Source organism: Spermophilus citellus (genome assembly GCF_964194105.1).
Source record: "Spermophilus citellus genome assembly, chromosome: 1".
Taxonomy (NCBI): Eukaryota; Metazoa; Chordata; class Mammalia; order Rodentia; family Sciuridae; genus Spermophilus; species Spermophilus citellus.
In genome coordinates this window covers 241,763,721-241,835,809 of record NC_138182.1, presented here as the reverse complement: position 1 = coordinate 241,835,809, position 72,089 = coordinate 241,763,721, and the positions used below count along the sequence as shown (strand labels likewise).

Below are 72,089 nucleotides of genomic sequence, written 5' to 3'. Positions count from 1 at the left end.
AAAAGAATAGTGGAGTGAGGGACAAGGAGTAGCAGAGTGGAATAAAGAAACTATAAAACAGCTAAGGGAACAGCAGAGCTAGTCAGACATGATGCCCATTTGAATATATTTGGAATAAAAAAAACTCAATGCTCACCAATTCTCTTTATCTGAAGTTTTGAAAATTTTACTGATTGCTTACATGGTTCTTAATCAAAACTTCTTTCTACTTTCTACCTACTTTCTTCATTATAAAAATAGTGAGAAAATCCTGTCCTTAAATGAAGCTAAGTCAAAATCAATTCACTGATTAATATCTATATAATATCTATAAGATGTAGAGAATTACAACAAATGAGAAATTGAAAATGCATTAGAGAGTTGTTCTCTTTGCTCTAAAAAATAATGGTAATTAAAGAGATATTTTGTTCTAACATTGCGACCTTATTTTAAATTTGTTGCCTTTAGTAAGAAATTATGACAAACTATTTCCCATCATTTATAGAAATTTAGAATTTTGCTTAATACACAAATGTTGGCTGTCTTGTTTCATACCAGTGTAGATTTGTCTTCTCCATAGATGCAGAAATTCATTGCTAAAGCTCTCAGGAGGTAACCAGAGAGTTTACAGCTCAGAGATGAGAGGGAGTCACATGGGAAAAGGTGAATTTTTTTTTTTTAACAAAACTTTATTCACTGTGAGAGAGAGAGAGTACAGGGCCAGGGTAAATGTGAGCTTTCAGACTAGCAGGAGTTGTTGGATGGTTAAGAAGAGTTAGTCAATGGGAGATGGGATACTGAAATGTGCCTGAGAATTAGACAAACAGATCATAAGTTTAGTTTGGGATATGTTGCATAGAATCTAATTTGAGAACTCCAAGATGATTTTTCAAATAGGTTTGAAGCTCTGAAAAGTGGTCAAAGCTAGAGATTCCCTCTGGGAGTCATCATATGTGTGTAATCATTGAAGGCTAGGGAAGAGCCTTCTTCAGGGTGTGCCTTGAAGAGCTCCATCATACAGAGTGAGACAGAGAGAAGCATCTTGTAGTGGAAAAAAAGGAGTGGAAATGAGATGGTGGAAAACCAAGGCCAAATATTGAGTGTTTCCAAAGTCAAGAAAAATGATAGTTTTAAAGATGAAGTTATGATTGTGTCAGCCACCAGTGAGACATCAAACAAGAACACAATATGAAGAATAGATTCATTTATGTTTATAGAAGTTTCCAAGCTTTGCTTCTGGAGAAATTTAGTTCTACTTTATCGATTCCCTAAATCTCAAAATTACAGGAAGGGTTGAGATTTTTAACCTCTTGGGATCATCAAATCCAGAACGATGTAAAGTACTATAGTTTCCACATGTGGAAAGTGACATTTTTAAGTTATGATTTTACCCAATACTTTAAATTAGATTTAATTGGTCCCCACAGTTATCGTGCAGATTTCTTCTTGAAAATGTAGAGTGAGATGAATGTGATATTTCTAAAAGTTCTTTATGAATTTTGATAAAGACAAAAACAATTTTTAATAGTGTGTGTATGAAAAAGAGGAGAAAGTTTCAAGAATGATAGAAAACAAAGGCATTATATGAAAACTCAAATTTATCTTTATTCATCTATTTGTTGTGATGTATGGGGTTGTAATGAAATAGCTTACTTAATTCCTCATACTCAATGATACAAAACATTACTTTTTTAAATAAATGATACTGGAACAACCATTTTTCTTTGTTTAAAAAATATTTTTGTTAGTTATTGATGAACTATATGTGGTGTTGAGAATTGAACCCAGTGCTTCACATATACTGTTTATATGTGGTGTTGAGAATTGAACCCAGTGCTTCACATATACTAGGCCAGTGCTCTACCACTGAGCCACAACCCCAGCCAACTCAACACATTGCTTTTTAAGTAGTAAAAAAGAAGATGCAAACTTGATTCAGAAAAGCCAAAATTTATATTTAAAGCAATAAAAAATTGACATTTATCTTTGAAAGAAATACTGGATGACTTTTTCAAGTAAATGAAAAAATATTAATAATTTAAAAAGTTTTGATCTTTCTATTTATATGGTGCATTTCTTGATTCTCTTGCTTTGTTTTCATTTATTATTAGAATAATAATGTAAAAAAAAAAATTTTTTTTTGTTTACCCCATAGGACAACTCTCTGATGCAATAGGGAGAAGAGGGGAAGGGGAGCTACAGTATTTGAAAATGTGCCTGAAGCAAGAACAGAGCTGGATACTCTATTACAGACATCTACAATATACACATGAGGTTAGACATCATTCCTCTCATCTTACAGGTACAGAAAGTCATATAGATTATGTATGCAATCCTTCTGTTCCAGGGTAAGCTATGAGTAGATGTTTTCACACCTCTGAGCCCAAGTCCTCACTGCTCACACTGTATCATGTTTCCCATGCAGAGAGGTTCAAGGTTGCCTGGGAGAATGTTCTGTGTCTCAAACATGATTTGCTTACCTGCTGGGGAAGTTCCAGTTCTTCTCTATGAGACATAAATGTATATTCTTATTTAAACCCAAAGAGAAAAGACATTTAGGTAAAAAATTATGACATGAATTTAAATTGTCTTTTATGTTAGATTATAATAAGATAGAGAAATAAAACCTTACTGGGCATCCAAAAGGAACAAAACAGGAAACAAGAGAAGAAGAACCTATCAAGAAAGACCTGAAATATCAAAAATTTCCTCATAATTTTGCCTCTAGTCAACATTTCCGAAGGAAGAGTCACTGTGTTGTGATGGAACGTTCCTACAGCTGAAACAATAGTAAATTAGTACTAATATTGTTTTTCCCTCACATAGGGTCCAAAATAATAGTTCTCCATTTCTGAAGCTATAACTGTAACCCAGGAAATAATGAGAACTCCTGGATAAGTTTTCTTTATGCAGTTAAATTAATCCAGGAACACGATCCACTGATTAACTCTAAAACTAACTTTTTTTCAAGGTCATGATAAAAAATAAATAAATTTGAATAAAAGAGCAGAATAGTTCAGATAATGCCAGTTTTAGCTACAGTCTTTTTCATAATTTCCTAAATAGGACCTTTAGAAATAATCACCTTCTACCCAGCAGAATTTGATTCATAAATTAATAGCTGTCTCCGTGAAGAGATTCAGCCCCACAGGTAAATTTAAAACAAAAACAAGCAGCTACAAACTGCATGACAACAGGTCCCAAATGTGTGACCAGTTCTGAACTACAGTACACTGCTCTTTCTTGAATGTGGCATGGCTGTTCCATGAGGAGAACACTGCATCCTTCAAGTGATCTCCATGTTGTTTTAAAACAGTCTCACAATGGAAGTCTAAGAAGCTGCAGTGTCAGATACCTGATTGAATGGAGCATCTTCAATGATCTCAGAGTGATAACCCCAGGTTTGTTCTACTAGGTAATCTGAACTCAGGACTTTGCTTTTTCTTCATGAAGCTTTGCCCCACATAGAACAAGAAATGGGGGCTTAAGGGGACCTGGATTCTTCCTAAGGCATTGCATATGCTTGGGAACAAGGGAACAAGGCTATCTTTTCTCTGTGGCAGAGCCAGTCAGAGGCCAGAACCACAGTGCTGCTATTAGACCTCTGTAGAGATGGCAGCATTTGTATAAATGCCTTGGTTTTACTGAAACATTTCATGTGGTTTTTAGAAATTATTAAATAAATCACTCAGATTTCTTTTTTTTTTTTTTTTTTTTGAATGATTCTTTTTCTTTCCCTCTGAGTTAAGGTTTTACTTCATTGTAGAACCTTGTGGATATGAAAAAATAAAGGACTAAAAAATGAAATATCTTAATACATTCAGTTATTTAATGAATGTGTAATGTGAATTTGTTAAGTGCAGGACATGCCTCTAAATTTCTAGAACCTTATGTCTAGGAAGAGAGATAATCTTCATTCAAAATGGCTACAATATAAGGTCATATGTAAGTTCCAAAATGGGGTACAAAGAAAATGCCAAAAGACTTCTGAGAAGTGGCTGGACTGATGACCAAATTATTCAAGAAAAACAAATGTCTATTTTCTGTTGGCAAGGTAGAACACTTTCTGCTCTCTTCTGTCATTCCTTTGTATGAAAAGCGGGAGGCTAGAAAAGGAGAAGCTACCTGTGCCTAAAGCCCTTGCTGGCAAGGTTTTGGGTTGAACTTTGCCAATGACAGCACTTACACACAATTTGGAGAAAAGTGAGATGCAAAGCTATGTTATTGTTCTTTTGACAGGAGTAAACCAGTGTGTGACTTACCTGTAATATAGTTGAGATTTTTAGTGACTTTCGACATTTCCCCAAGAACTACCTGTTTTTGTTCTCCAGCTGGGAACTTGGAGGGTCATTCCTATGGTTGCTTAAACTTCCTGATTTCATGAATATTAGTAGCAAAGCAAAGAACTAGCCATAGTTTTCTCTGACTTTAACTTCCTGCAGTCTTTTCAACACATTTGTGTGTCCTTTCCTACCTAAAATTCTTACACAGGGAGATACAGCTGAACCCATAGCAGTGAGGAGAGTTTGCATGTCAGATGATCAGAAGCAGGATTATTTAGCAGCTGACCTGAGCTCAAATTTATTATCTTACCATCTTTGCCATCATCATCATCATTGCCAATATTTATAGAGTTCCCACTTTGTTCCAGATAGTGTGATAAGCACATATTAACTACTTTAATGATTTTAAGGATTAAAGTGGGTGCTATCATTCTAAAAATGGTAGTGGAGATGCCAGGAAGGATTAATTGAATGAAAGGTCACAAAATGACTAAGTAGTGAAACTGAAATTCATCATGTTTGAACGTGAAGTGTATGCATAAAAAACACTGAAGAATGGCCAGATAAATTGATCCAAAACATTTTGGGAAACCTTAAATATTTGAAATGACTAACTTTGTTAGAACTTTTATATTTAAAAATATCTGTATACTTACAGGAAGTTGCAAAAAGGTAACAGAGAGGTCTTGTGTGCCCTTTACCCAGCTTTGTCTGATGGTAACATCTTATGCAATTATGGTGCAATGTCAAAACCAGGACTTTGACCTTGAACATTCCTACTAACTACGCTCCAGACCTTATTCAGCTTGCACCAGTTTTACATTTACTTGTATGTGCATGAGTGTGTGTGTATGTGTGTCTATGTTGTATGCAATATGATAAAAATAATTATTTTTAAATCTCAAAGATTGACTATGCGATTTTAATATGTTCTAACTGAATTGAGAGCAGGAAAAGCTTTTCCATGATATAAACTCAAAGTTAGTTAATATAACATGATCATTGAAAATGTTCTTAGGCTGCCGTAAGAGAAATTCAATGCTCAGTGGTAACAGTTCTACTGTAGTACACATTATTTAGGCCTCAACTGGAAAACTATAGTCATTTATACCAAAAGTGACAGGACAAACCAGAGGATTTGCAAGAAAAGTGGTTAAATGTTGAAAGGTGATAATCAAAGATCTGAAATTCCTTTCATTCAAAGGAGGGATGAGAGAATAGGTACTGTTTTTCCCTGTGAAGCAATGAGGTAGACAGACATCAAGTCAGGCTGCTTGTCCAACTCTGTGTCTCACGTTTGTGCACAATGTTAGATAAACTAAACACCCACCCACCTTACCCAGCCTTACCTTTCTAAAGCCCTATTTTCAGAAATTCTTCCATGACTCTCATAAACCCTTTTTGGATCTATATAGCATTTACCAAAAGACTCATGTAATTTAACCTAGTGATTTTCAAAGATCAATAAAACCTGGAAATTTCTTGGAAATGTAAAATCTTGGGCTCTACATCAGACTTACTAAATCTGAAACCCTAGGGATGGAGCTCAGCAATGGGTATTGTATAAGCCATCTGGTGAGCTGATATGTGCTGATTCCAGTTCTACTGATCTAGTGCTTAAATTCTTGGGGCATTGACATTTTAAATATGAGTATTCTCTCTCCTCAACTACTCTGACATTGTTATGGACCTTACCTGTATATACTTTTGCCTGAATGACTGTGGTAAGGTCATGGCCGAAGAAAAGTTAACAATGCCTCACTCACCAAGCAGCTTATTGGCTGGCTTCCCTATCAAAACTCAGGTCAGAAAGCACTGGAATGTCCTTGTAACCTCATCTATCCTTCGCTATCTAAGAAGTCTGGGACTGAATGCTTCTAGCAGAAGCTGTCTGTCTAGTTTCCAGAAAAGTATCGTGTAGTCAGGGAGTATGTTTTAAGTAACTATTTCTAAGTGATAAGATACATGATCTCTTTAAGAAATTATTTTTAGGGACATCAGGGTGCATCTGAAATTAGTTAGAGGGAAAATCCTTGTCTTCCTTCCCTTTCCTGGGCTGTAGCCATAAGGGCCAGGCATCAAGGAGTAGGTGTTTTCTCGCATATTGATTCCAGATTTCCTGAAGGGGTAACTTGCTTCTACCCTGGCTGAAAGAGAAAGGGCAGTGGTTCTCAATCATTTTGCTCCTGGGAATCATCTAGAAATGTGTTTAAAATTTGCATGTTTTATTTTTCTACAAAAATTCTGATTTAGTAGTAGACTGACTCTGGTACAAGAGGTCTCTAAATGACAGTTGAACAAATTACAAGAACAGCCACACTAGGAGTATTCAGCATAGCCTCATACCCCAGTGACATGCCAGAAAGCAGAGACGGCTTTGTCATTTCCAATTCTTCCCAGGCAGTCACTAGTAATAATGCATGTGCTACCTCATAATATATATGAATATATATAACTCAATAGAATTCGTTCATTCAAGAAATGTTATTACACATATTCTGAAACAAGTCCTATGCCAGGCAATGTGGTTCCTGGGGAAAAAAGAGGGACAATGACAATTCTCTCCAAGTGAGGGTCATTTTAAGTATACACTGAAAAATCACATCACTTTTGGTTACTTCTTTTGGAAACAGGGTGAAGCAATATAAATTTTCTCAATTAGCTACAAAAATTTTGAATTTTATAAAACAAACAGCCATGTAAAAATGTGTGTAGGCACATATATTTGTTCAAAGATAAAGACTATGCATAGAAAAAAAAGCTGTAGAATGCAACAAAGTTTTCATTTGGGGGATTTTGTAACTACTGGTAATTTCTATTTTTTCTTTGCTGTTGTCTGTACATTCCAAAGTATCTTTAATAAATAGGTATTATTTTTGCAATCAGAGAAAAAATATTATTAGAAACAAAGCTAAAGCAATAAAAGAAAAACGAAGAGCATTCATATAAGGCAATTATGTAAAATATATTGAGTCAAAACACATTTATTAAGCATCTCCTTTATGGATATTGAAATTCCTAAAATTCCTAGAACTGTAGCTCACAGATCTTCTACCTACTAGTTGTTTGATATTGGACAAGTTACTGTATCTTTGTGCCTCAGGTAGTTTTATCTGTAATGTGATCCAATTGCACCAGTTTTATTGTGGAAATGAAATGAATTGATGCATGTTAGATGGTTTAGAACAGAGTTTGAGCTTGATAAGTCCTTAGGAAATTTTAGCTATTACTTTATTTACTGTTATCTGAAGAATCACCATCTTATCCCATTTGTGAGTCACCAGCCTGCTCTACAACATAGAGACCAGGAGCTCCTAACTTTCTATGATAGACCTTTACATTCCTGAACAGCTTTATTTATTGATAGGCTCTGCTTTATGCTGAATCAAATATGCTTCATTGGGATTTCCCTCCATTGGACCTCTTTATTCCATTATACTGCAGACTACTCTAGTTCGTCTTTGGAGACTTTTCCTCTGCTTGGCAGCAGTTTTTCAAATGACGTAACAAAAAAAAAAAAAAAAAAAAAAAAGCAATAACACTTGCCTTATGCTTTTAAGGCTCTACCACATATATTATGTCATTTGAACCTCTTGATATATAGGAAAAATATTACCACCATCACCATTTTATAGGTCAATAATTCAAGCCTGGTGAAGTTATAGACTCATGTAAGATCACAGCTAGTAACTGCGGTGCTGAGAATTAAACACAGGAAGCAGAATACTTGCACACTGAAGGAATCTCCTATGTCTTCAATTGCATTATTTTACTATTGTAACTTGAATTTATTGTCAGTTAGAATCTGGCCAGGAAAATAAAAACAATTCTGCAACTTCCAAACATAGAAGCTATAATACAAGGAATTTGGTTACATATAGGATGGAAGACTTGAAAAGCCAAACAGGGGACACAGAGGCCACCAGGAAATTAACAAAACTAGGAACTCACTACAGCCCCTAGGACCCAGAATCAGAGACCAGCAGTCAGGACTACACAATAGAAGTTGGAAACTAAAACTTAGCATGGACTTCCCTGCCCATGGGAATGAAAGTTGTAAGATGCAGCAGAGGAGAATAAAAATGCTCTTAATCCTCTTCCCTTCCCCCCCACCCTCAGCCCTCAGCCAATTCCCTGCATTGGCTGAATAAAACTGAAAGCCAAGTCCTGAGAAAATTAGGAAATACAGTTACTGAATTACACAGCAAAGGCAGAGAAGAGTTAGAAATGGATCTAAGAACCAGCTGGCTGTTGGAGGCCCAATTCATGGTGATCATTTTGCCCTAATTCATACTGAACTCAAGATAGGCTCAGGTCATTTTTCCCACAAACTCTTTGTTGTTGTTGTTGTTGCTGCTGTTTTCCCATTACTGAGGATCAAACCAAGGACCTTGCATATGCTGGTCAAGCATTCTACCATTGAACTATATATCCAGACTTATTTGTTAATTTTTTATTTTGAGATAAGTTCTTGCTAACTTGTCCAGACTGATCTCAAATTCATGATCCGCCTTCCTCAGCCTTCTGAGTAGCTGGGATTACTAGAATGCACCATCAAGCCCAAATCACATGAACTCTTAATAAACTTGTTCTCTTTGTACTTGCCAATTGACTTTCTGAATGCAGATAAGGGATTTACTTTTATCATGCTTAATTTTATCTTTTGACTTTCAGGCATCCTTTGAGATGTTAGATACTTTTCTCATCCTACTTAGTAATAAATATAATTTATAATTTTTATATTTAATATTACTTTTAAAAAATTTGTGTTTTACTTAGTTATATATGACAGTAGAATGTATTTATGCACTTTGATATATCATACATAAATGGGGTATAATTTCTCATTTTTCAGATTATAATTTATATGCATACATTCAAATTATTATTAACTACAGAGTGGCCAAGATGATGTAAGTAAGGGGCTCACTTTAGGAACAAAATTCAAGGGTTTGCCCAAGATCAATATTTTAATACAATATTTAAAAAATCAAACTAATGAAATTTTTATGTTGAAAAATATTAAAATTATTAATAAAGACAGGATTCAGGAGAAATTAAAAGTTATAAATTTTTATGTTGACTGCAAATTCTACCTTTTATACTCTTTTTCATCTGTTACTGAAGGGTATGATAAAGAATATTTTCAATATATTTCAAATATTTTGATACTTTCTAGAATCTGAACACTAATTTACTAACAAAAGAGGGGAAAAGAACAAATTCAAAATCATATCTAAAGCTTACATAAATGGGGAGATTGTGTGTTTAAGAAAAATTCAAACTTACTTTCATATATGTATGTAAAATTCATATATCTGTTATGTATGTCTGTAAAAACCACTTCATACTAAATGTACCACCAATTCAACATCTTTTGTCAGCTGCCCTAAATGTGGCCAACTCCAACGCTATCCAACAAAAGGGAATGTAAAGCATGGGGAGGAATGGAAATGGTGGTTTTAACTGATTGTGGTTAAAATATTTTGCAAATTTCATAAAATGCATGTGAACATATTCTTATGAACATATTCTGCTGCTTTGAAGGCCATGGAAGGGACCCTTGCAAGTAAAACTTTATTAGTTTTGTGGTGAATTTCACTCGGGATTTAGAAAAAATCTTTAAAATTTCACTCAGATTAATTAAATTTCATTACACCTTCCATTGTGCCTGATTAGACAGATATTCATTGTGCATTATTAGACAGATCTCATTTATACACACACACACACACACACACACACAGAGATTGAACCCAGAGGTGTTTAAACACTGAGCCACATCCCCAACCCTTTTCAATATTTTATTTAGAGACAGGGTCTCACTGAGTTGCTTAGGGCCTCACTATGTTGCTGAGGCTGGCTTTGAACTCACAATCCTCCTGCTTCAGACTCCTGAACCACTGGGATTACAGGCATGTGCCATCATGCCTGGCTTTCCCTATATTTTTTCTGAAGAAAATCCCTTTCTAAACATGAATGAATTGAAACCAACAGTTTTTGAGTCAGCCCTATAATGTCAAAATCATACTCCATGTTGTAAATCAAGAGTTGGCTATTACAGAGGTAGTTCAGAACAAAGATGAGAGTCAATATGGGTTTTATAAAGGAAATCTGCATATAAAGAATCTCACTATTGCAAAATGTCTTATTTTAAAAAATCCTGTCTCAATTAGCAATAAGAGCCTAATTCACAGTTAACTTTTACTAAAGAAAACTAGTATCTTGGTATAGCTTAATCTAGTCACCAACTGCAAAAGATCAAAATGATTGAGCATTCAATTTCCCAAATGTGGTCTTACCATTGATAAGACCACACCTAAAAATAAGCCTGTCTGTGGATAAGATTTGGATTTTAAATATGTGATTCAAAAATGTTAATACTGCAAACTTTAATCCATAAGTGCATTATGTTTGATGGTTTAAAATTTATTGTTTTCTGAGATAGTATCATTGCTTTTTAAACAAGTTGTAATCAATGTGTGAGGAGGTATAACAAGTGGTAAGAAAATCTGAACAAGATGATCTATGTGTAAGTGATATTTTTGGCTGTTAATCTTGGAGATGGTAAATGCTCATTTTAGAACAAGAGGCACAGTCTGACTCAGCTAATCAAAGTACATTTCATTATTATTATTAAAACCACCCAAAAACAAAAGGTAGCTCCCCTTTGCTCAAATCACAACTTCTTCAATACCCCTAAACTTGTAAAACTGTCAGTTGACTCTTATTAAAAAAAAAAAAAAAATCAGTAGTCTCCTACTACTTGATATTTAAGCACTGAATTTGATTATTTAATTGATGCTAAGTTTTGAAACTCAATATTTAAAGAACAACTTGAAATACTAAGATGTAATGATTTAGAAGTATGTCTTTGACATGTTTAGTAATGTAACCTATGTCATTTTTATCAAGAGGGTGGTGTTACTTTGACAAAGACCTGATTTTTATCAGTAGCATATAAGCACTATTTCTTTTAGTTGTTATAAATTTTAATAAATGTTATCTATACATTTGATACATTGTATAATTCTTGATTTATCAGTATTATATCCATAATTCAATCTTCTTAATTATCCTTAGGAATCTCTAAATCTTATTAAATTAAATATAACTAAATTTTAATTTCATTTTTTTCTCAATATAACTATACCTGTCAATGTAAAATATAAGAAATTTTTGTGAAGCTATTGACTTCCTACATCAAAATAGTGGAATCATTATTGTAGCAAAGGTAGGAAGTTAAAATATACTGATATTTGATGTTAAAAAATATCATTCAGTGACTTCTGCTGACATGGAGAGAAAACAGCCATTGCATAAATGTATTTGTAACAGCTTGATTCCCCATTGTCTTGTTTATGCAGAAAAGACCAAGGAAACCCCTCATGACTCTCAGTTCAACATTCCATTGTGAGTTAGTTCTTATCCATATGGTATTCAATTACTTGTGGATAGAAACAAAATTTATATTAGCATATTAATCATTATACTTTGAAATAAGTTTTGGCACTCATTACTCATGAATAAAAGAATGTCAATGCAGTGAAGCCCTTTGAGGCAATTTCATAAAATGAGGGTTTATTTCTTCAACTAAAATCTTACACCATCAAGGCACATTTGGAAACTGAACTTAATGCTTCAAGGTATCTGTTTGAGATGAAGTTAAATTAAATTTTGAAGCTTTGTCTTTCATTTTATAGATTTACCCTTGAGAAGATACAGCAGATACAATTAAGCAGATGAAAAATAACTCTCTGGTTTGCTTTATGCTAATAAAAATGTCTACATTCATATTCTGACCATATTCACATATACTGAATATGTGGAAAGGATCAGATTTCTAAACCTAACTGAGCATAAGGTAATTTTCTATCTCCTGTAATATTAAGTAGTTTATTGGCAGCGATTATTTTTAGGGACAAAACAGGGTCTTCAATGTGGTACCTGTCATACATCATCATATTCTAGAGGACTTTACATCTTGGAGCATTTTGATGAGTTTTACCAGTTATTTCCTGTTGTATCCTTTATAGTTTGTGTGACTACTCTCATCGATACATAAAGAAATTCTTGAATAAAAATATTAAGACTATCATTTACATAGAGCCAAAAAGATCATTTTCATTCTATCAGTGCTGCTAATCCAACAACAGAGGTTAAAAAAAAAGAACAGCTCAATGAATACATTAGGATAAATGAATAATATATGAATAATATGAATAATAAGTACATGTTTGTAGAGATGGCCTAAATGAATTGATTATGGTTCTCCAGTACATAAGTCCATAACAACAAAACTTCAGAATATGCCCCTGCCCCCATGATCCTATGATGTGAATTACCTCATGGGAAAAAGTTGCTCTCTGAAGGCTACTTTTTAAAATTTTATACATATATATATATATATATATATATATATATATATATAATCTATATATTTTTTCATATATATGCACACATATATATATGTAGTGTATATATATATATATGTATGTGTGTGTGTGATTTTATAAGTTGTAGATAGACACAATGCATTTATTTAATTAATTTGTTTATTTTTATGTGATGCTGAGGATCAAACCTAGTGCCTCACACGTGCTATGTAAGTGCTTTACCACTGAGCTACAACTCCAGCCTGAAGACTATTTTTTAACCCCTGAAAATATATAATAATTTTATCATGTGCATACCAAAAAAAAGTTTTTAAAAAGGAGCTTTTACTATGTTCATTTGAAATTACATTAAGAATGAGATTTTATCCAACTGTGAATAGTTTGAAGACAAAGAGTGGCTGGTATTTATTGAGTCTGGACTGTGTACCTGACGTGATTATGCAATATTGTACCAAATACTCAGAAGATTCATAGTCCTGCAAAACAGATTTTATTCCTTATTTTCAGGGAGTATGAACAGGAGCCAAAGAAGTCAGACAACTTGCCTAGTCAGGAAACAGTTATGATATACTTCAGACCTGGGCTCGGTAGTCTGACCTTGGAAACCACGTCTTTTACCAGAGTTCAGAATTATATTAGTCACACAGATTTGCCCTCACCCATAACTTCAGAGACCCCTGACTTGTTCCAGGTATAAAAGGTACTGTGAGTAAAATATGAAATAGTTATCACTAAAAACTCATAAAAGAGAATACTTTGATATCCACACAACAGAGTAGCACACAGAGTCGGGTAGGTGGCATTATTGCCCCTTTGCATACAATTTACCATGTGCATTGTGTCTTCAGCCACTGGAGGTTCTGGCATATATACCCTCACTCACCTTGGCATGATGAAGGTCTCAGAGAACAGGAAATTGCTTAGTACCACTTAGGAGCAGTGGTACTAAGTGTATGGACCCTGTGCAGGTCAAAGCATTTTCTTTTTTTTTAATGTATTTTTTATTTATATATGACAGCAGAATGCATTATAATTCTTATTACACATATAGAGCACAATTTTTCATATCTCTGTTTGTATACAAAGTATATTGATACCAATTTGTGTCTTCATACCTGTACTTTGGATAATAGTGATCATCACATTCCACCATCATTAATAACCTCCTGCCCCCTCCCTTCCCCTCCAATCCCTCTGCCCTATCTAGAGTTCATCTACTCCTCCCATGCTCCTGCTCCCTATCCTACTATGAATCAGCCTCCTTATATCAGAGAAATATTCTGCATTTGGTTTTTTTGGGATTGGCTAACTTCACTTAGCATTATCTTCTCTAACTTCATCCATTTACCTGAAAATGCCATGATTTTATTCTTTTATTACTGAGTAATATTCCATTGTGTATATATGCCATATTTATTTTTTATCCATTCATCTATTAAAGGGCATCCAGGTTGGTTCCACAGTTTAGCTACTGTGAATTGTGCTGCTATAAACACTGATGTGGCTGTCTCCCTGTAGTATGCTGTTTTTAAGTCCTTTGGGTATAGACAGAGGAGAGGGATCGCTGGGTCAAATGGTGGTTCCATTCCCAGATTTCCAAGAAATCTCCATACTGCTTTCCATATTGGCTGCACCAATTTGCAGTCCCACCAGCAATGTGTAGTGTACCTTTGTCCCCACATCCTCACCAACACTTATTGTTGTTTGTATGCATAATAGCTGCCATTCTGACTGAAATGAGATGAAATCTTAGAGTGGTTTTGATTTGCATTTCTCTAATTGCTAGTGATGATAAACATTTTTTATGTATTTGTTGATTGATTGCTTATCATCTTCTAAGAAGTGTCTTTTCAGGTCCTTGGCCCATTTATTGATTGGGTTATTTGTGGGTTTGTTGTTGTTGTTGTTGTTGTTGTTGTTTAGCTTTTTGAGTTCTTTATGTACCCTAGAGATTAGTATTCTATCTGATGTGTGAGGGGTAAAGATTTGCTCCCAATATGTAGGATCTCTATTCACCTCACAGATTGTTTCTTTTGCTGAGAAGAAACTTTTTTAGTTTGAGTCTATCCCATTTATTGATTCTTAATTTTAATTCTTGTGCCACAGGAGTCTTGTTAAGGAAGTTGGAGTCTAATACCACATGATGGAGATTAGGGCCTACTTTTTCTTCTATTAGATGCAGGGTCTCTGGTTGTATTCCTAAGTCCTTGATCCATTTTGAGTTGAGTTTTGTGCATGGTGAGAGATAGGGGTTTAATTTCATTTTGTTGCATAGAGATTTCCAGTTTTCCCAGCACCATTTGTTGAAGAGGCTATCTTTTCTCCAATGCATATTCTTGGCACCTTTGTCTAATATAAGATAATTGTAGTTTTGTGGATTAGTCTCTGTGTCCTCTATTCTGTACCATTGGTCTACCAGTCTGATTTGGTGCCAATACCATGCTGTTTTTGTTACTATTGCTCTGTAGTATAGTTTATGGTCTGGTATAGTGATGCCACCTGCTTCACTCTTCCTGCTAAGGATTGTTTTAGCTTTTCTGGTTCTCTTATTTTTCCAGATGAATTTTATGATTGATTTTTCTATTTCTATGAGGAATGTCATTGGAATTTTGATAAAAATTGCATTAAACAAGACAGGGATGCCCTCTTTCACTACCTCTATTTAACATAGTTCTTGAAACACTGGCCAGAGCAATTAGACAGACAAAATAAATTAAAGGGATACACATAGGAAGAGAAGAACTCAAATTGGCGCTATTTGCTGATGATATGATTCTATATCTAGAAGACCCAAAAAGTTCCACCAGAAAACTTGTAGAACTAGTAAATGAATTCAGCAAAGTAGCAGGATATAAAATCAACACCCATAAATCAAAGGCATTTCTGTATATCAGTGACAAATCCACAGAAAAGGAAATGAGGAAAACCACCCCATTTTCAATAGCCTAAAAAAAATATACAAATTCTTGGGAATCAACTTAATGAAAGAGGTAAAAGATCTATATAATGAAAATTACAGAACCCTAAAGAAAGAAATCAAAAAAGACATTAGAAGATGGAAAGATCTGCCTTCTCTTGGGTAGGCAGAATTAATATTATCAAGATGACCATACTTCCAAAAGCACTATTCAGGTCCAGGCATTTTCTTAACAGTGTTTTTAAGAGCAGAAGAATGCAAATGGCTAAAGCAACTAAAAGAACTCACATCAGAATATTAGTGAGAGAGCTTCTGCAGTTTCCAAAAACAAGTAGGGGAGGTGCAGTTCACTGGAAGCTATATATATTCTATACATATAGGTTCTTCAATAACAAATTCAGTTGAGAACTCATAACTGTAACTATAACATCTTAACCATAGCTATATCTCACTCCATTACCCTGTTCCTTCTCTCGCACACTGGAGCAATGTATGAAAATGGCGTTAGTCCCTAATACGGTCTGAACATGTTTCCTAAAATGCATGTGTTGGAAATGATCCCCAAAGCAATGGTGTTGGGAGATGGGATTTTTTGAGAGGTGTTTAGATCACAAAGGCTTTGCTATTGGTGCTGCTATAAAAAGGGCTTATAGGAGTGTGTTCACTCTCTTCTGCTCTTCTGCCATCTGAGGACATAGGATCTAGCATTCAAGACTCCATCTTGCAAACAAACAGCTGCCTTGCCTGATGCCACTGCCTTTATCTTGGATTTTCCAGCACCCAGAATTGTAAAGAATAAATTCCTCTTCTTTATAAATTACCTAGTCTGTGGTATTCCCTTATAGTCTCACAAAGACAGTCTCCAACAGTGTTTCTTTTTCACATTCTGATAAATAGCATTTTAAACATTTCTCACTCATCTTACAATAACTTTGTTTTCAGTTTTGATTATATGTGGGCTCACTGTGCATTATCAGAATACTATACTTCACTTAGCAAGGACTGAGTTTGTCTCCTTACTACAGCACGTAATTGTCTGGACAAAGAAGTAAAATGATATTGTAATTACATGCAACATTAATGCATAGGTTTAGGAAGTAATCCAAAGAAAATACATCAATAGCAGCTATGAAGGTGCTGGGAAGGGGCTAGACTAGGGCTGTTACCCAAATCTTATCATTAGTATTTTTATTTTGTTTTATGTTGTGTTTTGTTTCATGCTTCTGACATCTTTGGAGTGGGTAGAGCTATAGATAAAACAACTTTATTGCTTTTTATGGCCATGACCATTCCCAGCACTTCCTAGTAAAGAGAAGAAAGCACAGGCATGGTATGAAGGATTTTATCTTCAAAAAGAAAATTTTAGACAGACTCTAATAACAGAATAATTATAACATATGTACACATGCACACACACACAACCCTAGCAGTATCATAGTGGCATCATGATAGACAACTGAGACGAAGGAATGCAAACGAGAGCTCTCAGAAAAAAAACAAGATTTTAAGGACTGGTGTGGAGGACAGGATCTACCATTCACCTTAGCCCCTGCCCATATATTTGCCTTGAATGAGATCTGTCCAATAAAGAGCAGTCCTGATGAAAGATGAAGTTTGGGTTCCTCAAGCACCATATGAATATTGTCACATCATCCTCCCTAGGACCTACAATAGAGTAAGTTTCTGCCTAAGTTTGCTTTGTTGATGACATCCTTAACAGTGATTAGTTATCAGCACTTTGTATTCTACAAAAATATTTCAAGACTGTTGTTCCCTGTGATCCTCGTAATACCCTTGATATGGAGTTTGAATAGCATTGTCCTCAATTTATAGGTGAGGACTTGTACTCAGGGAAAAACTTGGACTGGGTCAAACAGTTGGTAAGGGACAAAACCATCTTCAGGACAATCTACCTACTTCTCTTGCCACCTCCCCATTCTGGCATTCCAGGTGTGGCCAGGCTTCTGAAAAAAAATACCTAAGCTGCTGGGAAAATCCATCTTTGAGTTTTACTTCTGGCACTGAATTCAGTGGCAGAAGGGAGGGCCTCTTCAAAATTTTTTGGATGAAGTGAACAAAGAGATGAACCTAATTTTGTTTGCATTCTTTGTCTTCAGGTTCTATTTATCACTGACTCTACAATGATAAATAAAGTATTCTCTTCTGTGATGATCTAAAATACAAAAAGTAGGGCTGGGAATATGGCTTAGTGGTTGAGTACTCCTGAGTTCAATCACCAATACCAAAAACAAAACAAACAAACAAAAAACATCAATGTGTTTTTTAAATGGAGACAATAATACTTGCTGCTCACCACAAACACTAGAGTGAAGAAACTAAAGCTTCTGGAAGGTTATGAAAGAGGTGCTTTAGAAACAGAAATGTAACATTTACATTGAATACATCCAAATGTGATTTTTACACTGAAATTAAAATTTCATCAAAATTCTGCCATACTGAGCTATTCATAATTTGTGATATTGTTATTATTTTTCTTTTCACTTTAAGCACTATGGCAGTAAGTGGACATTGTAATTTTAGAGATTCTGACACTTTAAGAGCTCACATCTAGGGACTTCGATCCCCTTATATTGCAACCTCTGCCTGATTTTTTATTTTACTTTCTACAGATATGAACATTGTCTATTTTGCTCTACATAAGTAATGATATGTTCTTTAGATACTGGGTCAGAAAAAAAACGTAACATGATGGTGCAGGTTTTGCTTTGACACAAGAAATACCACTGCCCTATATAATCCAGCAATGGCACAATATTCTTTCTGGGCCTGGTGACTGTCACATCTCAGTGACAGTCTTCATTAGTCAGGCTGGCAGGCCTCCCACTCCAGGGAACTCTAGGATGGGCAATCTCTCCACAAAGAGCCTGAGGTACAGCAGCCAGACAACTGATGTCTTCCAAATGAATGACTCTACTTGAACAAGCCAGCTACTGGGGATAAAACCATTAAGCCGTGACGTGCAGGTGACGGCTGCAGCATGGGAATTTGATGTAATATGCTAATTCTTGAGGGGACATTTTAAGATAAGAAGTGCAAACTGTTCACATTGGATTGGATTGCCTAAAGCACTTGAACCAACAAAATATTTTCTATAAAGTTGCTATTGGCTATCAAGTTGAACCTTGAGATGCTCCAAGTGATGCAGAAACATTTTCGGGGTAGGAGGGGTAGTAAGGGGGATTAAACTCAGGGGCACTCAGCCACTGAGTCACATTCCCAGCTCTATTTTTTGTATTTTATTTAGAGACAGGATCTCTCTTATTTAGAGTTGCTTATTGCCTCATTTTTGCTGAGGCTGGCTTTGAACTCATGATCCTCCTGCCTCAGCCTTAGGAGTCAATATGCCTCCACACCTGGCAATGCAGAAGAATTTTTCTCAAAGAAACTGAAATTAATGAAGATTTTCATGAGGGGCTGGGGATGTGGCTCAAGTGGTAGCGTGCGCTCATCTGGCATGCGCTCAGCCCGGGTTCAATCCTCAGCACCACATACAAACAACGATGTTGTGTCCACCGAGAACTAAAAAAGAAATATTAAAAATTCTCTCTCTCTCCCTCTATCACTCTCTCTTTAGAAAAAAAAAAGATTTTCATGAATGATATTATACGTTGTGACTGTTTCATATGCAATGAATATTTTCTAAAGTGAGTGTCATTTAGTTTTCCATTTTCCTCTCATTTTAGGATGATGAATTAATACACATTCTGAAAGTTTTCCAATAAATAATTAAATATTCTCTGTAAAACACTTGTCAAAGTGCTTTCCTTACTCCTAATCAGTAGTGTTTGATGCAAATAAAAAACTCATTCCTAAAGGGATTTTATTCGTTTATTTTGTTAAATAGAGAAGTCCTAACTCAAAGCACTAAAAAGTATCCATTTTTTTCTGAGGCCACCTGCCATATTTCTGACACTTTCTTTAGGGCTGTGCCATTTGTGCAGTTTTGCTTTATTTTATAAAGCAAGCAACATTCTTCCACAAACTTATCAAGAAACTGTCCTTTTACTCATCTTTTACTCCTTAAATCAAGAACACAGGGCTTGGAAAACAATCCATAGTAATTCCAATGAGGTCAATAGATTGGAATAAAAACAAACAATGAGATTCTCTCCACTTTATTGACTTAAAATTGCTTTGTAGTCTCCGGAAACTTGCCCTCACAGACATTTGATGTGTTTTCTTATCATACAATGGCAACAGTGCTAGATAAATAATATCAATGGGTTTAATGAAAATTTTTCTGAAAATTTTATAGTGCTTCATTGAAAAAAAGTCACTGAAAAACATAGAAATATTAAAACCAGGTCTGTGTAATTGAAATAAATGACATCTTAAAGAATTAGTTACTCTGGCTATTTTTTTCCCCTGTGTTGGGGATGAAACCCAGGGTCTCCTGTATGCTCTTCCACTGAGCTAAACCCTGCAGCCCCTACTTTGTCCATTTTAATGATGAACTAATTGCAGTGAAGAATAAAAACTCAAATTAGCTTTTTTTTAAATAGGAATTTGAGTTCTGTGATGTGACTATAATATATGTTATTTTTTAATGCACAACCTTTTAGGGTTTCAATAAAAATAATGACGTAGCCCAAATACTTTTAACACTATGTTGCTTTTTACATTCTTAAAAACCTAAAGAACAAGTCTTATTATTTAATTATTGTAATTTCCAATTTTCCTGCCTACTTTTGTTCTTATCTCCAATAAAATAGAAAGAGAGCTTCAAAATTCATAACATGGCATTTTTTTATGCTGTGAATGCTCAGAGAAAAGTCACTTCAACACTGAGAAACTCATGAAAACTTTAAATTGTTATGTAGTACATCACATTATATTAGCTATGTCAATAAAGCAAGCCAGCTGTTACCATCTTTATGTAAAGCACATTTTTCTTTTAGTTTTTTAGCTAAGCCTATAAAAGATATCAATTCAATTGCAACACTAAATGAATAAGTAAATTAATATTGTTAGTAAGTTCAAGGTGAAATTATTTTGATGTATCTAGGGAATCAGAAGAATATCATTTTGTAAATTCCTTTTCTAGGTAAATAATTCTGACATTTTGTATGTTTAGTTAGCACTGGCATTTCAGCCAATATTGACCAAATAAGCTAATTTGGCTATTTTTAAACTCTTATCTCTATATTAGTTTCACCACAACCCCACAGCATATTTTAAACATTTTTAAGATCAATGAGATCTATTATTCCCAGAGCACTTTTCAAATTCATTCATTTTTCCTCTCAAATTATTTTTCCATTTGTGTCTATGTAAATTGAAGGAAACCATTTTTATTTAAAATCAGAGCTGCACATTTCTATTTCATTCCATCCTCTTTGAAAATAGGGTAAAGTTATATTGCTGTTTAATATAACCATAGACCTCCAAGTTGAATTGACAAGTACTTGACTATGAGTTAGGTTTTTCCTAAAGAATAGTGGTTAGTAAAATGCTATCATGCCCAAATACATTCCTTTCATCTCATTTACCAGACGGTACCTGTGCCATTGACTGTCATTAATAATTTTTATCACCGCAATCATAGTGGTCTTAAGCACAAAAGGTTAAACGTCATATATTATGTGACAGGATCTAAATAAATTTGTGTAGTCTCAATACACTCTTCTGCTCTCTGCTTAATGAAGCATAAAAACAAGGTCATAGACACTTACAGCATGCAAAAATTTTAACCTGCCTTTCATAGGAGAAGTTATTGAAACTAAAGGTGTGTTAACAGGGGGAATGGTTCATGCTATGGATTAGCTACCTAAAACTCACATGGGATACCAGTGAATATTTCATAGGGTAATCATATAATTCTTCCAATTCTGGACATTTATTTTTTTTAATAGATATATTTTTAGTTGTGGATGGACCTTTATTTTTATTTACTTATTTTTGTGTGGTGCCAAGAATTGAACCCAGTGCCTCACACATGCTAGGCAAGCACTCTACCACTGAGCCACAACCCCAGCTCCTGGACACTTTTGACTAGAACAGGCATAGTTTAAGTTTTTCCCAAGCAAACAGATACATTATCCAAGTATATGTGTCATATTTTTGGCAGAAAAGAATTATTTATTACTACTAATAAGAAAAAAATTGAGCTATTTCATCAATAGCTAACCTAACATGTGCCAAATCATGTAATCGACATTGAGGGACACATCTCAGTTGAACTGGAACTGTAAGTTTGTTACAATTTTATATAAGGAACATTATGAGATTTCTTTAATTCTCATTTCCTGACTTCTTTACTGAACTGTATTTCTATATCACTTCTGAAGGCATAGTTTTTTTTTCCTCATTGTATCATTAAAATAAATCAATTGAACCCTACCCTTGTACAATAATTTTTAAATTTTAACTTTTGAAAATCTCACTCTAAGCACTAGTTGGCCTTTTGACTAAATTCAAGCCTAAAAATCATGCTCTAATATGTTCAATAATATCTATTCAGAAATTTAATGGGTGGGTTCTTCACAGGAAGTAGCTTTATAATTTTTATAGCTGCTCTGTTCAACATAAAGGATTACCAAAAAAAAAAAAAAAAAAAAAAACTCTTTTATAAATCCTGAATGCCTTTTGCAAACCAGAATGTACATACACTAAATTTATTTTAAAACATTTCAATTTTGCCATTATAAAGAAACAGAAATATGCCAAAGTCAAGCAGGTCATTTCTTATTAACTGTTTACAATGTTTGCATTGCAAAGTTATCTTCGCTACCTGGCCATCTGGTACATTTCTGGGCCATGAATTTCTCCCTGGACAAGAGAATTTTTCTTACTGAGAGAGGTTGTAAATAAGAATCTGAGAACTTACTGTGATGATATAGATATGCTAAAGTCTCTATTTGCCCAAATATTGTCCTATTATCAGAAATTGCATTCCAGCCTATTTATAGGTACATTATCTTTTAAAACTAAATTTAGCTTATGGAGGATTACTGCTACATATATAAAAACTATCTTCCCAGGAACATTCCTTGTGATCTCAAAAGTTATTCCAAGAGGATTGGGGGTGTAGCTCAGGAGTAGATCATTTGCTGGGGATGTATGATCTTCTAGATTTAATCCCCAATGCTGGGAGCAGAAGGCTGTTATACCAAGAAAAATAATGTATCAGGGCAAATAATTTTGAAAAACCCTTCCCTCACACACGATCCCTCTCTGAGGGACTCATAATGCAGATATAGTATACTGAAGTTCCCAAGAAGTCTTGACATAAACTTGTTTAATTTTATTTATACAAGTGTTTTTTAAAAGAATTTGCCAGAAAGTACATCTTTCATGGAATATTTTAGGATATCCAAGAAATTATGTATTCACACTACATCGTTGGGGAATTTTTTATGAAATAGTTAAGAAGGAACTGTAACAAGAAAAAAAACAGAAAAGGAGGACTCCAAATGTGGGAGATGTTGATGTTACTAACCTTGGATTTTTGTCAGTCAATAAGAGAGTAGTTGCTTTCACTTGAGGCATTCCTTAACTTGGTTTCCTAAGGAGCATGATGAATAAAGCAATTAATAATTGAAAAACCCTAATAATAATTCAATTGTTAGTATAAGATAAATCTTTCTTAACGTAATGTTATTATATGATAAGAATACCAGTGCCTAATCATGTCAATGTTAAAAAAGAGGTAATATACACAAAGAAATATTAATAAAGATAATGTTAAAATTGGCAGAGGGGAAAACTCAACATTTTCATTTCTCCTCTTTAATATCATTTTGAACAATAAGAGATGACTTTAGTTGTAGGTTAAAAAAAATTCGTCAAATTTTGTCAATATCTTATTTTCAAACTAATAGATTCTAATATATTTTTTTTCACTGCTCTGGGGATCAAAGTTACTCTCTTACTAAGCTATCTCCCCCACTCTTTTTATTTTTATATTTTTGAGAGAAGATCTTGCTAAGTTGCCAAGGCTAGTCTAGAAATTGAGATGTTCCTACCTCAGCTTCCAAGTAGGTGGGATTTCAGGTGTGTGTACCACAGAGCTCAATTTAAATTTTTATTATTATCCTTGTTTACAGAAGAGAAAAATAAGAAATGGTGTCTTCTTCATGAAAACTCAACAAACAATTGGCCCAATTGCTTCAGGTTTGATATATTTGGTTAACATTATAAGCTTTTCCCTGCTACATCATATATTTTTATAATTTGTTTATTTTTAGCTACATTTTTACCTCATTGGGAATGAGATTTTTTGCCATAATTTCTGTATTTTAAACACAATATAATTTGCATATTTTCTTTGAGATTGACCATATTCTTTTCACAAACAAGATTTTTGAAAATACATTAATTTATGTATTTACAATTAGATAAAATAATTTGGTTTTCATTGCTATTCCTGAATGCATTTCTAAAACCCCACTTGCAAATATGATTTTAATTTATTTTTCGATTTATTTCCTTAAAGTAAAACAAAATTCTCAACCATTGCCAACATCATTTTAGCTTAACATGTGTGTTTTGTTGTGTGTGTGCGCGCGTGTGTGTGTGTGTGTGTGTGTGTGTGTTCATTTGTTCCTGGGGAAGCAAAAACCTAAGAGAAATATATCAGTTTCTAGAAAATTTGAAAGTAATTCTATTTCTTTAACAGTGTGGATAGGAAATTTGCATTTGAAAGACAATTTACTTCAACTCCAAGTATATTGTTTGAACAAAACTGAAAATGCAGGTGCTCCTCTTGTGCCTATTCCAGTCATTTACCTTGACTTACAACTAACCTATATTGAAAATATTATCATATACTATAATATTAAATACAAATTTAACATTATATTTAATATTAAATATAATACTTAATAAATAAATATGTTTTAGCTTAAAATTCTAAACCTTTGTCAGTTACTACAATTTCAATTTTTTTCTCTTCTGATACTGAGGGTTGACCCCAGGACCTCGTGCATGCTAGGCCAGGCAAATGCTGTACCCAGGAACCACATCTTCAGCTTTACAATTTCACTTCTCAATTTGAATTATACTACCAATACATTACTATATATGATATAGTATCATAGAATTCCAATGCTTGACTTAATATGTAGAGATTCTTCAACCAAAATTGATTCCATTATTTTGATTATCTTCAATACTTATTTGCTTGATAATAATATATATTAAATTGAAAGATACTTTCCTTCTAAATAAACTATTATGTCACCTAAACAGTTTTTGTTTGTAACCTAGGCTAGTTAGTATTGCTTCTATAATCAGAGATACAGACCAAGATACTCACTGGAGCACTCTCTGAGAAAAGGAACATACCACGCCCCATTAATTACTCAGAGTATAGCAGTGGTTTCCTCTTCTCAGTATGTATCCTCCACATCCCCAGGCTTGAATCATTATGATAGCTATGCTGAGCTAGTCTGTACAAGTTAGTGAAAATTGATTGTTAAAATTTCAAGAATTGTGCAAGCCAGTAGTTAAACACAACCATTATTAAAAATCAAATCATAATTTTAAAACGTAATAAACACTCAAAATTTATGATTATCTAATTATTTTTCTACTACATTTTATTATTATCTCTTTCTTCAGATCATTTTTATCTATTTCTCATCTGTATGATAAAAATACAATGGCATGTGGCTGTAAATCTCTTTCCAGCTCCATATTCTCCAGAGTGACATCACTCTGGTGTCTTACTATCAGTCATGGTGAAAGTATTCACACCAAATAATCAGCAAATGCTGATTCATTTGATTCCTGATTCGGTCAGGATCCTCAGCACCTCCCAAGAAGCTTGTTTTTACATTTACCAGTGAAACATGAGCTATGTCCTCATCTAATTCTCTGTCCACACTCCTCTCCGGGCTACGGCATCACTTGCTAAGACTTTTCATTTCTTTAGCTCTTAAAATATTTAAAACATCTTCCCTGTAGTTACAAAGTTCTCAAAATTCACATACTCCTATATTTTCCCATTTTCTTTTGGTTTAGTGATGCCATGTGAATCATATAATAAGTTGATAGGCCAGTGAAACTTGGGCATGTCTGACCACAGGATCACAACTTTAACATTTTGCTGCCATAGATCCCAGGGGAGTATACAAGAAAGGCATTGTGCATTTTTATTTCATTTAGGCCTGTTGCCTGATTTCTTGTATTCATTTCTTGATTCATTATAGGCCTAGAAAACAGAATTTATTCTAACTTTTGTGTTTGGGTTAAAATATCTAATCATACCATACTTCTTAGAAGAGATTGCTACATAAGTTTGCTACTTTGTCTCATCCTAGAAGTGAAGTTATTGTGCCTTTATTGATCATGGAAATCAACTTTGTTTTATATACAAAGGTATTGTAAGGCTGATCCCCAGAGGTAAAATCTGTGTATCCTATTCGATTAAATTCCAAACATCGATGAACCATGATATTATATTCCAACACTGTGTATGGAAGTTTAACTTTTTAATTTGAATGCACTAATATAATTAAATTGTGTCAATTCACAGAGATGCTTTCCATTATAAAAGTTAATAAGGCATAAAGGAGTGTTAGAATAAAGCATGAATCTAAGCATAGTGTAGACTAGAATCTCTTTCAAATCAAGGAAAAACAAAGTAGATTCCACAGGTTTTTGTTTATGGAAGAGTTACCTTACAAACCTTAAAAATACACCGACTATCCTATGCACAGAATTGTCACTAATGATATTGACATACCTGAGCATCTTATAAAAATGCATCTATTTTTAGTCACGTGTATTTTCATTAGGTTAAAATGTCTATAATGTAAAAACAGTCTGATAATGTTACAAATCCAAAGGCCTAAAGCAAAAATGAATCTTAAATCCCAGAGGCCTATAACAAACATGAATTCAGTCTTAATGCCCTCAATCCTGTATTGCTCAACTTTCAACCTTCCACTGCCTGTCATCCTGTTGCCTATTATAGCTCTTAGCAATTATGTCACTTTGGGATTTAAGAGGAAGAGAAGATAAAAGTAGTATAAAGTTAATGGAAGAGAAAAATTAAGGCAGCGAGGCCACCTATTTGCTTGTCAAAGAAGAAATTTGACAGTTAAATTTCAGATCCTTCCCTTCCTTTGTTCTGCAATATAAGAAAAACTCCAGCAATATTTCTCAGATTGTTCTTCTACTGTCTTCAAGTTCATTTGATCAATGAGAGGCTGGCAGGCAAGAAGAAGAAAAAAATCTAGAATATTTCTTCTCCTTTCTTTCCTCACCCAAAAATGTAGGGTCATTTCAATCAGTGGCTACATTTGTTCCATGATCTCAATTTTCTGACAGTGACCACCATGCTTCTAGTTTGTGCCAGAAGATCACCGTTCTGAACTTCAGGAAATCCATTTTTTCTCTGAGTTTCTCCAACCTTTGGGTAGTAAGTAGTGACTTCCTGCTATTGCTAATATCTAGGTTGTCTCCCCACTTCCCAATTGGCTTCTGAGCTATGCCATCAGTTGGCTAGTGAATAATTTCCATTAGATTCCTTCTCTATGAAAGCCCTAAAGGGATTTTTTTTTTTATTCCTGAGTGGACCATGACTGACAGAAAGGAATACTGGAAGAGGGAGAAACAAGAATGAGTCAATTATTTTCATTTCTAGGTAATTAGGGTTCTTGCCATTATGGGTGTGGAAAGAGGCAGGAGAAACACAGAACAAGGATAGCTATGAACACTTATTGAGCACCTTTGGTGTGTAAGTGCTTTATTATCATTTCATACTCACCGACAAGGAAACTGGTGTTTAGAAAGATTAGGTAATCACTATAGATCACATTGCTATTCTATGGCTGAACAGGAATTTGAATTCAGGAATAATTCCAAAGCTTTCATACTGAAACATGTTTTTCCCCCAGGAAGACATAAAATTATAGTTCAGAAATAGTTCTGGAAGATTGAGGGGACTAAGACATTAAAGTAGTAGATGTCAAATAACCCAAGGTCTAGGTGATTGTCAGAGCCACACCCAGCTCAGCTGATAAATCAAAACTAGTACATCTTTATATTTTGTGATTTTTCTCAGCTGATACCCTTCTAGGATTTGTGATGGCAAATGGAGAAACAGTCATGGGGATAAAGATGTTCATTAAAACAAATGCTATTTTGGAGTTGTTTTTATGAAATTCAGTTAGGGGCTTTCTGTTTAGAAGGGTAATTTATTTGAGATTCTTTTGTCCTTGCTTCATGGCAAAGATTTATCAACAATGTTGTGCTTTGTAGAGATGTCCTCTAAGCAGAACACACAAAGCAATGTTCTTCGGTAACAGGGGCAACAAAAATCCATCCTTACATGTCTATATCCACTCCCTTAAGGTTGTCCAGAACCTGATTACTCCACAATCTCTTCAGACATCCATATCCATGTGATTTCTGGATGTATTTGGGTGTCCTTGTATGAAACTAAGTCAGCATAGCCTAAGCTCACCATATTTATCTGAATATCAGGCTTTTGCTTCTGTCATCCTTATTTCAGGCCACACAATACATACCACTTTTCTCCCCTTGACAGTTCCAGCCAGTCATCCTAAACACCACCCTTTTTCTCAGTCTCCACATTCAGCCAGGCTCCACATCCTGTTAAAATCAAATAAGTCCCTCCAAAATCTACCTTGCTTCATTTATTTAATATCTAACTGTTCCTTGCCAAGTCTGGTGCTCAGTGCTGAGAATACTGAAATAAACCAGGTGGGCCAAAGGAGATAGTAATCCATCATTTGTTCCTTTTTATTAAGTCTCAGGTCCTTTCTCATCTGGATCACAAGATTAATTTATTTACTATTTGGGCTCTCTCTCCCTCTTGTTCCCTACCCAACACACCTATGCCCTCAGAATTAATTTTATAAATCTGTAATACAGCACCATCTTCTCCTAAAGAATGTGTGTGTGTTTGTGTGTGTGTGTGTGTGTTGGTGTGTGTGTGTGTGTGTGTGTGTGTGTTGTGTGTGTTTCTTATGGTGTTAGGGGTTGGACCCTGGGCCTCATGCATTCTAGGCAAGTGCTTTGCTGCTGAGCTTTACTCCAACCCCTAGCCTGAACAGCCTTCAAAATACAGCCTAAATGCCTCGGGATGCATGTGAGAAACATTACATCTGTCTCTTCAGTTTTACCTATGATACTTCAGACTAACACACTACTTCTACTATGAATGCTTTCTTCCTTCTTCTTCTGAACATGCTATTTCCCCTACTTAAAATACCCTTTCCCATCTGGTACTTCTATTTAATCTCACTGATTTTTCAAAATCTAATGCAAAGAATTTCCTGCTCTGGAATCTATTGTGAGTCCTCTCCTTGCCTGCAGCTTTTTCCTCAGGATTCCTTTCCCTGTTCTGAGTTCTCCCAACAACCAGTACTTACCTTCATCATCATATCACAGCACTTACCAGACTAAGAGGCTAATCTACTGTTTCTACCACTCTATTGTGACTTCCTGTAGGGCAGGTAGAGGCTCAGATTCACTCTACATTGCCAATGACAGGCCCTGTATCTGATTCAGCTTAGGCTAGGCTGATTTAGTTTCATACAAGGACACCCAAATACATCCAGAAAACATTAGTAGACAATGATGGGTAAGCATGTTCTGAAACCATAAAAAAATAAATAAATAAACACAATACTACAGTGTGGATCTCAAAAGGAACACCATTTCTCACTTTCTGCAAATTCTTTTGAAGTTTTCTCTGCTAGCAAAAAATAAGATTCTACTTTTGGATACCTAGTTTTTACTGAACTTTCTTCAGCTATTACTATAAACCATTTAACAAAGGCTGACTTTGTGTACATGGCTAGAGAACACTAGCCAACAGTAGTTAATGTAAGACTGGTAAAATGCTCATGACAAATTTGATTTTGAATAACAAAGTATGCAAAGTGCAGAGTTTGTAACAATTTGAGAAAAATTTAAGTGTACAACTATCATTTCTGTACTACCCTGTGTAAGACCAAATGTAATCACAATCTTAATCCACATGATAGTATTTTCCTTCTAGTGGAATTACAATTGAACAAAGAAATTATTTACATCTTATGAAGGTCACTATAAGTTCAGAGTAACAGGATGAGCAGCTTTTCTTTATACCTGTTAAAGAGTACATTGTACTGAAAGAGAAAACCATATCAGATTTGCTTCTTGGATAATTTAAGAGTTTAAAAATTGGGCCCTGAAACATAATTTGGTTCCCATACCGCTTCTCAACCACCAAAACCCCAAAGGAAAATAAAATGACTTGCTTTTAAAGCATTTCCTACTACTGGAATTATGTCCTACTATTGCCAGCGGCACTGGAAGTGTTTAGGCAAGTTTAAGCTGAGTAATACATTTAGATGGTGTGCATATTATAAAGCATAGAATTTTGCTCATGATAAGATAAACTTCCTGTGCCTCTTGACACCTAATAACAGAGGTCTGTTTATACAGGATTAATTTGCCTTTCAGTTCTAAGTTAAAAGAGTTTTAAGGAAATACTTAAAGGAGAAATTGGTTTGGGATTTAGAAGCCAGTAGTTTAGTTGAATAAATAGTATTTTTGTTATAATCTTCTCAAGAAAGTTTATAATTCAGAAATTGAAGACTGACTTCCTAGAAGCTATGTTTATAAATACACTTTCTAGTGTGCCTCTGTACCTAATGTCACGCCAAACAGTCCCAAGAATCGACTACAGAATGAGATGTGCCGTGATGCATTTTACTAAAGACAGAGACCACTATTTCTGTTTTTTCATACTCTTTATTGCCAACAGTTTAAAATGGTCAACATAAAAAAAAAAAACATTTCATAATAAATACTGCTCTTTGGGCTGTAATAAATAAAAAGTTTATTAACAAGGAATGCACTTTTCCAGCCACAAGTGTATTCAAAAATAAACAAACAAACAAAAATTATATATGGCCATAGTTCACAGTTAAGCAGCCAAAAGCTGCTCTGATTACAGCCTTTAAACAACATGGGAGCTTCCTCCCTTCTCCCTCCCCTTCAGGAAGTATATTCACAGTTCCAAGTCCTCTGGCTGAAATGCTCTCAACAGAGAGAAGTTAAGAGTCAATGCATCTTTCTGCAAAATTGACTGAAAAACCTTTTACAACAGGTATCTCAAGGAAACTGCATTCTGATTCTCTCTTGGATTGTCCAAAGTCAAGAAGTGTTTGCCTCAGCCTGGTCTGGTTCCACACAGTCCAGTAGGCCACAGAGGAATTGTTTTCGTACCACCACCTGTCCATCTTTTTCAACATACTCTAGATCATTCTACTGGCTTCCCCATCGATCTCACAGTGGAAAAGAGGAGTCCCATAGGGTCCATTGGAAAAGTCTTTCTTTCAGTTACATCTCTGTAAGAGCATGTTCAGGGCATATTCCATTCGATTTTTTAATTCTAATGAACAGCCAGACATCAGCAGAGTTGTCAGTCTGAAAGTTGTAGATATCCTATCTTCATTGATATAAGTGAGAAGGTATTCTTCATTTTGGCTACAGATGATTATTTTTGTATGGTCATGATAGAAATTCACCTTAAAAAATAAACACAGATGTTAGATATCTCTAAATATTCAGGAATTAAAAAAGTTTAGTCAAAAATTAAACTGGTTAGGTAAATACCAACGTTTTAAGGACCTGAACATGTACTTCTATAAAGGGTTCATTTACCTGAAAGGTGCCATCATTAAAAAGCATCATTAAGGCTTTATCAGATTTTAGCCACTGAAGGAGGTAGAGCCGAGGTCTTCGAATATCAGTAACGCTAGGGATATCCCCACCCTAGAAAAGATTAGAAGAGGGTGTTAATACATATGAAAATTTTGCAGTGTACATTCTATTCTTCTAAGATGACTCTCAAATTTAAGTAAACATCCAAGTGGCCTGAAGATTCCTGGTTCTACTTCCCAGAGATTCTGATTCAGTAGATTTAGGATAGTGAGAATCTCTATTTCTATCAAGCAGTAAGTAATGCAGATGCTACCGGGTTTGTGGACTACTTCAAATATCACTGCTTCGAAGCACAGTACTTACATCCATGAGGTTCTCCTCCATGTAATGAGAAAAGTATTTCAGCACCGTCACTTGACTAATGAATTGTTCAGGGGCATCTGTTGCTGGAAAAACAGAGCACTGGCCAAGCTCTGCATAATAGTGAACTGTTCTAAAAATCAGGAAAAGAAGAAAAGGAAAAAAACACAAGCAGTTAGTCACTGTTTTCAGATTTCTTTAGTGTTAAGACTAGACAAAAAAATCAGTCTTCATTAATTGGATGCACTTACTTTTTGTCTGGAAGGAGGCTCATGTGAGCACCATTGTTGAAAAGGACACCTACAGTGTGGTCTGAGAGCTGGTATCCAAAGCCATATTTGTTAGAGTAATCGACCCATTTGGTGACCCACTGAAATGACGTGCTTAATTGCTCTTTGGGAATGCAGTCAGCTTCTGGCATGTTTTCCAGACATCCTCGAAGGACTCTTGCCACCGTGTCTGCAACACTTCCCATTGTGCTGTCTTCAAGGCCTGAAAAGTTAGAGAGAGATAAGTCACAAAACCTTTAACAATAACACCTTGGGCTCTGGTAGTTTCTAAGTTTCCTTTCACTAACTAATTTTAAATACACAGGACTCAGAGTTATTCCCTATCTTTTCCCAATTCCTCTAATCTACTTCTTCTATGTTAAATTCAGCTACAAAATACATTGACTTCAGTTACTTAGAAGTTAGCACTGTAGTTTTATTATTTAAAATATAATAAACAACCACTTACATTCACTGCTACTGCTGCAGCTGCCAAGCGTCCCTCTCACTATCATCCGAATAGCATCTCCAATCTGCTGCTTGTTTTCTATTGCGGGGGTTCCAGATTTGGCAACTGTAGTGGTAGGTGGCTGGAGCTCCTTAAAAAAGAGAAGAGTCATGCAATAAGTCAAGTATCTAAATCAATTAAAGGATGAAATTCCAGGTTAGGATGACATTGTGGCAATTGCTGGAAAAGCTCATCACAAAGCAATGGACACAAGCCAGATAAAAGATACGGCAGTAACTCAACTGCATGCACTGTTAAACTAAAAGATGTTATCTTTCCTTTCAAAAGTTAGAAAAAAAATCTTAAGTAAATATGACATGCTTGAGCCACAACAAGTGCCAGTTGAAAATAGTGGAAATGACTTAGAGTGTTTATATATATTTCATTCTTTTCCAACATACCTCATCTGTCCTATGTTTGCTGGGTTGCTGAGTTATTGAAGTCTTTTTCAAATCATGCCTAAGCTTGTAAATTTCTTCATCTTCTTTAGACACTCTATCTGTAAATCAAGGGAAAAAATTAAGAGGGTCAGTCTATTTTAACAAGGTAGGAACCGAGCTAGCCATATTTCCTGCCTGTGTATTGTTAACTAGCTTATGAGCATCCAAGGCAAAAACAATATTTTATCATTGCCATCAAATGCAATCATGCAGGAAGCACATTTTAGTGTTTACAAAACAAAAAGCTATTTAATCACGACTCAAGGTGTGGATTTATTATGCCATAAATGTCAAAGGTCAATAGTATACAAACATACTGACTGAATTATACTCCCATAAAAGTCTCTTTAACATATTTATCAAATTTAGATGTAATATTGAATACAGAAAGGGGGAGAAGTCTTATAACTTACTGTGAGTGTCAATATATCTTGCTTTGTCCTTTTTGCCACCAAAAAGAGCAGCAGCAGCTTTCTTAAAGAAATTCTTAGCTGGGCTTGATAAATGGAAATCTGGAACAGTATGACAACAGCTGGAAGAAAGTCTGTCTGGAGTGAAGCCCTGTGGAGTATTAGAAAAGACCTCAGTAACCTTTCAGGTAAGTGGCATCAATAACATGTAACAGAAAATACATAAGACAGCGAGTGTACCAACCTGCAAAAAAAAGTCATGTCGAATGATGTCATCTAAACTGGGACGATCCTCTGGGTTTTTGGACAACATGCTAGCTATTAGGTGCTTAGCAGGAGCCAGCAATGAAGATGGCATTGTATACCTGGCTTCTCTTATACACCTGTAAGTTTCTTTCAGGTTTGTAGTTTCAAATGGGGGCCTTCCTAGCAGCATTGTGTACCTGTGTGAAAAGAAACATCTTTAGGAATGGTCCTAAAGGAACACTTTAAACATTAAAATCTAAACCACGGTTGCTTTTTAATCATTCTGGTGCATTTACTTACATTACACAGCCTAAGGCCCAAATGTCTGATTCACAGCCATGTCCTTGTTTGTTAAGGACTTCAGGAGAAAGATAATTTGGGGTACCACATATTGTTCTGGAAAAACAAAATATGGAAATATTGTTAAGAAATATTCCATTGTTAAACTTATTTCTCTGAATTAACTCAATGGGGAATAAAACCTTAAAAGGACTATATTAAATTTCTATTTGATATTTAAACAACTGACATTTAATCAAGTGATGTTGGTAATTTTTTTAATACCAGTATAATTTTTGCAGTCCACATGACCAAGTATTTTTAGTGAAATGAGAACAGGGACAGTGTGACATTTTTGTACATTTCAGGAAAATATAAGACTTTTCTGTTTTCTTTAATTATCATCAGCTTATGGGCATATGATACCCTGTCTAATCCATAGTGAGCCCTTAATAATTCTTTCAATAAATTAACATTATTGTGATTTACAAATTTTAATAGCCTTTTCTGAAATATTAATTGGAAAATCATAAAAGCATATTTGGTCCCCATGAAATGCTAATAGGATAAGTCCGATTGATTGATTCCTACCTCCTTCTGTGTTCCAAAGGTTCCAGCCTGGCTGCCAAACCAAAGTCTCCAACTTTTAGTTCCATGGCTTCGTTAATAAAAAAGTTCCCTAGATGATAAACCAAAGAAATCGTTAATCCCCTTGAAAAGATGTTCTAATCAAGCACACACACATCTGCTTTGGGGGTAGCCAGCCAGTTGTTCAATTAAGTCATCCATTCAAGGGTGGCTTACATAGGCTAGATCCCAATTAAGAACACTTGTAGGTAAAATGAAGAATAGCACCTCTAACTTCAAGGTCTATATTGAAGTCAAAAGCTTACCAAGTTTGAGATCTCTGTGCAAGATTTCTTGTTCATGAAGGTACTTCAGTCCAGACACAATCTGCCTGAGGTAGTATCGAACTTCTGGCTCTGTCAACACCTTTCTTGCTTTTAAGATGTGAGCCATCGACTAGGAAGAGAAGGAAAAAAAGAGGATCTGTCAAAGAAAGTTACCAAAATCAGTCATTTCCCTTTGCAGGATGAATGATTAAAGTGGTATAATAATTAAATTCCACAGTTAAAATCCCAGGTAAAATGCAACTTGAATATCACATCAGTTTTCAAGAAATAAAGGTACTGAAAAGGAGTTAGCTCTTACCCTTCTACTACAGTATTCCAAGAGAATGTAAATGTTTTCTTTGTCTTCAAAGTAGTGGTAAAACTGCACTACATGCTTATGATGAAGAATTCTGTGAAGCTCTATTTCTTTGTCAATCTAAAAGAAAGAGCAAGATAAGGCTTATTAGCCTCCCGTCATCTCTGAAAAGCATTGCTTACACATGCAGAAGACATTTTCCTAACAGGGTAGGGCCATCCCGGCACACAAAGAAAATACTTTGCTCAACAGTCATACACACCTTTTCCCTTTGATGAGGTTTAGCTACTCTGCTGTGAGGAATAATTTTTGCAGCGTAGACTTTGTTGTTTGTCAAATCTGTCATTTCATAACATTTTGCAAAGCCACCCTGGAAGGAAACAAAGCCGAGATGGAATTGAGCATGGAAGAAAAATGGAGGGCCGAGGTTTAAAATAAATAAATAAATAAATGGATAAATTTAAAAATAAAAACAGGGGAAATGTGGGGAATAGAGGGTGGACAGAAATGCAGTCCACTTTATTAAAGGTCCTTCAAGAAGGGAAATGCAGTCCTGAAAACAGTCCAAACAGTTTCTCTTCTTCCTTTACAAAGGAGAGCTTTATGGAGGGGGGTTGGGATGGGGAAAGATGAAAAAAATAATATCTTAAGTGACATGTCAGAAAAATTTTCTGGGGAGCAGGTGCAGGGACTAGGTCCGGCAGAGAAAGACCTTGCTCCTAGACTTGAGATGAATGTTTTGGGGCCGCGGGAGGCACACACATCCTCGGCTGCTGATGAGTAGCCGATCCTAAGCGCACAAAAGCTAGAGGAGGTCAGGTGAGAGGACCCTGTGGCTCTGGGACCAGATCCCTGAGGAGCGACCGGAGCGGGGACGCGCGGTCCTTCCCGCCTCGGGTTTGCCCAGGCAGCTCTCCCTCCCGCCCGGCAGTCTGGCGCCCGCCGCTCATCACCTTTCCCAGCACTTTGCCCCGGCAGTAGCGCTTCCCCGTCGTGGGGTCGACGATAATCCGCGAGATCTCGGGTCCCGAGTGCGAGTGGTGGTGGTGGTGGTGCGAGGCCGCCGGGGGCACCTGGGCCTGGGGCTGCGGCTCCTCGGGGGGCTGCTGCGGCCGCTTCTTCTTCGAGTCCCCGCCGCAAGCCTTGCCCAGTGCCTGCTCACACATCTTGGAGCTGGCGGCCGGCTGGTAGGTGATAGTCCGCAAGAGCTCCATCGTCGCCTCTCTGCCCGACACCGCCTGCCGCCGCCTCCGAGGCGAGAACACTCCTTCGAGTTGGCCCTGACCTTCCTCGAGCCCCAGTCCCTAGAGCCAACCCTCGCCCGAAACCCTCACCCACTTGTGCGAGTGAGAACGCCGGGCGAAGCCTTATATATGAGCCGGGAGAAAGGGGGCGGCACCCAAATCGGGATACGACGTCACGGACGACGCCCCGCCCATCGCCTGCCCCGGCGCTCCGGTCCTGGAGGAAGGTTCATGCTGGTCGCTCGGGTTCGCCTTCGGGACCGCGCTGCCGAGACGCGCGATCAGGGGGCGCTAGCACCGACCCGGAGGCCGGGCAGAGGCGTCCGGCGGTTCGCGAACCGCCACTCGGTTCTTCGAATGCTCCGAGCTTTGGTGTTAAAAACAGAAACCCGAGGGGCGACGCCCGGCCCCTCCCCCAGCCCGGCCGCCGGGTGGCGGGGCGGTCGAGTTGACCGGAGCCCGTTGGCGGCTGATGTAAATACCTCCCCCGTCCCGTCTTTCCTGACCTGCCCGCAACCTGACACCTGTGTCATTATGTGAGTGCCGGCGTCCATTGCACAGTCATGCGAGGCCGCACCTGGCCATCGGAAGACTTGGAGCTGCTGCCAGAAATTGTTGGGGTCTTGCTGGGGGCAGTGTGCAGGGTCATGCCAGTGAAAGGCCAGAGGGCAAAGAGCTGGACTTTCCGAGCTCAGTACGGTTTGTGAATGAGAGGGAACTCCACCTCTCAGACTGGGATCACCTGAGGTCCGTCTAGCCTCTTCCCATCACCTTTGAGCGCGATCCTCTGTCGGAGGTCAGCCCTTAACCTTGGAGAGGATTGCTGGCTCCCTGGGAAACCTTGGTTCTCGGGTTGTCTAAAGACCCGAAAGCAAGGGCGCCATCCTGTGGAATTTCTCAGAAATGCGGTTAGCGGTCTGAATAGGCAGCAATAAAGGACAATGAGGGCTTTGTCAGTGATGGTAAAAGTGTGCCCCGTGCTAATTAGGATTTTGCAATCAAAGTCATCTATGACTTATTCCGAGTGGGCTATTAAAAGTGCGTGGTTCAAATGGCTCAGTAAGTCATGTATCAGCCCTGATGCCAAGAGAGTTGAATTTTCAAGTCTTTCAAGTCTTCCGGAGGGGGGATTTGTAAGGTGAAAGGAGCTACATGAAAAGAGCTAAAACATGGCTTAATTTTTAGCTTCCAAATTTTGCTGTTTAGTTTTACTAACCTGGAAGTACACCTTTTATTGTTTTCGCTCTGATAGAAGCAGTGTAAATATTTATTGAAGATTCTTCAATATTTTGGAATGCCTTATGTAATCCTAAAACAATTCTGAAGGAAAAGTCTTGCTATTGTTGAAAAAGAAAAAATAATTTTTCCCTCTGCCCACATAAGTTCTGGCTGTGGCCCCAGAAACAGAACAGATTACAAGAAAAAAAAATAAGTTTATTGACATATATCTCATACATGTGAAAAATACATAGAGAATAAGCACCTCAGATATGGCTTAGAATTTGGGTTTAAATGCCACGATTACAACAAGCAGCAAGCCATGGGAACCAGTAAAATTATGGTAAATAGGAGTGAGGTTATTTCTTTGTGAAGTCTCTGATTTAGAGTCATTTCTTCTTGGTATAAAGGAGATGCTCTTAAGAGTAGAGATTTCTTTTAATAAATGTGAATTTATCTTAAAAATGGTAAGATGCCATTTTCAGGGCTTCTTCTGTGCCTGCCATTTCTTTAAATAATTATATCAAAATAATCCTGATTCCAGAAGTGTATCTTAGGTGACATATTCTGGTCTCCTGTGGTCATATCTTGAAGTAGCATAGTCTGGTCTCCCACATTATTCCCATTTTACAAATGAGAAAACTGGAGCCTAGAGAATTTAGGTAACTGTTCTCTATATTTTTCATAGATCAGCCAATCTATGTTAGTTCAAGTGCATGGGAATCTTCTTATCTAGTTAAAACAGTTTTTGTTACTAAGTTCCAGAGAAATTTGGGATATCAGATTAGTAACCCCCTAAAAGTACTTAGAATAAGGGTCTATTCCAGTCCACTATCAAGTTTAGGTATATGGGGTATCAATCAAACATTTACAAAGGCATTCTATTTCAAAACTTCTAACAGTGTGGGAAGGAGGCTTTATGGGCATTACGAAATAGAAAGGAAAAGTCTTTTCTGTCACTTTCCTTTATGGTGCCTTACACAGTTCAGAGCAAGCCCAGACATGTTTGTCATAAGTGACAACAGACTTTAACCCCAAGATTATCAGGGCTTGAATAAAGGGAGGAGCTGGAAGTGTAAATGTAGAATTACCTAAGCTTTCCCTTTATTCATGAAGCTAAGGATGACCTTTGCTCTTCAGCTTTATTCAAATTTGCTTTAGTATTTGATAGACTATTGGACATTTTATGAATATGAAGGCACTTAATAAAATATTAGGCCTGTTTAAGTCTTATGGTGTCTCTTGTCTCTTACTGTGAAGATGTGATTTTTCGGGTTGTGGTGCCACCATGTGGAAAGAATGAAAATTGGGGGTCTTTAGAATAAAAAGTAAAGAAATACATTTGCCATTGGTATTAAAGCTTTAATTACAATTATCTCTTTTTAAATATATGGATTTAGTGAAGACATAGCCAAAAATCCCAGTAGGGCTTTATTTAAAATTTATAAGTTGACTATAAAATTTATATAAAATTGTAAGGGAATTGCAAAGTCACTTTTAAGAAAGATAAAAAAGACCTATATCAGCTATCCAGACCAAAAATGATGGTATAACAACTAAGAAAGCAGTCAAAGTTTTTTTCTCTCACTTTGAAAGACAAACTGACTAAAGGAATAGATCCAGATATATATAGAACTTTGATATATCTTGGAGAAGTTATGATAAATTAATAAGGAAAGATGAAATTAGAATAAAATAACTTCCCCATATAATAAAATCACACAGAAATTCACATCTCATTGCATATTAGTTTTCTAGGGTGGTCAAAACAAAATACCATAGATTGAGTATCTTAACATCAGAAATTAATTTTCTTACAATTTTAGATACTGCAAGTCAAAGATCACAGAAAAACTGGAGCAGATCTGGTCTCTCCTAAGACCTCTTTTCTTGGCTTTCAAATGGCAGCTGCCCTAGTGTCAGGTAGTCTTTTTGCTCTATGCACATATCCCTGGTGTCCCCTGGTATGTCCAAATTTCATCCTAAGGTAATGAAAGACTGAATTAGGGCCCATCTATATGAAGGCATTTAACCTTAATTATCCCTTTAAAGTCCCTATCTCCAAGTACAGTCACATTCTTAAGTACTGGGGATTAGGGATTTAACAAATTTGGGGAGACATAATTCAGCCCATAATGTAAGCCATATACCAAAAATCTTCAGATGGAAACAGGACTTAAGTATCAAGAGCAAGCTTTTAAAATATTAGTGAAAGATAGCCTGGCATGGTGTTGCACGCCTGTAATCCCAGTGGCTCCAGTGAGACAGGAATTCAAAGCCAACCTTGGCAACCACCAGGTGCTAAGCAACTCAGTGAGACCCTGTCTCTAAATAAAATACACAGGGCTGGGGATGTGACTCAGTGGTTGAGGGTCCCTGCATTCAATCCCCAGTACCAAAATAAATAAATAGATAAATAAGATTAGTGGAAGATAAAGGAAACTAACTTTTTTTTTTTTTAATTTATTGATATGTGGTGCTGAGAATCGAAGCCAGTGCCTCACACATGCCAGGTAAGCGCTCTGCCACTAAGCCATAGCACCAGCCCGGAAACTAACTTTTTAAGCATACAGTAGAGAAAGACTTCTTAACATGTAAAAAGCTCAAACTATGACAAAAGGTTGGTAAATTTGATTAAATTAAAATGAAAGACTCTGATTCATTAAAAGACACCTTAAAGTAGAATAACAAAAGATAAACTACAAGGTGATGGATGGTATTTGCATACTGCTAACAGAGAGGCATATTAAAATATTAACACATTTACTTGAGTATTTGAGAGTTCATATATCAGACAGACCAGACTACAGGCATTTCAGCCCTCCATTCAGGGTACACAGGAGCAAGACATTTGATTCCTTGAAGTGGAAATTTCCCTAGTTTTTAGCTGGTGATTTTTCATTGGTAGGAACTCCAGTTAGAGGTTAGGTGGCAGTTTCTGATTGGTTAAGCTTAAGTTTGTTTTCTGTTTACATCACGATTTCTTTTGCTCTAAGTAGGAACCTGAGGCACTAGAGCTCTCATCCTCTCAACCTTCCAATTACGTTCTATATTTATAATATATATGGCCATAAAAATTAGTACAACATATAAATAGCTCCTAACAATTGATAAGGAAAAAAATTAATTAAAGACAGAAACAAGCATTTCATGAAAGAACTACTTAAAGCCAATAAACATGATGAGAGTGTCCAAGTCACTAATTATTGGGAAATGCAAAGAAGGACCATTTAAACTCAGTTCATAAAAATTAAGAAGCCTAACAATATCAAGTGTTACAAAAGATAAAAATCAACAATTTATACAATTACATATGAGAGTAAATTAATCATTCTTATGTCCTAGAAGCCTACACATGTTTACCAGGAGAGACAAACAAGCATATATCATAGTTAGTAAATTGAAAAAAATTTTAAAAGCAAGTACAACACAAGTATCCATAGATAGGAGAATGTAATAACTCATGATATATACCAACAATGTGATATTATATAAAAATCAATAAATGACAGATACCTATAAAATATGAATGACTCTTGAAAATGTTGAATTTTAAAAGGCAAATAAATGATGATTATTTATAAAATTTCAAAATTAAATGTATTTATTTTTTCATATATGTATATTTTTAATTATAGATGGACACAATACTTTTATTGTATTTATTTCTATGTGGTGCTAAGTGTCTCACGTGTGCTAGCAAGGGCTCTACCACTGAGCTATAACCCCATCCCTAAAATGTATTTCTTCAGACATGTATATGTATATGATTTTAAATTGTTTTTGGAAAAAAAAATAAAAATGTCAAGTACAAATTTTAGAAAAGAAAGAGGAAAGAATACGTAGGTCCATGTATGTTACTGTCAATGACTGAGTTCCAGGGTTGGATTATGGGAATGTTCAAAAGGGACACGCTGCAGAGACCAGTGGTTACTATGGGATGAGCCAAGGCCTATGGTTAGTCTTATAATGTGTACATTAAATCCAGGTTAAAGAAAATGAATTCTGATGAGCATATGATATAAAGGAAGTAACTGAATGGAAAGAACATTTTGATATATTACATTAATATATATAAAGTACATCGCTCAGAGGCTTTGAGGGCAAACTTGGGCATAATAAGTCTGAGTTGAAATATGTATCCTGAGTATCTTTGTCCATTCTTGCAGCTATAACAAAATACTTCAGACTGAATAATTTATAAATAACAGGAATTTATCAACAACCATTCTGGAAGCTAGAAATCCAAGATCAAGTTGCCCGCAGATTTTGCTGAGGGTCTGTCTGTTCCTTACAGATGATGCTTTCTTGTGGAGTCCTCCCCTGGCTGGCAGAAGGGGCCTGGACACACTCCCTTTTACTTCTTTTTTAAGGGCACTAGGCTTTAAGTAGGACTTAACTTCTTTCCACAGGGTCCCACCTCTTAGCATTAACACATTGGATATTGTGTTTCAGTACATGAATTTGGAACACCAACATTTGCATCATAGCTCTAGACATTTGAGGCTTCAGTCTGAAAGGCGAAAGATCCAAATCTCATTTTATATGCATCACAATATATTTAATTAATTGGACATTTTAATTTAATATCTCTTTGAAAAATAGCTTAATATGTAATACAAGGTTAATTTTAGGATTTAAATTTTAAATATGTTAAGCATGTTTTATATGATGTTTATTTTGAACTATTGGCATTTGGTGAAAGGATAAAAATCCTGCCACTAATCTTTCATGAAGCTTTATATATACAGTTTTGAAATATTTAACTAAAATTAATCTCCTTTATTATTACTTTTATCCATTTATCTCTGTAGCTACTATCACCATATCTGTTTTCCACATATGGAAGTCTTGTTTGAGAGCAAACCTTTCCCCTATTTTCTGTTAAACAAACTGCTATTACTGATCTGTTGAAGTGGATTTAGATCTCCCTCTGCTGGTCCAAAATGGTAATGTCAATCAATTCTGTGTACTTAAAGGTTTAGAACACATTATTCTTTATGTCACGCTGCATAGCATCAACAGAAAAGATAATGCTACGTTTTAAATCTTTCTTAGGGGCATGAGTACTTTATAAAGTCAATTTATTTATATTTCATAATGTTAAAATATTAAATGAATATGACACAAAAATAAGCTAAAAGTTTAGCTTATTCCTCATTCTTTTGCATTCTTTATTAAGATTTACATGGAAAATTTGTCTCATTCACATCTTTATTTTCTCACAGTATTGGGGGTTGAGCGCAGGGGTACACTACTGTAATAGCAGTCCCTTACTGTAACAGTAAGTGCCCTTACTGCTCTGCCACTGAGACTTATTTTTAAAAGGGACATGTTTCTTTCTCTTCCCCTTTCCCTTCCCCTCACTAATCTTGGAGGAAACAGGATTACTTTTCTTCCCCATCCTAGAGAGAATTATCTGTTCTTGAGCGCACACCCACCACAGGAATGAATCAATACGACTTGGGGGATGGCATCAGAAGACTTATGAAAGAAATAGTCCCGAATTAACAAGTGAATTATGACTCTAGGCAGAGAACACCTGAAATATAATCTGCGAAGCACCTCTTTAAAAACTCCCTGTTTCTCCTGATGGGCAGAGTCACAGCCTTTGGGACAGGAGTCCCCTGCATTTTTCCTTTGCTAGCAAAGCAATAAAGACTTCTTTTACCTTTTTCTCAAAACCATGTCCATTTTAAAAATAAGTTGCAGTGCATTATTAAGTGCATTATTAGGTTGGCATTAGGGACAAGAAACAAGCTGTTGTTAACACTGACTGCTAAGTTATGTCCTCAATCCTTTTCATTTTTATTTATTTTTTATTTTTTTTATTGGTTGTTCAAAACATTACAGAGCTCATGATATATCATCTTTCATATATTTGACTCAATTGGGTTATGAACTCCCATTTTTACCCCAAATACAAATTGCAGAATCACATCGGTTACACACATTTTTACATAATGGCATATTAGTGACTGTTGTATTCTGCTACCTTTCCTATCCCCTACTATCCCCCCTCCCCTCCCCACCCATCATCCCTCTCTACCTCATCTGCTGTTGTTCAATTCTCTCCCTTGTTTCCCCCTCCTTTCCCCTCACATCCTCTTTTATGTAATTTTGTGTAACATTGAGGGTCTCCTACCATTTCCATATGCTTTCCGTTCTCTCTCCCTTTCTCTCCCCCCACTCGTCTTTGTTTAATGTTAATCTTTTCCTCATGCTCTTCCTCCCTGTTCTGTTCTTAGTTGCTCTCTTTATATCAAAGAAGACATTTGACATTTGTTTTTTAAGGATTGGCTAGCTTTGCTTAGCATAATCGGCTCTAATGCCATCCATTTCCCTGGAAATTCTATGATTTTGTCATTTTTTATTGCTGCATAGTACTCCATTGTGTATAGATGCCACATTTTTTTTAACCATTCGTCTATTGAAGGGCATGTAGGTTGGTTCCACAGTCTAGCTATTGTGAATTGTGCCGCTATGATCATTGATGTGGCAGTATCCCTATAGTACGCTCTTTTAAGATCCTCAGGGAATAGTCCGAGGAGGGCGATAGCTGGGTCAAATGGTGGATCCATTCCCAGCTTTCCCAGGTATCTCCATACTGCTTTCCAAATTGGCCTTACCAATTTGCAGTCCCACCAGCAGTGTACAAGTGTACCCTTTTTCCCACATCCTCACCAACACTTGTTGTTGTTTGACTTCATAGTGGCTGCCAATCTTACTGGAGTGAGATGGTATCTTAGGGTGGTTTTGATTTGCATTTCTCTGACTGCTAGAGATGGTGAGCATTTTTTCATGTACTTGTTGATTGATTGTATGTCCTCCTCTGAGAAGTGTCTGTTCAGGTCCTTGGCCCAATCTGACTGCTAGAGATGGTGAGCATTTTTTTTTTTATTGGATGTTCACAACATTACAAAGCTCTTGACAAATCATATTTCATACATTAGAATCAAGTGGGTTATGAACTCCCATTTTTACCCCAAATACAGATTGCAGAATCACATCGGTTACACATCACATTTTTACATACTGCCATATTAGTGACTGTTGTATTCTGCTACCTTTCCTATCCTCTACTATCCCCCCTCCCCTCCCCTCCCATCTTCTCTCTCTACCCCATCTACTGTAATTCATTTCCCTCCATGTTTGTTATCCCATTCCCCTCATAACCTCTTATATGTAATTTTGTATAACAATGAGGGTCTCCCTCCATTTCCATGTGATTTCCTTTTTTTTCTCCCTTTCCCTCCCGCCTCATGTCTCTGTTTAATGTTAATCTTTTCTTCCTGCTCTTCCTCCCTGTTCTGTTCTTAGTTGCTCTCATTATATCAAAGAAGACATTTGGTATTTGTTTTTTAGGGATTGGCTAGCTTCACTAAGCATAATCTGCTCTAGTGCCATCCATTTCCCTGCAAATTCCGTGATTTTGTCATTTTTCAGTGCTGTGTAATACTCCATGGTGTATAAATGCCACATTTTTTTTTATCCATTCATCTATTGAAGGGCATCTGGGTTGATTCCACAGTCTAGCAATTGTGAATTGTGCTGCTATGAACATCGATGTGGCAATATCCCTGTAGTGTGCTCTTTTAAGGTCTTCAGGAAATAGTCTGAGAAGGGCAATAGCTGGGTCAAATGGTGGTTCCATTCCCAGCTTTCCCAGGAATCTCCATACTGCTTTCCAAATTGGCCGCACCCGTTTGCAGTCCCACCAGCAGTGTACAAGAGTACCCTTTTCCCCACATCCTCACCAGCACTCGTTGTTGTTTGACTTCATCATGGCTGCCAATCTTACTAGAGTGAGGTGGTATCTTAGGGTGGTTTTGATTTGCATTTCCTTGACTGCTAGAGATGGTGAGCATTTTTTCAGGTACTTGTTGATTGATTGTATGTCCTCCTCTGTGAAGTGTTTGTTCATCTCCTTGACCCATTTGTTGATGGGGTTGTTTGTTTTCTTATTGTCTAATTTTTTGAGTTCTTTGTATACTCTGGATATTAGGGCTCTATCTGAAGTGTGAGGAGTAAAAATTTGTTCCCAGGATGTAGGCTCCCTATTTACCTCTCTTATTGTTTCTCTTGCTGAGAAAAACCTTTTCAGTTTAAGAAAGTCCCATTTGTTGATTCTTGTTATTAACTCTTGTGCTATGGGTGTCCTATTAAGGAATTTTGAGCCCGTCCCCACAATCTGTAGATCAGAGCCAACTTTTTCTTCTATCAGACGGAGAGTCTCTGATTTGATATCTAGCTCCTTTATCCACTTTGAGTTGACTTTTGTGCATGGCGAGAGGAGGGGATTCAGTTTCATTTTATTGCATATGGATTTCCAGTTTTCCAAACACCGTTTGTTGAAGATGCTATCCTTTCTCCATTGCATGTTTTTAGCTCCTTTATCAAATATAAGATAGTTGTAACTTTGTGGATTAGTCTCTGTGTCCTCTATTCTGTACCACTGTTCCACCCGCCTGTTCTGGTACCAGTACCATGCTGTTTTTATTACTATTGCTATGTAATATAGTTTGAAATCTGGTATCGCTATACCACCTGATTCACACTTCCTGCTTAGAATTGTTTTTGCTATTCTGGGTCTTTTATTTTTCCATATGAATTTCACGATTGCTTTATCTATTTCTACAAGAAATGCCATTGGGATTTTGATTGGCATTGCATTAAACCTATAGAGAACTTTTGGTAATATCGCCATTTTGATGATGTTAGTTCTGCCTATCCATGAACAAGGTATATTTTTCCATCTTCTAAGATCCTCTTCTATTTCTTTCTTTAGGGTTCTGTAGTTTTCATTGTATAGGTCTTTCACCTCTTTTGTTAGGTTGATTCCCAAGTATTTTATTTTTTTTGAGGATATTGTGAATGGAGTGTTTTCCCTCATTTCCGTTTCAGAAGTTTTGTCGCTGATATACAGAAATGCCTTTGATTTATGCGTGTTGATTTTATATCCTGCCACTTTGCTGAATTCATTTATTAGTTCTAGTAGTTTTTTTGTAGACCCTTTTGGGTCTTCTAGGTATAGAATCATGTCATCTGCAAATAGTGATAATTTAAGTTCTTCTTTTCCTATTTTTATGCCTTTAATTTCTTTCGTCTGTCTAATTGCTCTGGCCAGTGTTTCGAGAACTATATTGAATAGAAGTGGTGATAGGGGGCATCCCTGTCTTGTTCCAGATTTTAGAGGGAATGCCTTCAATTTTTCTCCATTCAGAATGATGCTAGCCTGAGGCTTAGCATAGATAGCTTTTACAATGTCAAGGTAAGTTCCTGTTATCCCTAGTTTTTCTAATGCTTTGAACATAAAGGGATGGTGTACTTTGTCAAATGCTTTTTCTGCGTCTATCGAGATGGTCATATGGTTCTTATCTTTAAGTCTATTGATGTGGTGAATAACATTTATTGATTTCCGTATATTGAACCATCCTTGCATCCCAGGGATGAATCCCACTTGATCATGGTGCACAATTTTTTTGATGTGTTTTTGTATTTGATTCGCCAGAATTTTATTGAGGATTTTTGCATCTAGGTTCATTAGAGATATTGGTCTGTAGTTTTCTTTCTTTGAGGTGTCTTTGTCTGGTTTCGGAATCAGGGTGATGTTGGCCTCATAGAATGAATTTGGAAGAGCTCCCTCTTTTTCTATTTCCTGAAGTAACTTGAAAAGTATTGGTATTAATTCTTCTTTAAAGGTTTTGTAGAACTCCGCTGTATACCCATCCGGTCCTGGGCTTTTCTTGGTTGGAAGTCTTTTGATTGCTTCTTCTATTTCATCTATTGATATTGGTCTGTTTAAGTTGTGAGTTTCCTCCTGACTCAGTCTGGGCAAATCATATGACTTAAGGAATGTATCAATGTCTTCACTATCTTCTATTTTATTGGAATATAGGTTTTCAAAATAATTTCTAATTGTTTTCTGTATTTCTGAAGCATCTGTTGTAATATTGCCTTTTTCATCCCGTATGTTAGTAATTTGAGTTCTCTCTCTTCTTCTCTTCGTTAGTATGGCTAGGGGTCTGTCGATCTTATTTATTTTTTCAAAGAACCAACTTTTTGTTTTGTTAATTTTTTCAATAGTTTCTTTTGTTTCAATTTCATTGATTTCTGCTCTGATTTTAATTAATTCTTGCCTTCTGCTACATTTGCTATTGTTTTACTCTTCCTTTTCTAGGGCTTTGAGATGAAGTGTGAGCTCATTTATTTGTTGGTTTTTCCTTTCTTTGAGGAATGACCTCCAGGCGATGAATTTCCCTCTTAAAACTTGCTTTCATTGTGTCCCATAGATTCCGATATGTTGTGTCTGTATTTTCATTTATCTCTAAGAATTTTTTGATTTCCTCCTTTATGACTTCTGTAACCCATTGATCATTCAGTAACGTATTGTTCATTGTCCATGTGATGTAGGATTTTTCCTTCCTTCTTTTATCATTGATTTCCAGTTTCATTCCATTATGATCTGACAAAGTGCATGGTATTATCTCAACCCCTTTATATTTACTGAGGGTTGCCCTATGGCATAATATATGATCTATTTTTGAGAAGGTTCCATGTGCTGCTGAGAAAAAAGTATATCCACTTGATGATGGTTGATATATTCTATATATGTCAGTTAAGTCTAGGTTATTGATTGTGATATTGAGGTCAATAGTTTCTTTATTCAACTTTTGTTTGGAGGATCTGTCCAATGGTGAGAGAGGTGTGTTGAAGTCACCCATGATTATTGTGTTGTGGTCTATTTGATTCTTGAACTTGAGGAGAGTTTGTTTTATGAACGTTGCAGCGCCATTATTTGGTGCATAAATATTGATAATTGTTATGTCTTGTTGGTAAATGGTTCCTTTTAACAGTATATAATGTCCTTCCTTATCCCTTTTGATTAACTTAGCCTTGAAGTCGATTTTATTTGATATGAGAATGGCCACCCCTGCTTGCTTACGAGGACCGTGTGCGTGGTACATTTTTTCCCAACCGTTTACCTTGAGCCTGTGTATGTCTTTTCCAATCAGATGTGTCTCCTGAAGGCAACATATTGTTGGATTTGTTTTTTTAATCCATGTTACCAGCCTATGTCGCTTTATTGGAGAGTTTAAGCCATTAACGTTTAGAGTTACTATTGATATATGGTTTGTACTTCCTACCATGTTTGATTATTTATCTCTTTTTTTTCCCTAATTTAGTTTGTTTCTCCATGATTAGCTTTCCCCCCGTCCTCTGTCTTCACCGAGGCACTTCCCGCTGATGGTTTTGGTTATTGTTTTCCATTTCTTCCTCGTGTAGAGTTTTGCTCAAGACGCTTTGCAATGCTGGTTTTCTGGCTACAAATTCTTTTAGCTTTTGTTTATCATGAAAGATTTTTATTTTGTTGTCGTATCTGAAGCTTAATTTTGCTGGATACAGAATTCTTGGTGGGCATCCATTTTCTTTCAGTGTTTGAAATACATTGTTCCAGGATCTTCTCGCTTTCAGCGTCTGTGATGAAAAATCCGTTGTCAACCTTATTGATTTACCCCTAAATGTAATCTGCCTCTTTTCTCTTGTAGCTTTTAATATTTTCTCTTTGTTCTGTATATTGGATAGCTTCATAACAATGTGTCTTGGCGTTGGTCTACTGTGATTTTGTGTGCTCGGTGTCCTGTATGCATCTTCAATTTGTATATCTGTTTCCTTTTTTATTTCTGGAAAGTTTTCTGTAATTATTTCCTTCAGCAAGTTGCTCATTCCCTTGGCATGAATCTCTGTGCCTTCCTCTATCCCGATGACTCGTAAGTTTGTTTTTTTTAAGTTATCCCAAATCTCGTGGATGTTTTTCTCATGATTTTTTACCAGCCTATCTGTGTTGGCTAGACTCTTTTCAAGATGATATATTTTGTCTTCATTATCTGACGTTCTGGCTTCTACTTGCTCCACTCTGTTAGTGATACTCTCGATTGAGTTTTTAATTTGGTTTATCGTTTCCTTCATTTCTAGAATTATTGTTTGATTTTTTTATAATCTCTATCTCCTGATAAAGATGCTTAACTTCTTCTGTTATCTGTTTATGTAATTCATTTTCAATGTGATCTTTAAGGTTCCTTTCCATCTGTCTAAGGTGTTCCTTGAGTTCTTTATATGGCCATTTTTCTGATGACTCCAGGTCCTCGTGAATATTTAGGCTGTCTTTCATTGTTTGTACTCCTTTTCTTCCTTGCTTTTTTATGCTCATGATACTTCTTGTTCTGTTTGACTGCTGAGTTACTGTTTACTCTTATAAATTTATTTGATGCTTGGGAGGAGAGGTATTAGAAGGGAAGGGAAGAAGTCACTAAAGAGAGTGAGTGTAGGCAGGTGGAATTCAAGAGAGGGGGAATAAGAAAATTGAAAAGAAATGAAAAGACAAAAGAAAAAAAAGTGAAAAGAAAGAAAGAAAAAACGAAAAAATAAAAATTTAAAACAAACAAAAAAAATTATAATGATAATAAAAAATGGAAATTGAAGTTTAAAAAATAATAGTAATAATAATAGAATAAAAAGAATTAAAAAATTGAAACCATTAATAAGAAAGTTAAAGAACAACAACAACATCAACTACAAAAAGTGAGAATAAAAAAAATAAAAAAAAATACTAATAATAATCATTAAAAAAAATAATAATAATAAATGCAGTCATAGAGCTCTATTAACTTCTCTTCCAGTAGGTGAGCTATGCCCACTGGGCCAGGCTTCTCCTCTTGATAGGTGGGAACCAATCACTGTGCCTCAGCTCTTCTTCCCAGACTGTGCGGGTCTCCAGTCCTGCCTAGGTCCTTGTCTTGTGGTTCCTCAATCCAGGCCCCACTCACCTATGACGCTTACCACATTACTGGCTACACGCCGGGTCTGCTGCTCCTGGGAGCCCTGTTTTCATGGATGCCTGGGCACACCCTTTCTGTTTGCCTCCCTCGGACCCTAAGTTTGTAGGGCTTGGGGCTGAGGACCCCCAGCGAATTTGTTTGCCCTCAGGTAGCAACTACCCTGGTAGCTGGTGCAAGGGACCTCTGTTGTCAGCCCTGGTGGGAGCGATAGCCAGGAGTTCTGCGCCGCTAGTCCCACGTCACTCCTGATTCCCTGGGTCTGGCTATGGTGCTCAGTTGGCTTTTATCTCTGTGAGATCTGGTGGGCCGACTAGTTATTTCAGTGGGATCGTTAGTGCTGAGTCACGAGAAGCAGGCGATCCGGGGTTTAAATGCAGCAGATTCGTGCTCAGTGTGTGTTTTCTGAGGGGCCCAAAGTGTACGCCCTAGCTCCACGTCAGCTCAGCATTGCCTAGTGATCCTGAGCAAATAGGCTTTAGATAATTTACATCTCCCTATGCCCACGCAGTTGAAGAGGTCAGAGACTTGATCTCCCCGCTCCTGCCGCTATGTTGGACCTCCTCAATGATATTCATGTTACCCTTACAGTTTCCTGGCATAAGCAAGATCTTGGGGTTATACAAACTTCTGCTTCTGTTTCCAGTCCAGTTTTCTAGAACTGAAACCCTGCTGCCGTCGCCTCCACATCTGGGCCGCGCTCTTGGGCGCCGCACTTGTCCGTGACCTTAGCAGCGCCACCGCGGCCTTCGCTGCTCCTCGGCCCGGTGCCTAGCACCCAGGGCCCAAGCGGCTGCCACCGCACCTCTCCAGCCCCCTCCTCCGGAGCACAGGTCCCCTCGCAGGGGGATGCCGAATGACCCCAGAGCAGGCTCTGCCCCAAGGTGCAGCAGGGAACAGGCGACCGAGGCACTTGAGGCCGTAGTCCAGCCTTCGGAGGACAGGGCTCGGCACGCAGCCCAGTTCCAGTCTCTAGATGTGGCAGCTGGACCGTGTAGACAGGGCCATCAAGACAGCATGCAGAAAGCAAATGGCGGCTCCCGCAGAGTGGATTTTCGGCCCTGAAACTACAGCCCAGCCAACAATTCCAATCCACTAACTCTCCTTGTATAGACAATATTAAAAAAAAAAAAGGGCGGGGTGTACTGAGCTTTCTTTGCCTCAGGTACTTACAATCCACTGCTGATTACCCATTCAGCTTCTCTGCCGGGAGCGAAGTGAAAGAGGAAGCAGATGGGCGCAAAGCGCCCGCGGCTCTGAGCAGGAAAGCGTCCGGGAGCCAAGCGTCTCTTTTTCAATCTCTTTGTTTTTTCTGCTGCTTGGCCGGGTGGTCCACTACAGATTAATGGTGAAAGGAGCTCTAACAAGCTGCGCGAAGTCTCGATTAAAGCCGCTGCTCTGAGCACCAGGCTCAGCATTTCAGCAACCCCCGTACGCAGCGGCCATCTTCTCTCAAGAGAATAAATCTTACGTTAACTGTAGAAATATTTCTAAAATTTTCAGCAGTGTCAGGGACAGCACGGCGGGGCTCCGGCGACTAGCGAGCCGGGACAGAGCAGCGGGCGCACTAGCATGCGGTCCCTGCCACCGCCTCCACGCCGATGGTGAGCATTTTTTCATGTACTTGTTGATTGATTGTCTGTCCTCCTCTGTGAAGTGTCTGTTCAGGTCCTTGGCCCATTTGTTGATTGGGTTATTTGTTATCTTATTGTTTAATTTTTTGAGTTCTTTGTATATTCTGGATATTAGGGCTCTATCTGACGTGTGAGGGGTAAAAATTTGTTCCCAGGATGTAGGCTCTCTATTCACCTCTCTTATTGTTTCTCTTGCTGAGAAAAAACTTTTTAGTTTAAGTAAGTCCCATTTATTTATTCTTGTTATTAACTCTTGGGCTATGGGCATCCTATTAAGGAATTTGGAGCCCGACGGCCCACAGTATGTAGATCGTAGCCAACTTTTTCTTCTATCAGACGCAGTGTCTCTGATTTGATATCTAGCTCCTTGGTCCATTTTGAGTTAACTTTTGTGCATGGTGAGAGAAAGGGATTCAGTTTCATTTTGTTGCAAATGGATTTCCAATTTTCCCAGCACCATTTGTTGAAGATGCTATCCTTCCTCCATTGCATGCTTTTAGCCCCTTTATCAAATATAAGAAAGTTGTAATTTTGTGGATTGGTTTCTGTGTCTCTATTCTGTACCATTGGTCCACCTGCCTGTTTTGGTACCAGTACCACGCTGTTTTTGTTACAATTGCTTTGTAGTACAGTTTGAACTCTGGTATGGCTATACCTCCAGATTCACACTTCCTGCTTAGAATTGCTTTTGCTATTCTGGGTCTTTTGTTTTTCCATATGAATTTCATGATTGCTTTATCTATTTCTACAAGAAAGGCCGTTGGGATTTTAATTGGCATCGCATTAAACCTGTAGAGAACTTTGGGTAGTATTGACATTTTGATGATGTTAGTTCTGCCTATCCATGAACAGGGTACATTTTTCCATCTTCTAAGATCTTCTTCTATCTCTCTCTTTAGGGTTCTGTAGTTTTCATTGTATAAATCTTTCACCTCTTTTGTTACGTTGATTCCCAATTATTTTATTTTCTTTGAGGATATTGTGAATGGAGTGGTTTTCCTCATTTCCATTTCAGAAGTTTTGTTGCTGATATACAGGAATGCATTTGATTTATGCGTGTTGATTTTATATCCTGCCACTTTGCTGAATTCATTTATTAACTCTAGCAGTTTGTTTGTAGACCCTTTTGGGTCTGTTAAATATATTATCATGCCATCTGCAAATAGCGATAATTTAAGTTCTTCTTTTCCTATTTTTATGCCTTTAATTTCTTTCGTCTGTCTAATTGCTCTGGCTAGTGTTTCCAGAACTAAATTGAATAGAAGTGGTGATAGAGGGCATCCCTGTCTTGTTCCAGATTTTAGAGGGAATGCCTTCAGTTTTTCTCCATTTAGGATGATGCTAGCCTGAGGTTTAGCATATATAGCTTTTACAATGTCGAGGTAAGTTCCTGTTATCCCTAGTTTTTCTAGTGTTTTGAACATAAAGGGATGCTTTACTTTGTCAAATGCTTTTTCTGCATCTATCGAGATGATCATATGGTTCTTGTCTTTAAGTCTATTGATGTGGTGAATAGTATTTATTGATTTCCGTATATTGAATCAGCCTTGCATCCCAGGGATGAATCCTACTTGATCATGGTGCACAATTTTTTTGATATGCTTTTGTATTCGATTCGCCAGGATTTTATTGAGAATTTTTTCATCCAAGTTTATTAGAGAGATTGGTCTGTAGATTTCTTTCTTTGAAGTGTCTTTGTCTGGTTTCGGAATCAGGGTGATGTTGGCATTTTTATTTTTTTAAGGCAAGGTCTCACTAACTTGCTCAGGCTGGCCCCGAATTTGGGATCCTCCTGCATCAGCCTCTTGCATTGCTGGGATTATGAGTATGCACCATCACACCCAGCTCCTCTGTATTTTTATTTTTAAAGTTTATCTTGTCCTTTTGGAGTCTTGTAATTAGCCTATTCTCCACATATATATTTCTGACCTTTGTATTCATTTAAGAGCATTTTTCCAAATGTGCACTTGAAAGATAAAAACAGGACAGTTTTTTTTTCTTATACTATCCAGTTGGTTTGAGTCTAGACTCTTCAGAGGGTTAACAATCTTCACAGTGAAATCTCATTCACATGGAATTTTAGACATAAATGAACATCAACCAATGATTCTGTTGCCAAAAGCTCTGTCCTTGTCTCCAATGTCAATGCAATAATGAGAACATGGTTTTTAGAAAAGGGAAAAAGTTTTATTGCTCTGCTAGCAAAGGAGAAACAGTGGATTCCTATCTCAAGGGTGGTGATTCTGCCCATCAAAACAAACAGGGGACTTTTAAAAAGGGATTCAAAGACTACATTCCATGTGCTCTCTGTTGGAGTTGTAATTTACTTGTTAATTTGGGAGATAGTTATTTATGAGATTGTCTGGTACCATTTCCCAATTCTAGATTGCTTTGTACCTATAGTGGGTATGTATAAGGAAAGATAAATCTAAGATGGGGATTAAATATAATCCTATTTCCCCTGAAATTAGAGAGGGGAAGAGATTAGAGAGGAAGAGAAAGAAACGTTTATTTAAAAAACTAAGTTGCAGAGGCAGAGAAGCAAGGGCTATATTCAAAGCATAAAGTGGACCACTGTCACATTTATGTGTTAGCTTTGTCACTGTGATCAAGATACGTGACAAGATCAATTAGAGGAAGGGAAGTTTATTCTGGCTCATGTTTTCAGAGGTTTAATCCATTGTCAGCCAGCTTCATTGCTTTGGGCCTGTGGTGAGGCAGAACACTGTAGTAGAAAAGTGGAGTGGAAGAAAACTGAACAGTTTATGGCAGTCAGGAAACAGGGTGAGTGACAGGCAAAGACAAGATATATTCCTCAAGGTCATGCCCCCAGTGATCTATATCCTCCCACTATGACCCACCTGCTAATAGTTTCCACCACCTCTTAGTCCTTCATCCAGCAATCAATAATTGATTCCACTGATGAGGGCTGAGCCCTCATGATCCAATCATTTCTCAAAAGCCCCAACAATAAGCACCTGAGACTTTGTGGAAAATTCCAGATAATAACCATACAGTTTATTAGATTTTTAGAACTATTGCAAAACACTGCTCTTAACAAAGGCAAGTTTAAATTATTAGACTTAAAAATGTACAGTATTTATCAAACTCATACTTGAAAAACAAAGGGTATAGAGTACTCAGTAACAAAGAACACTCCGTCTCTCTGGATGGGTGTCTTGTTTACCGGTTCAACCAGTGCCTGCCCACTTTTTTGTAACCTCAGGAACTTGTTCCCCAGGAACAAAGGAAGGCCCTGTGTGTGTAAAGTTTTTCTTTGCTTTAAATGTCCTATTCTCGGGCTGGGGATGTGGTTCAAGCGGTGGCGCGCTCACCTGGCATGCGTGCGGCCCGGGTTCGATCCTCAGCACCACATACAAACAGAGATGTTGTGTCCGCCGAGAACTAAGAAAAAAATAAATAAATATTAAAAAAATTCTCTCTCTCTCTCTGTCCCCCTCTCTCTCACCCTCTCTAAAAAAAAAAAAAAATGTCCTATTCTCCAGTACTTTTTGTTTCTCCCTGTGAAAACTCTTCTGTAATAAGCAGGAGAATTACAACTGACATTTGCAAAAAGTGCTTTAGATCTGCCACTCTAGAACAACCATTAGCACAGTCACACCTGTGCTCACCTAGCCATTATTGTTGATCTTATGTTCTTCTTCTCCTGCAAAATCAAGCTGTGTTGAAAACTGCAGGCACTCTTTAGAATGATGTATACTTTACATATAAGCTATAAGGATTTTTGACAAGTTATTTTGAGTCTCTCTCCATCTAGAAATGAGATAATAAACCCACCAAACAGGGTTGTTGTGAGGATTAAATTAAGCAATCTATGGAAAATACTTCACAAGTTCTTGGACTATAGCATGTTCAATAGATAGCAACTGTGAGGAATTTCGCATGGCAATGACTATATACTTTAGCCTTTCCTCTTTTTAATCCCAGAATCCCCCTGGAAGGAGAATGAAAAATAAAACCACAAGCTCTGTTTCAAGTGAAACTAAAGAAAGATTCTAAAATAGTGTAGGTTATCAGAAACAACGGTAGTTGTTCAAAAATTGTATTAAAAAGACTGTCTTAAGTAATAATTGGATCACACAGAAAAATGCAAACCAAAGTGCTAGGAGCCACAACCAAATAATATGATGCATGGCACTTTTTGGTTGTAAGGTGACGCCAGCTAGTCATTGAGATGATGATTATGTTAAGATTTACACTCATATGGAAATTGGACTCCTCCTGTTCACCTTGGCCTGCTACGGGACTCATGTTACAGGACTCCTGGAGAGTTCCCATTGGTTGGGGAAGGATAGTAGGAGGGAATTCCAGGGGAGGTCCTGGGCTCCGGTTCTGGTAGACGTGGCGCGTGGGTGGACCGCTTTGCTTGCCGGGTGCGTATGGAGTATTGGCCGCATTTTCAAAAAATAAAGTTTTGTTCCTGCTTGAGTGGCTCGTGATTCTGTGCCCAGCTAGACTGCGGCAATTGGTGGCCCGGACAGGGAATGCCTGAAGCTTAGAGGTGAGTAAAATTGCTTGCCCCTGAGGGAAGGCAACAGAATGGGTGACCATTTCAAAAAACAATGTGTTCTTGTTTTGATTTATTTTGTTTTATTTCAAGCTCCCTAGCCCTAAAATTTTCTCAGGCGAACTGGGAAAAATGGTTGGCTCAAGGTTTGAAGTTATTCGGCCCTGAGAAAGAGAAAATTGATACAAGCATTCTCTGCTCCGTTTTTGTTTCATTCTGCTTCGGCTTTGTTTTATCCTATCTTATTGGGTTACATTACCTTTATAGTAGATTAGAATCTAGTAAAAAAACAAACTGAAAAACTGTTAAGTAAATTGTTAGAGGTCCAAACTATGGTAGAAAAAATGTTAGGCCAAGCAAAAGAGAAGGTCTCTCAAGCTAGTCAGACAGAGGAAAATTTAAAGAAAGAAAGCTTAGAAGAAAAACAGCCATCAGGTGGAGAATTACAACAGAAGGCTGCTACTAACTCCGTTCTATCACCAGAGGGCGTAATTCAACGAACAGCTCCATCTACAGCTGAGCGGCCCTCAACTCCCATAGTTGATGGACGGAATTCTGAGGCAGGACCCCAAAGATTAGCATGCCCTGTACTTGAGCAGGCAGGAGGGCAACAAATTCACCGTGCTTTAGATTTCAAAACAGTAAAGCAATTAAAGGAGGCTGTAACAACCTACGGTCCTCAAGCACCCTTTACCATAAGTATGGTCGAATCTGTTACCAACTTGGACATGACACCAGCAGATTGGGCTAACACGTGTCGATCTGTGCTAAATGGAGGACAATATTTGTTATGGAAGGTTGCCAATGAGGAATTTTGCATGGAGACAGCTAGGCGAAATGCAGCAGCCAGTTACCCTCAAAGAAATCTAGATATGTTATTAGGAAAGGGACCTCATGAGGGTCAAAGACAACAAATTGAATATGATCCTGGAGTATACACACAAATTGCTGTAGATGCAGTTAGGGCATGGAAAACTTTACAGGGGCATGGAGATTTACAAGGTCAATTATCTAAGGTAATACAAGGAACTAATGAACCTTATGCTGAATTTGTAGATAGGCTTATTCAGACAGCCTCTAGAATATTTGGAAATACAGAACAGGCAATGCCATTTATAAAACAACTGGCTCATGACCAAGCAAATCGTTGCTGCAGAGAGGTCATTAGACCATGGAGACATGAAGATTTAAACACATATATTAAATTATGTAGAGACATTAATGAACAAGGGCAAGTCTTAGCAGCAGTACAACAGGCTTTAGATGCCAGGCCAAAAACATGCTATAATTGTAATCAAACAGGACATTTTAAAAGGAGTTGCCCCATAAGAGGAGGGTTTAACAAAACTAGGTATCAAAGGAATAGAATACCGGGTATTTGCCCACGATGCCATAGAGGGAAAAATTGGGCTAATGAATGCCGTTCTCAAACCACCATAGAGGGTATTCCATTATCAAAAAATGGACAAGGACCAAGTGTTTACCCACGATATCGTGGAGAAAGGTATCAGGCTCCATTGCCAAAAAACGGGCTAGAGGGCCCAATGTCCCGGGGCCCAAAACCACAAATACACGGGGCAATGGAGGAACCCAGCAGCACCATCAAGTTAGTGCCCAGGATGCATTATCCATTAAATCCCTCATCAGACAAACTAGAGGGAGTGCAGGGTTGGACATCTGCGCCTCTGCCAGAGCAGTACTAACTCCAGAGATGGGAGTTCAAATCATTCCCACAGGAGTAAAAGGACCTCTTCCCCAGGGAACAGTAGGCTTATTATTGGGACACAGTTCTTCTACACTAAAAGGACTTATGATAAGTCCTGGGGTAATTGATCCCGATTATGAGGGTGAAATAAAAATTATAGCTAGTTCTCCAAGAGGTATATCAGTAATTTCACCAGGAGATAGAATAGCACAGTTGTTAATAATACCCAGCCTGCATGATAAATTTTCCAGTTGTAATGTAGAAAGAGGTTCCAAGGGATTAGGCTCCACAGGTGTAGATTGGGCTATGCTGTCTTTAAATTTAGATTCTCGCCCCATGCTAAAATTAAATATTCAAGGACATGACTTTAATGGGCTACTGGACACAGGTGCTGACCTCAGCATCATATCTCGTCAAGAATGGCCAAAACATTGGCCATTACAACAAGCCACTCAAATGCTTCGAGGCCTAGGAGTGGCAACAAATCCCCATAGAAGTGCTATGGTATTAGATTGGAGGGATCCTGAAGGATGTGAAGGAACTATACAGCCCTATGTACTGGATCATCTTCCTGTAAATTTATGGGGACGAGATGTCCTAGATCAATTAGGATTGACATTAACAAATAACATCAATCCTAACGCGTCCACTACTAGGGCTAGACAAGGCTTTAGGAAAGAAAAAAGATTAAGAGAACAAGAACAAGGTATGACAGCACCTATTCAAATAGATCAAGAAATAAATAGACATGGATTGGGTTTTCAGAAAGGGCCACTGAGACAATCAAAATTACTTGGAAATCAGAAAGACCAGTGTGGGTTCCTCAGTGGCCCCTGACTAAAGAAAAGATACAAGTAGCCCATGACTTGGTCAGACAACAATTAGCGGAAGGACATATACAACCTTCCGTATCCCCCCATAATACTCCCATTTTTGTCATTAAAAAGAAATCTGGTAAATGGAGATTATTACAAGATTTAAGAGCCATTAATAATGAGATGGTTATTATGGGACCTGCTCAATCAGGGATTCCCCAATTGTCTGCTTTACCAAAAACCTGGCATGTTTTAGCTATAGATAGTAAAGATTGTTTCTTTTCAATTCAAATTCATCCCGAGGATAGTCCACATTTTGCATTTACTATCCCTGCACTGAATCATGAAGGGCCTGATCAGAGATATGAATGGAAAGTACTCCCTCAAGGGATGGCTAACAGCCCAACTATGTGTCAAATTTATGTTAATAAAGCAATCCAGCCACTTAGAAATCAAAATCCTGAACTACAACTATTTCACTATATGGATGATGTGTTATTGGCACATAAAGATAAAAACACATTGCTAGAATGTTATGCCACACTTACAAACTTATTAAAAAATTATAATCTAGAGATAGCAATAGATAAAGTACAATTAAATCTTCCAATTAATTATTTAGGAGTTCTATTATCCTCAACCATGGTCCGTCCACCAAAAATTCAAATACGAGTAGATCAACTCAAATCACTTAATGACTTTCAAAAGTTCTTTGGAGACATAAATTGGATAAGACCTTATCTAGGCATACCAACAGGAGAGTTCGGACCTTTATTTGATATTCTCAAAGGTCCATCAGATCCAAATTCACCCCGCGTGTTAACGCCTGAAGCAAGAAAAGCATTAAAAATCATTGAGACATATATGGAAAATATGCATTTGGATAGAATTGATATAAGTTTGCCTTTATTATTTATTGTACTACCAACAAAAAATATTCCTACAGGAGTATTTTGGCAAGAAGGTCCATTATTGTGGATACATTTATCTTATTCTCCTAACACTATTCTTACTAGATATCCTGAGGCTGTAGGACAATTAATACTCAAAGGAATAAAAGCAGCAAAGGGAGTGTTTGGGATTTCTCCCAATAAAATTATTACTCCAATACTATGGATCAAATTGATGAGTTAGCTAATGAGTTAAATACTTGGGCAATAATCAGGTGTAAAACTAGTGTTTCATTTGATAATCACTTACCATCTAATCCTTTGTTGTCTTTTTGGTCTAAGCATCCTGTAGTTTTTCCAAAATTGACAAGAAAAACCCCTGTCATAAATGGTCCAAATATATTCACTGATGGGTCAAACAATGGTACAGCAGCAGTAGTTACTCCTAATCAAACTTTTACATTTTTAGTACCCAAACAATCAGCTCAAAAGGTAGAGCTTAATGCAGTATTACAAGCTTTTATGATGTTTAAAGATTCTGTATTTAATTTATTTTCTGATAGTCAGTATGTAGTTAATGCTATAGTATCCCTTGAAGATGCTGGTAGGATTTCACCTTCTTCTACTGTTTTCTCTTTGTTTTCCGCTATACAAAGTCTAATCTGGGACAGAAAAGATCCATTCTTTATAGGACATATCAGGGCACATACAGGATTGCCTGGAGCCCTTAGTTTGGGCAATGAACTAGCAGATAAATCTACACATGACATACATATTTTCTCCACAATAGAAGAAGCTATAAATTTTCATAAAAGGTTCCATGTCAATGCTAATACTTTACAAAAGAGTTTTAAAATAACTAAAGAACAAGCCAGACATATAATAAAACAATGTCAAAATTGTGTGACATTTTTACCACAAGTTAATCTTGGAGTCAATCCTAGAGGACTGATACCTAACCATATTTGGCAGATGGATGTCACACACTTGCCAGAATTTGGAAAATTAAAATATTTACATGTTACAGTTGATACTTCTTCCGGATTTTAATGGGCTCCCTTCATGCTGGAGAAAAAACTAAAGATGTTATAGCTCATTGCTTACAAAATTTTGCCACTGTGGGCGTTCCAAAACAGTTAAAAACGGACAATGGTCCTGGTTATACTTCTACCTCTTTTAAACACTTTTGCTCATCATTTGGCATTACTCACATAACAGGAATTCCATACAATCCACAAGGACAAGGCATAGTTGAAAGAGCTCATCAAACTATTAAAATGTACTTATTAAAACAAAAGGAGGGAATTGGAAAGGGGTATATATCCCCCAAAGATAAACTTAAAATAACCCTTTTTACTCTAAACTTTTTAAATTTGGATTCATCGGGACTTAGTGCTGTGGAAATACATTTGTATCCAAAAAATGTACATAAGCCTAAGGTACTTTGGAAGGATATTCTAACAGGACAATGGAAAGGTCCGGACCCAGTGATAGCCTGGAGTCGGGGCTCTGTCTGTGTTTTTCCACAGGAGGAACAGCAGCCGATTTGGATTCCAGAGAGATTAACCAAAACAATTTCTACAGAAAAAGAAGATGATTTGACTCAAATCCATAAGAGCTGATATCCAGAGCTCCAGCTTGGCTATTCTTACATCTGCGACAGTGATCAACCAGGATGCTTTTTTCAGTATCTATTTTATTATTGCTTTTTCCCACATCATAAAGTTCCATTTTATTTTTGAACTCATACAGACATAAATTAATGTTTTTCTGATCAGTTTTATTTTTTGACTATGGAGTTTTTAAACATTGCAATGGAGATTTCACCTAGGTAAATCTACAAGGCCTTTACTATTGTCTTATATGTTGTATGTTACGTGTGCACAGTTCTGTTTTATGTTGTATGTCTGTATGTGCGTATGTCCATATATCATATATGAGGATCGCTCATAAAAATATGGATCCCCAAATTTTTTTTTTATTATTCACGTGATTTTAATGGTTTAATTTAATTTGGGTAAACAGCTGTTGAAGACTGTTTTAATATGTGTACTAATAAGCAGGTTAACAGATCTGTTTGTCTACTTTCACCTTTCCTTTTCATTATATTTAATAATTCTGTTCAGGATAATGTAAATTGTTCTAAAAATTGTTTTCTTAATACCTGTTGAAATGTTACATTTTTTTCTTTTCTTTTCTTTTTTTTTTTAAGAGTGAGAGGAGAGAGAGAGAGAGAGAGAGAGAGAGAGAGAGAGAGAGAATTTTTAATATTTATTTTTTAGTTCTCGGCGGACACAACATCTTTGTTGGTATGTGGTGCTGAGGATCGAACCTGGGCCGCACGCATGCCAGGCGAGCGCGCTACCGCTTGAGCCACATCCCCAGCCCCTTTTATTCTTAACATCATTGTCAATCCCTATTTTCATCCCAGTGCCGGTGAAGACAAAGATGAAACCAAACTACAACTTCTTCAATAATGATCACAACAAACTGTATAAACTGATGCATCAATGAATAATAACTCAACAAGTAATGCTCAATCACTGAGTCAATTTATTTTGGGAGGAAATGGACATATTGATAGATTCCTCCACTTTGAACTGCTTACACAACTTGCCTGGACTATGTATCACTTGTATGCATTTTGCTCTATTTGTTAATACAGGGAACTATGGCAGTGCTGTAGTATCTTTGCTGATGTGTCACCAGTGATGCAATTTTTCCTAAGAGCCGTCTATTGACTTGATGTCGTGGCATTTCTGTATCCTCCTCCCTTCTACTAGTGATGGTCTAATGTGGGGGCCAACTGAGGTGAGGCAAAGAACCTCACCCCCCCACCGGCACCAAGGCCAAATTTGGGGGCCAACAGAGGTGAGGTAAAGAACCTCACCCCCCCACTGGTGCATAGGCCTATCCACAGGTATGGCTATATACTGGACCGGTAGTCAGTGACGGGTATGATTCAGTTGCAGTGGTATCAACCTAAGACAGGAGGCTGACGCCTAGAGGTCAGTTTTCCGATGACGGGTAAGAACCATATGTTGAATTGGACATACCTAACAGGCACAGTCCCTAGCCACATTGCCTGTTGCTTAATTAAACAGAAGGGGGCAGATGCTAGGAGCCACAACCAAATAATATGATGCATGGCACTTTTGGTTGTAAGGTGACGCCAGCTAGCCATTGAGATGATATGATTATGTTAAGATTTACTTTCATATGGAAATTGGACTCCTGCTGTTCACCTTGGCCTGCTATGGGACTCATGTTACGGGACTCCTGGAGAGTTCCCATTGGTTGGGGAAGGATAGTAGGAGGGAATTCCGGGGGAGGTCCTGGGCTCTGGTTCTGGTAGACGTGGCGCTTGGGTGGACCGCTTTGCTTGCCGGGCGTGTACGGAGTATTGGCGGCATTTTCAAAAAATAAAGTTTTGTTCCTGCTTGAGTGGCTTGTGATTCTGTGCCCAGCTAGACTGTGGCACCTAAGCCTAAATTGCAGAATATGTAGAAACAAGAAGACAACACTGCTATCAGGATCTATGGTTTATAGCTGAAGCAGTGGCAAGCAACTAGGGCAGCTGTGCCCCTTCTCCCCAAGAGGACCTTTGACAATATCCAATGGCATTTTTGGTTGTCACAACTGGGGAAGAGGATACATTGGCATTTAGTAGGTAGACACCCCAGAGGCTGCTAGACACGCTGGAATGCACAACAAAGTATTAAGAAACCCTGATCTATAATGGTGTTCAGAGGTAAATTCATAGTTTTATTTATGAGTATTTACTTATGAGGTATGAAGAAGAATAAAAATAAGTCTGCACATAAAAAATAGTAAAAATATACAGTTAGTTGACCCAGAATCCACCAAGCTCTCAATCCTCCATCAAAATACAAGGGAGGCAGAAAGAGAGAAAATGTAATCAGACAAAATAACCACAGAAGAAATTTAAAGACAAACCAGAGACTACTTTATTCTGTATAAATGACTTAAGTCTAAGATAAGATGGATATATTCTTAAATAAATGCTTGTTAACTATGACTCTAGAAAAAGCCAAAAATCTAAACAAACCAATTTCAACAAAAAGGTAGAGGAAATCTTCAAAGAACTGCCATCATCTGAACTGACCTCAAGTCCAGATGGCTTCACAGGGAAATTCTTTGAAATTGTTAAAATGCTTCCAATCAAACGTTAACTGTTTCAGGTCATAGAATGAGAGAAAGACTTAGAATTATTTCTACAAAGCAGGCATAAAATCAACAGCAAAACATGTCAAAAAATATACAAATAAGACAGCAGATAATCTCACTTATATCCTTGAATGACCCCCAAAGGTCTGGGTGTTGAAGGTTTAATCCTCAGAGTGGTGCTATTAGAAGGAGAGATGATCTACTAGAAGGTCTCCAGATTATTGGGGGCATGTCCCCAAAGGGGAATGTGAGACCTTAAACCCTTCAAACATTTGTATGAATACCCCACATTGGTGAAGTGTTGAGGAAGCAAGTTCTCCATACACTGCTGGTGGGAACAAAGGCAGGTACAATCTCTGTACAAAGTGACTGGGCAGAATCTATCAAAACCAGGAGTTTAGGAATCCCCTAACTGAAAGGAGTTTATCCTATGGACATGATCCCATATATAAAATGACTAAGAGATATCAACAAATGATAAAACATGCAGACCAAATTAAGCCTCATGCCTGTTTTGTAAATAAAGTTTTACTGAAAAACAAGCATCCTTATTTTCTCATATAGACTTATTGCCTTTGGGTGCTTGCATGCTACAAAAGCAGAGTAGAGCTGTGACAGGGACTGTGTGGCAGGTGAAGCCTTTACTCTCTGGCCTTTACAGAAAGGGCCTGCCAACCCTAAATGCACAAAGGTATCCAGATTGCAGCAATGTTTCTAACAAAGACTAGGGACAACTAAGGTCCTGTCAATGGAGCACTGGAGTAATGATACATTCATACAATGGAAACGTATGCAATAGTAAAAACAAATGATTTAAAAAGCTTTTGTAAATATTGTGAAAGCAAGTATATGTTAGCGTTAGTATAGCAAAGCATGTTTCCTTGAAGTAAAAAAGGAGGGAAAAACATATCTTTAGTTTTAAATACGCATAACACAAAAGTTCTGAAAGGATAAACAGGGAACGAACCCTAGGATTTTTCTATTGACTCATTTTTATGTTTATTTTTGCAAGTGTATTTTTTACTTTCCTGATCCTTTTTGTGTTTTAATGTTTGAATTGAGAGTAAATTACTATTCAAAAAACTCATATAGAAATAGTTTTTAATAATAGAGTGAAGTCCTCAAAGAGCCCTTCCTGGCCTGGTCTCTGTTACTCTCTATTATCTGGTGAAGATTGATGAAGATATACTTGCTTTATATTCCTCAGTTGATTAGTATTTTCCCCCCACAAGTAGGAAAACTTCATGAGGACAGACACATTGATTAGTTCAATGCTAGATCTCCTATGTCTGGAACAGTATATGACAAGAGTAAGAACTCAATTATTTTTAAACATTTATAAATATAAAACTATTGGGAAGACTAGCAAGCTCCTAGGTTTGATCTTGCACAGATTACCCAACCCAGCGTCCTCTTCTGTAACAGGGGAATTATAATATTTTATGAGGTTATTGTTATGGTATGAATCCTCTCTCTCAAATCACAGAATGAAATCCTCACTCCCAAGGTGATGATATTAGGAGGTGGGCCTTTGGGGTGTGATTAGCTCATATGGTTGGAGCCCTTGTGAATAAGATTTATGCGTTTACAAGGCTCAAGGGAGACTCTTTGCCCCTTCCACTGTGTGAGGACACAGCATGAAGGTGCCATCTATGAGGAAGCAGACACCAAATTTGCTGGTACTTTGACCAAATCTGCTGGTACTTCCCAGCCACCAGAACTAGGAGAAATAAATTCTTGATTAGAAGCTACCCATTGGTGGTATTTTATTGTAGCAGCCTAAACAGACTAAGACAATTGGGACAATGCCTTAGATCAGGCAATGAATGGAGTGGGCTGGGAGGAGTGCCTACCACAGAGTGAGAGATCAATGATGTTGTTGCCATTTAACATTCAGGAGAAAGGAAGGGTGAGAAAAAGAACTTCCAAGGGCAGGAGGGATGGACAAGGGGAGTGGAGAGACATTGTCTGTCCCCAGCATCTGGGTTATCTACTGAATTGAACCAAACTGACTGGAGCTGTCAGGAAGTCAGGAAGGAAGGACAAAAAGTAAGCACGTTTGTTTGCTCTCCTTTTTTCCTTTTTTCCTTTTTTTGGTACCAGGTATTAAACCCAGTGGTGCTTAAACCACTGAGCCACATCCCCAGCCCTTGTTTTGTTTTTGTTTTCTGTATTTTATTTAGAGACAAGGCCTTGCTAAATTGCTGAGGTTGGTCTTGAGTTCAGAATCCTCCTATTCAGCATTCTGAGCTGCTAGGAGTACAAGCATGCACCACCATGCCCAGCTTTCATCTTTTGACTTAGGAAAGTGAGGAAAGAGAGAAAGAGACAGTGCTTGGGAGGCTGTCACCATCAGACAAAAGGGAAGCTATCTCAATTCTGAGCCTGGAAAGAGAGGGAAGCTGTAGCTTCAATGGTCACATGCTGGGGAGGAGGGGTAGAATGCTTCTCTCAGGGCCTGCATGGGGGGGGGGGGTCACAGGACTCTGCTCCTGAAGCAGACATCTGGCCAAAGTTAGGTGCCTGTAAGTGGCTGTATGGGTGGGGAGTGACCTGCTGTTCCTGAGAAGCCCAATCCCACTCTGCTCACACAATCGCCCCTCTGCTTCCACATCCACACCTAACTCAGTCTTTGGCTTCTGAGGACTACAAAGACCAAGTGGAAACGTGAAAGTGCGATGGCATTCCTGGGAGGACAGGGACTTGGGCCTGACTCTGGTGGTTTAGTGTGGTGCCTCTGACCCAGGAGCTCCAGTCACTGTAGACACAACAAAGCTTTGACAGAAAGCACGAGAACAGGGCTGCTGGCTCCTTATGGTAGCAATAAAGGTAAGTGGTCACGACAGGTAGGTAGCTGGGAGCCTTATAAAAATATTATATAGAATATTATATAGAATATAATATAGAATATTATAATATATAATATAGAATATTATATAGAAAGGAGGAAAGAGGGTATAATGACTATCCATGCATTCACCACCAAATGCAACAAATTTTTCTCTCCTTTTTTTTAATTGTTAATTTTTTATTTGTTTTAATTAGTTATTCATGACAGTAGAATGCATTTATGCACTTTAATATATGTAGATAGATGGGATATAATTTCTCATGAGTGTACATGTTGTAGAATCACATTGGTCATGCAGTCATATATATGCATAAAGTAATAATGTCTGTTTCATTCTATTATCCTTCCTATTCCCACATCCCCTCCTCACCCCTTCCTTCACATCCCTCTACCTAATCTAAGGTAATTCTATTCTTCTCTAATGCCTCCTGCCTTATTGTGAGTTAACATCCACATATTTGAAAACACATTAGGCCTTTGTTTGGGGGAGGATTGGCTTTTTTTGCTTAGCATAATATTCTCCAACTTCATCCATTTACTGCTAAATGCCATAATCTCATTCTTCTTTACAGATGAGCAATATCCCATACTAGACAAAGGTGCAAAAAAAAAAAAAAACATTCACTGGAGTAAAGATAGCCTATTTAGCAAATAGTGCTGGCAAAACTGGAAATCTATACGTAGCAAAATAAAATTAAGCCCCTAAAGTGGATTAAAATCTTAGGCACTAGAACAGAGACCCTGTGCCTAATAGAACAAGTGTAGCTCCAAATCTTCACCATGCCAGCCTAGGATCTGACTTTCTTAACAAGACCTTTAAAGTACAAGAAGTAAAATCAAGAATCAATAAATGGGATGGGTTCAAATTAAAAAGCTTCTTCTCAGCAAAGGAAACAATCAGTCATGTGAGATCGAGCCCTCAGATTAGGGAAAAGAATCTTTATCACATGCACCTCCAATAAAGCATTAATCTCTAGAATATATAAAAAACTCAAAAAACTTAACTCCAAAAGGAAAAAAAAAAGTCAATAAATGGGCTTAGGAACTGAATAGACACTTCACAGAAGAAGAAATACAATCTATCAACAAACACATGAAAAGTATTTTTCCTCACATTATCACAACATCTCTAGCAATTAGAGAAAAGCAAATCAAAACTACACTAAGATTTCATCTCACTCCAGCCAGAATGGCAAACATCAAGAATACAGGCAACAATAAATGTTGGCAAGGATATGGGGTAAAAGGCACACTTATACATTGCTGATGGGACTGCAAATTGATAAAACCACTATGGAAAGAAGTATGGAGATTCTTCAGAAAACTTGGAATGGAACCACCATTTGACCCAGCTATCCTGTCCTCAGTTTATACCCAAAGGACTTAAAATCAGCTTACTACAGTGATGCAGCCACATCAATGTTTGTAGCAGCTCAATTCACAATATCTAAAATATGGAACTGAATTAGGTGTCCTTCAGTAAATAAATGAATGAAGAAAATGTGGTATATATACTCAATGAAATATTACTCAGCTTTTTCTCTCTTTTTAAAACTACAATACAAATATTGGAATACATTTTACCCCAATACGTCAACATGTATCTATTAAAACAAGGAAATTATCATATAATTATAATATTTTCATTATAACTTGAAAAATAAAAATTTATTAATATCTAATACCTAGTTCATATTTAAATTTTTCCACTTGTTCCCAAAACATTTTATGACTGATTTGTACAAATGAGGAATCAATCAAAGACCATAGGCTACATTGCGGTATGACTCCCAATTCATCCGCAAGAATCATTACTTATTCCTTTTGACTTTTCAAAGAGACCGGCCCAGATGTCTTGTGAAAATGTCCATTTTCCCATTTTTGTTATTGTTTCTTAGTATTTTAATTAATGCATTCTTTTGTCATCTGTATGTCTTTTAAAGTCAAAGTCAGAAATGTGGGCCTATATAGATGTAGGTTAAGCATGTTTTAGTTTGAATATGTCATAGAGAATATGGTGTAATTCCCATAGCATCCCAGGAGGAGGCATGTGTGTCTCAGTCTTCCTGATAGTTTTTCTGATTATTGTGATAAGGTGATGTTATCTCACCACTGTAATGCACAGAGCCACTATATCACCACTATAATGTACATATATTGGCAGACAACATATGAGTTTATATGGGAAAAAATTCCATTCACCATTCTAATAATTTGATCCTGAATTGATGGTTCTTACTGGCATCAGTTTTAATTTATGTTTGCAGAATTGTGATTTTCTGTTACTACCCATTCTTTCTACATTTATTATTTGGTATTCTTACATAAAAATATTCCATCATCAATTTGAATTTTTTTATATAGGGGATTGAACCCTGGGGTGCTCAAACACTAAGCCACATCCTCAAGCCTTTTTCATAGTTTATTTAGAAACAGAATCCCACTGAGTTGCTTAAGGCCTTGCCAAATTGCTGAGGCTAGCTTTGAACTCATAATCCTCCTGCCTCAGCCTCTCAAGCCACTGGGATTAGAGGTATAAAGGTTTAATTCATTCCTTTTTCAAAATGTATTCTAATTTGTTATATATGACAGCAGAATGCATTTAAATTCATATTACACATATAGAGCACAATTTTTTATATCTCTGGTTACATACAATGTAGAGTCACACCATTTGTGTCTTCATACATGTACTTAGAGTAATGATGTCCATCTCATTCCACTCCCTTTCCTACCCTCATGCTCCCTCCCTTCCCCTCCCTCCCCTTTGCTCTATCTAAAGTTTGTCTATTCAAACAAAAAATTTAAATATGAACTAGGTATTAGATATAGATGTCCTTCTGTGGCATTTATACACAATGGAATATTACTCAGCACTAAAAAAGAACAAGATCATGGCATTTGCAGGTAATGGATGGCCTTGGAGAAGATAATGCTAAGTGAAGTCAGCTAATCCCCAAAAAACAAATGCCGAATATTTTCTCTGATATAAGGGGGATGACTCATAGTGGGGTAGGGAGGGAGAGCATGGGAGGATTAGATTAATTCTAAATAGGGAAGAAGGTTGGTAGGGAAAGGGAGGGGGAAGGGGTTTACAAGGATGGTGGAATGTGGTGGACATCATTATACAAAGTTCATGTATGAAAACTTGAATCGGGTGTCAAAATACCTTATATACAAACAGAGATATGAAAAATTGTGGTATATATGTGTATTAAGAATTGTAATGCAAAAAAGTACCTGTATAATGGCATAAATTAATGTGAACATACTTTATATAGAGAGATAAAAAATTGTGCTCTATATGTGCAATAAGGATTGTAATGCATTCCACTGTTGCCATATATTTAAAAAAAAATAAAATCAATAATAAATAAAAATTAAAAAAAGTTTGTCTATTCCTCCCATGCTTCCTCCATGCTTCCCCATTGTGAATCAGCATCCTTATATCAAGACAAAACGTTGGGCACTTGGTTTTGGGGAATGGCTTACATCACTTAGCATTATATTTTCTAACTCATTCCATTTACCTGCAAATGCCATGATTTTATTCTCTTTTGATACTGAGTGATAATCCATTGTGTATATATACCACATTTTCTTTATCCATTCATCTGCTGAAGGGCATCTAGGTTGGTTCCACAGTTTAGCTATTGTGAATTGTGCTGCTATAAACACTGATATGGCTGTGTCCCTGTAGTATGCTGTTTTTAAGTCCTTTGGGTTTAGACTGAGGAGATGGATAGCTGGGTCAAGTGGCGATTCCATTGCCAGTTTTCCAAGGAATCTTCATTCTGCTTTCTATATTAGAAAGAAGGACCCACCAATTTGCAGTTCCTCTAGCAATTCATTCTTTTTAATTTCTATGTCTCAGAAAAAGAATTTGGTGTAATAATCACCTCCAGGGAATTTTTTATTTGAATGTTTACTTTTTTCTAAGTTCTATTGTGACCTCACATTTTTTAAATTTTGGGTTATTTTAATTAATTATATTTACTATTTTTTTTTAAATGCAGGCCAATACAGACAACAACAGGTACACATTTTTCAAAATCAGGAGTTTAAATTGGCATTTTCCAGGACAAATTAAGTGTATAGTTTTATTTAATTCTTTTTTGATTGTATACTCCTCTCTTAAAATGAAAATTTTATTGTATAGTAATAGTCACCATCATTTATTTCTTTTATCCATATCACGCACAAAAAAGATTTCAAAATAACAAACTATACTATTATTAACAATTAAACTACTGAATTTGTAGCTCTTTTTGTCCTTAGAACGATCTTCCGAAAAGTTTTCAGTAAGAATATTATGTTCTAGAGTCATCTGTCCTTTGTGTGGTTATGTTAGATTTTTATATATAGTTTGTATCTTTCCTTTAAAATATTTTAAATTATAGGAATTACTATTTTTGAATGTGTAAAGCATTTACATAATTCAGAAGTCAAAATTATATAAAAATATACTGTAGGAAGTCTTCTATTTCTGTTCACGTAACCCTATTTTGGTCCCCTACTTCCATCCTTAAGAAGTATGTATTTTCATTACTTTTTGGTTTACCTTCCTATCGTTTTTTTTTTTTTCCTGAAGATATAGGTATCTGTCTCCCTTCCTTCCTATGCACATGCATGAATATCATAACTTTATTCATATACTTTTACTTTTCCTCCTTTCTCACACCAAAGGTAACATAATATTCCCTCTGTATTTATACAAGGCTCATTCTTGAATCACCCAGAGGTTGGTCAGAGATGGAAGGACCCATTAGAAAATTGGGATTTTGTTTTTATGTTAGTTCATTTATACTGATATAACAAAAAAAATGTCATGGACTGAATAATTTATAAACATCATAAATTCCTTCACGTGTATGTGTATATGTGTGTGCCAGGGATTGAACTCAAGGGTGCTTAACCACTGAGCTACATCCCCACCCCTTTTTATTTTATTTTTATTATTTATTTTGAGAGAGGGTCTCATTACGTTGCTTACCCTCACTAGGCTGGTGAGGCTTGCTTTGAATCTGCAATCCTCCTACCTCAGCCTCCCAAACTTCTGGGATTTACAGGTGTGCACCACCACGCCTGGCTATAAATTCATTTTTTATAGTTTTAGAGTCTGAGAACTCCAACATCAAGGCTCCAACAGGTCTGGTGTCTGGTAAAGGTTGCTCTCACTTTTTAACATGGCACCTTGCTGCTGTATTTCCCAGAAGGAAGACACATTGTGACCTTA

General features: G+C 36.9%; 1 protein-coding gene across 1 annotated transcript; it reads right to left on the bottom strand.

Annotated features, from left to right (window-relative positions):
- Positions 1-30,379: 30,379 nt before the first annotated feature.
- PLK2 (polo like kinase 2) lies at positions 30,380-36,302 on the bottom strand. Its single transcript, XM_081281978.1, has 14 exons — positions 35,898-36,302; positions 35,207-35,314; positions 34,948-35,064; positions 34,629-34,758; positions 34,327-34,414; positions 33,757-33,852; positions 33,455-33,653; positions 33,214-33,361; positions 32,762-32,859; positions 32,322-32,451; positions 31,835-32,075; positions 31,587-31,716; positions 31,224-31,334; positions 30,380-31,087 (listed from the first exon to the last, which is right to left on the bottom strand). Exons 1-14 carry the CDS (start codon positions 36,156-36,158, stop codon positions 30,896-30,898), a joined length of 2,049 nt encoding a protein of 682 aa, XP_081138104.1. The 5' UTR covers positions 36,159-36,302; the 3' UTR covers positions 30,380-30,895.
- Between the last annotated feature and the right edge of the window lie 35,787 nt (positions 36,303-72,089).

Excerpts from the sequence above, each read along its gene's own strand:
- PLK2 (XM_081281978.1), bottom strand. The coding sequence starts at position 36,158 with ATGGAGCTCTTGCGGACTATCACCTACCAGCCGGCCGCCAGCTCCAAG. Across the intron at positions 33,654-33,756 it reads TGGGCCTTAGGCTGTGTAAT|GTACACAATGCTGCTAGGAA; the intron begins GTAAGTAAATGC and ends CTTTTCACACAG. Across the intron at positions 32,860-33,213 it reads AAGATATATTGACACTCACA|ATAGAGTGTCTAAAGAAGAT; the intron begins GTAAGTTATAAG and ends CTTGATTTACAG.